A 60,000-nucleotide genomic window follows, 5' to 3' on the forward strand; every position below is an offset into this window, starting at 1 on the left:
ACCCATGACCTGCTATATAACCCTACACCATGACCTGGAATATAACCCTAACCCATGACCTGCTATATAACCCTACACCATGACCTGCTATATAACCCTACACCATGACCTGGAATATAACCCTAACCCATGACCTGCTATATAACCCTACACCATGACCTGCTATATAACCCTAACCCATGACCTGCTATATAACCCTAACCCATGGCCTGGAATATATAACCCTAACCCATGACCTGCTATATAACCCTAACCCATGACCTGCTATATAACCCTAACCCATGACCTGCTATATAACCCTAACCCATGGCCTGGAATATATAACCCTAACCCATGACCTGCTATATAACCCTAACCCATGACCTGCTATATAACCCTAACCCATGACCTGCTATATAACCCTAACCCATGACCTGCTATATAACCCTAACCCATGACCTGCTATATAACCCTAACCCATGACCTGCTATATAACCCTACACCATGACCTGCTATATAACCCTAACCCATGACCTGCTATATAACCCTACACCATGACCTGCTATATAACCCTAACCCATGACCTGCTATATAACCCTACACCATGACCTGCTATATAACCATAACCCATGACCTGCTATATAACCCTAACCCATGACCTGCTATATAACCCTAACCCATGACCTGCTATATAACCATAACCCATGACCTGCTATATAACCCTAACCCATGACCTGCTATATAACCCTAACCCATGACCTGGAATATATAACCCTAACCCATGACCTGGAACATATAACCCTAACCCATGACCTGGAATATATAACCCTAACCCATGACCTGCTATATAACCCTAACCCATGACCTGCTATATAACCCTAACCCATGACCTGCTATATAACCCTAACCCATGACCTGGAATATATAACCCTAACCCATGACCTGCTATATAACCCTACACCATGACCTGCTATATAACCATAACCCATGACCTGCTATATAACCCTAACCCATGACCTGCTATATAACCCTAACCCATGACCTGCTATATAACCCTAACCCCTGGCCTGGAATATATAACCCTAACCCATGACCTGCTATATAACCCTAACCCATGACCTGCTATATAACCCTAACCCATGACCTGCTATATAACCCTACACCATGACCTGGAATATAACCCTAACCCATGACCTGCTATATAACCCTACACCATGACCTGGAATATAACCCTAACCCATGACCTGCTATATAACCCTACACCATGACCTGGAATATAACCCTAACCCATGACCTGCTATATAACCCTACACCATGACCTGCTATATAACCCTAACCCATGACCTGCTATATAACCCTAACCCATGGCCTGGAATATATAACCCTAACCCATGACCTGCTATATAACCCTAACCCATGACCTGCTATATAACCCTAACCCATGACCTGCTATATAACCCTAACCCATGGCCTGGAATATATAACCCTAACCCATGACCTGCTATATAACCCTAACCCATGACCTGCTATATAACCCTAACCCATGACCTGCTATATAACCCTAACCCATGACCTGCTATATAACCCTAACCCATGACCTGCTATATAACCCTAACCCATGACCTGCTATATAACCCTACACCATGACCTGCTATATAACCCTAACCCATGACCTGCTATATAACCCTACACCATGACCTGCTATATAACCCTAACCCATGACCTGCTATATAACCCTACACCATGACCTGCTATATAACCATAACCCATGACCTGCTATATAACCCTAACCCATGACCTGCTATATAACCCTAACCCATGACCTGCTATATAACCATAACACATGACCTGCTATATAACCCTAACCCATGACCTGCTATATAACCCTAACCCATGACCTGGAATATATAACCCTAACCCATGACCTGGAACATATAACCCTAACCCATGACCTGGAATATATAACCCTAACCCATGACCTGCTATATAACCCTAACCCATGACCTGCTATATAACCCTAACCCATGACCTGCTATATAACCCTAACCCATGACCTGGAATATATAACCCTAACCCATGACCTGCTATATAACCCTACACCATGACCTGCTATATAACCATAACCCATGACCTGCTATATAACCCTAACCCATGACCTGCTATATAACCCTAACCCATGACCTGCTATATAACCCTAACCCATGGCCTGGAATATATAACCCTAACCCATGACCTGCTATATAACCCTAACCCATGACCTGCTATATAACCCTAACCCATGACCTGCTATATAACCCTAACCCATGACCTGCTATATAACCCTAACCCATGACCTGCTATATAACCCTACACCATGACCTGCTATATAACCCTAACCCATGGCCTGGAATATATAACCCTAACCCATGACCTGCTATATAACCCTAACCCATGACCTGCTATATAACCCTAACCCATGACCTGCTATATAACCCTAACCCATGACCTGCTATATAACCCTAACCCATGACCTGCTATATAACCCTAACCCACGACCTGCTATATAACCCTAACCCACGACCTGCTATATAACCCTAACCCATGACCTGCTATATAACCCTAACCCACGACCTGCTATATAACCCTAACCCACGACCTGCTATATAACCCTAACCCATGACCTGCTATATAACCCTAACCCATGACCTGCTATATAACCCTAACCCATGACCTGCTATATAACCCTAACCCATGACCTGCTATATAACCCTAACCCATGACCTGCTATATAACCCTAACCCATGACCTGCTATATAACCCTAACCCATGACCTGGAATATATAACCCTAACCCATGACCTGCTATATAACCCTAACCCATGACCTGCTATATAACCCTAACCCATGACCTGCTATATAACCCTACACCATGACCTGGAATATATAACCCTAACCCATGACCTGCTATATAACCCTAACCCATGACCTGCTATATAACCCTAACCCATGACCTGCTATATAACTCTAACCCATGACCTGCTATATAACCCTAACCCATGGCCTGGAATATAACCCTAACCCATGACCTGGAATATATAACCCTAACCCATGACCTGCTATATAACCCTACACCATGACCTGCTATATAACCCTACACCATGACCTGCTATATAACCCTACACCATGACCTGCTATATAACCCTAACACACGACCTGCTATATAACCATAACCCACGACCTGCTATATAACCCTAACCCATGACCTGCTATATAACCCTAACCCATGGCCTGGAATATAACCCTAACCCATGACCTGGAATATATAACCCTAACCCATGACCTGGAATATATAACCCTAACCCATGACCTGCTATATAACCCTACACCATGACCTGCTATATAACCCTACACCATGACCTGCTATATAACCCTACACCATGACCTGCTATATAACCCTACACCATGACCTGCTATATAACCCTAACCCACGACCTGCTATATAACCATAACCCACGACCTGGAATATACAACCATAACCCATGACCTGCTATATAACCCTAACCCATGGCTGTGCGAGAACACAAAGCACCCAGGGCCCTTGTGCTACAAATCTTTTAGAGTACAGCCTAGCCAGCCCTGAAGGTTTTGTTTGGCCCTGGCCTCAGCTATGGAAAGAGTACAAAAGTCTGAGGCTTTAGGTCAAGCACCAGGCTAACTCACTGTAGTGGAAATGGTCCATTAATTTACTAAGGTAGGCTACATTTCCAACCACTTTGTTTTTGCAAGCCTACAGAAGCCTACAGGCCCACAGGCCTACAGAATCCTACGTAATCCCACAGAAGCCTACAGAAGACTACAGAATCTTACAGAATCATACAGGCTACAGAAGCCTACAGACCTACAGAAGGCTACAGAAGGCTACAGGCCTACATAAGTCTACAGGCCTACAGAAGTCTACAGAAGCCTACAGACCTACAGAAGGCTACAGAAGGCTAAAGGCCTACATAAGTCTACAGGCCTACAAAAGTCTACAGAAGCCTACAGGCCTACAGAAGGCTACAGAAGCCTACAGGACCTACATAAGCCTACAGAAGTCTACAGGCCTACAGAAGCCTACAGGTCTACAGAAGCCTACAGAAGGCTACAGACCTACAGAAGGCTACAGAAGGCTACAGGCCTACATAAGTCTACAGGCCTACAGAAGTCTACAGAAGCCTACAGGCCTACAGAAGGCTACAGAAGCCTACAGGTCTACATAAGTCTACAGAAGCCTACAGAAGTCTACAGGCCTACAGATGTCTACAGGCCTACAGAAGCCCACAGGTCTACAGAAGCCTACAGACGTCTACAGGCCTACATAAGTCTACAGAAGTCTACAGGCCTACAGGTCTACAGAAGCCTACAGGTCTACAGGCCTACAGAAGCCTACAGGTCTACAGAAGCCTACAGAAGCCTGCAGGCCTACATAAGCCTACAGAAGTCTACAGGCCTACAGAAGCCTACAGAAGGCTACAGGCCTACAGAAGCCTACAGAAGTCTACAGGTCTACAGAAGCCTACAGGTCTACAGAAGCCTACAGAAGCCTACAGGCCTACATAAGCCTACAGAAGCTTACAGGCCTACAGAAGCCTACAGGCCCACAGAAGCCTACAGAAGCTTACAGGCCTACAGAAGCCTACAGAAGCCTACAGGTCTACAGAAGCCTACAGAAGGCTACAGGCCTGCAGAAGCCTACAGAAGCCTACAGGCATACAAAAGCCTACAGAAGCCTACAGGCCTACAGAAGCCTACAGGTCTACAGAAGCCTACAGGTCTACAGAAGCCTACAGGCCTACAGAAGCTTACAGGCCCACAGAAGCTTACGGTCCTACATAAGTATACAGATGCTGACAGGCTGACAGGACTACAGAAGCAGCTCACAGATCACTGCACCTGTACATAGGCCATCTGTAAATAGCCCATCCAACTACCTCATCCCCATACTGTATTTATTTATTTATCTTGCTCCTTTGCACCCCAATATCTCTACTTGCACGTTCATCTTCTGCACATCTACCATTTCAGTGCTTAATTGCTATATTGTAATTACTTCACCACCATGGCCTATTTATTGCCTTACTTCTCTTATCCTACTTCATTTGCACACACTGTATATAGACTTTTTCTACTGTATTATTGATTGTATGTTTGTTTTATTCCATGTGTAACTTTGTGTCGTTGCATGTGTCGAACTGCTTTGCTTTATCTTGGCCAGGTCGCAGTTGTAAAAGAGAACTTGTTCTCAACTTGCCTACCTGGTTAAACAAAGGTGAAATAAAATAAATAAATAAATAAAATACAGAAACCTGCAGAAGCCTACAGGCCTACAGAATTCTACAGGCCTACAGAAGCCTACAAGCCTACAGAAGTCTACAGAAATCTACAGATGTCTACAGGCTTACAGATGTCTACAGGCCTACAGAAGCCTTCAGGCCTATAGAAGTCTACAGAAATCTACAGGCCTACAGAGGCTTACAAGCCTACAGAAGTCTACAGGCGTACAGAAGCCTACAAGCCTACAGAAGTCTACAGAAATCTACAGATGTCTACAGGCCTACAGATGTCTACAGGCGTACAGAAGCCTACAGGCCTATAGAAGTCTACAGAAATCTACAGAAGGCTACAGGCCTACTTTAATCCACACACTCTGCTCAATACAGATTCAAAAGAACCTCACATTTTCATCTTGTGGCATGTGCAGTGCAGACTCTGGCAGACCGTTTAACTTGACTCCAAGCACCTGAAAACCTTGGAAAAAAATCTCAGTGTTCTAAATAGGCCTATTGTACACTCTTAGAAGTAAAGATGTCTGGAAGAATCTTTAGGGTTTCCTTGAGGAATCCCTCTGAAAAAGGTATTTATTTTATAAGAGGGGCTCAATTTTGACCCTTTTTAATAATATATTGTAGAGGTGGCAGCCTATCAGATTGGAGGAGTTGCTTATTGGAGGTGTGGCATATTGGAGGAGTTGCTTATTGGAGGCGTGGCATATTGGAGGAGTTTCTTATTGGAGGCGTGGCATATTGGAGGAGTTGCTTATTGGAGGCGTGGCATATTGGAGGAGTTTCTTATTGGAGGCGTGGCATATTGGAGGAGTTGCTTATTGGAGGCGTGGCATATTGGAGGAGTTTCTTATTGAAGGCGTGGCATATTGGAGGAGTTGCATTCATAAGACTTATTTTTTGTCACCTGTTAGCGTAAATGTATTTCCTGTTCATCATGTTCAGTTTGTACACAGCAAATTAATATTTATGCATATTACATTTTCTAATGTAAAATGAATATCATTAACAATTACAAATTTAACTTGGCAAGTCAGTTCAGAACAAATTCTTATTTACAATGATGGCCAACCCCCCTTTACAATGACGGCCCCAGACGACGCTGGGCCAATTGTGCGCCGCCCTATGGGACTCCCAATCACGGCCGGTTGTGAGACAGCCTGGAATCAAACCAGGGTCTGTAGTGCCGCCTTTAGCACTGAGATGCAGTGCTTTAGACCGCTGCGCCACTCGGGAGCCCTGGTACATACAGTGGTAAAGTGCTAACTATTCCAACTTCTCATAGGCTCTTGAGGAACTCATACACCTCTGTTAGACTAATTACAAAACGGACCGTTTTCAACCTTAACATGTGACGACAATACAACAGAACAGACAAACAGGAATGAGTGTCCCAAAAAAACATCAATCTTAAAGCCACTAAGTCACGCCCCCCACTCCGGGAATCCTCCAGGAACTTGTTGATACATTGAACCGTTGAAGGTTCCTCTGAGAACCCTTCAACTAACTGAAGGTTCATATGAACCAATGACTAGAAATTATTTCTTGAGAGACTCCAGGGTTCCTTCTAAGTATGTATGATTAGCCATTTTCTTATAAAAAAAATGTTTTTATCAGATTATAATGCAATTTATTCTATCACACCAATTGTTTCTATAATTTACATAAAACTCAGACAAGGTCAGATAGCAGTGAGGTACTTAATTTGTCCTAATCAAATCAACCATCATTTGCATCACGCCATGAGCTGTTGCCGCTAACTGGATAAATGGACTTCTTCAGACAGGAGAGGGCAGGTACGTTTTGATAAGCTTGTGAGGTAATTCATTTGCATACATTACTTTGATTATCTCATTAAGGGGAGAAGTGATTCTTCAGCTGAATTTTTTTGGCACTCTTGCTTGCGCGCAGTCAAATTAACCAACGCCCGCAAAGGCGCAATCAATGAAAGGGCAAATGTGCCCAAGCTTGTGAGTTCAGTCACCCCTGCGCCCCCCGATTCGAGCTTGCCTCGTAGACGAAATGCGACAATATCAGCAAACAATGTTTATGGACTGACACTGAATGTACACAACATTAAGGACACCTGCTCTTTCCATGACATAGACTGACCAGGTGAATCCAGGTGAAAGCTATGATCCCTTATTGATGTCACTTGTTAAATACACTTCAATCAGTGTAGATGAAAGGGAGGAGACAGGTTAAAGACGGATTTTTAAGCCTTGAGACAATTGAGACATGGGTTGTGTATTTGTGTCATTCAGAGGGGGAATGGAAAATACCAAATATTTAAGTGCCTTTGAACGAGGTCTGGTAGTAGGTGCCAGGCACACCGGTTTGTGTCAAGAACTGCAACGTTGCTGGGTGTAACGTTCTTCTTCCTCCTCCAAGGATCAGACCAATGTGCAGTGTGGTAAGTGTCCATAATGATATATTTAATAAATCAACAGAACACTGGACAAAATAACAAAAGTACAAACAAACAACAGAAACAGTCCCGTATGGAGAAAACACTACCACAGGATACAACCACCCACAAAACACAATAGAAAACAGCCTACCTAAATATGGTTCTCAATCAGGGACGATGATTGACAGCTGCCTCTGATTGAGAACCATACCAGGCCAAACACAGAAAACCAAATCATAGAAAAACGAACATAGACAACCCACCCAACTCACGCCCTGACCATCCTAAAACAAAGACATAACAAAAGAACTAAGGTCAGAACGTGACACCGGGTTTTTCACACTGAACAGTTTCCTATGTGTATCAGGAATGGTCGACCATTTGAGGGTGACTGTTGATGTGTGCAGAAGGTCCCTGGTTCGCACCCGGGTATGGGCGAGGGGACGGTCTAAACTTATACTGTTACACCCCCCCCCCCCCATATTTTGTGTTAAATGCTCTACAACAAAGATTTCTTAGTGTCCAACAAGCTTTCTTTACCCTTAACCTTGTTCTGAACACCTCCAAAACAAAGGTCATGTGGTTTGGTAAGAAGAATGCCCCTCTCCCCACAGGTGTGATTACTACTTCTGAGGGTTTAGAGCTTGAGGTAGTCACAAGACCCACCCACCACATGCTTATTTATAAAAAAAACACTCTTAGGCCTCACTCCCCCCTATCTGAGATATCTACTGCAGCCCTCATCCTCCACATACAACACCCATTCTGCCAGTCACATTCTGTTAAAGGTCCCTAAAGCACACACATCCCTGGGTCGCTTGTCTTTTCAGTTCGCTGCAGCTAGCGACTGGAACGAGCTGCAACAAACACTCAAACTGAACAGTTTTATCTCAATCTCTTCATTCAAAGACTCAAACATGGACACTCTTACTGACAGTTGTGGCTGCTTAGCGTGATGTATTGTTGTCTCTACCTTCTTGCCCTTTGTGCTGTTGTCTGTGCCCAGTAATGTTTGTACCATGTTTTGTGCTGCTACCATTTTGTGTTGCTACCATGCTGTGATGTCATGTGTTGCTGCCTTGCTATGTTGTCGTCTTTAGGTCTCTCTTTATGTAGTGTTGTGTTGCTGCCTTGCTATGTTGTTGTCTTTAGGTCTCTCTTTATGTAGTGTTGTGTTGTCTCTCTTGTCGTGATGTGTGTTTTGTCCTATATTTATATGTATATATATATATATATTATTATTTATTTTTTTATCCCAGCCCCCTTCCCCCGCAGGAGGTGTTTTGCCTTTTGGTAGGCCATCATTGTAAATAACAATTTGTTCTTAACTGACTTGCCTCGTTAAATAAAGTTTAAATACCCAAAAAATAAATACAATTATTTGTTAATTTTATTTCTGTTTTTCTACTTATCTGTTTTACTTAACACTTTTCTTTCTTAACTTCTTAACGTATGGTTGGTTAAGGGCTTGTAAGTAAGCACTTCACTGTAACCTGTTGAATTCGGCGCATGTGACAAATAAAATGTGATTTGGTTTCTGCTGCTCAAGTGCCTGACCTATCCAGCAGCCGTGGATTTAAGAGCAGGCCCTTCCACGACTCTACTTCATTTAAAACTCCTTGGCATCGAAGAGGAGCTTGGGTAGACCCCACAGACATCTTTCCTGCTGGTCATCTGCAGGCTCCCTTGCGCGTGACTCTGAAGTGACTCTGATGCACATGGGGGATATCTTAGGTTTATCTCTATGGCATCCAGAAACTGAGCTATGACCTAAATCCGAGGAGTCAAAGAAATTGGGAAGTAATCATTTAATGTGTGACTCTGTCCGTATTAATGCATCTACACACTTTCTGTAAAATAGAATATGTATATATAAATTGAGGGTTCAAATACATTTTAATAATAAAAAATAGGCCTATTTGGTAGCAGAATAACATTTGGGGAAATTGTGTCTAGACTTTCCTTTTCCATATTATTATTATTATTATTAAATAGCATACATAAAATATGCAATGAGTCTTGTTAAACAACGAGGAATTGCAGGAAATGAACATCAATATTTTCCAAATAAAACAAAACCAAGCTATTGGTGGTGTATTTAATAATATAGGCTATCTCAATAACCAATAACGTTTTTCGTATAATGACACATTTTCAAATGTGAGAATGGGGATTTTGAAACCCCTGTCTTCGGGATGTGTCCTTTACAGAAGGAATACACAGGCTATGGAAACATCACCTCTCATGCAGCAAGGTGAGGTACAAAGGATTCCCAACTCAATCCCACGTCTGGATTTAGGTGTCCCCCATTTTAATGCTCAATGGTTCTTGAAATATAATAATCAAAGCAAAATAAGTGTTCAAATCAAGAAAACATGAATAATTGATGTTACACATGCAGGCCAATTTAGACTGTGATCTGAAGCCATTATTGTGATGTTGCTATTCATTGTAAATGTGTGTAGGTCTATGTAGCCACATTGTGTCTATGGTCGTATGCTTTTTGTATGTTCTATCTATATATGTAAATGAACTAATGAAATCAAGCCACACCCGACCATGATTACAGACACCTATGTGTCCTTTCAAACTATACTGTATCTATATCTGTAAATTAACCAATGAAATCAAGCCATACCCGACCATGATTACAGACGCTTGTGTGTCCTTTCAAACTATACTGTATCTATATCTGTAAATTAACCAATTAAATCAAGCCACACCCGACCATGATTACAGACACCTGTGTGTCCTTTCAAACTATATAAACTAGAGACCCGCAGTGTGTATCATTATATCCTGATGAAGACAGCTTGTCGGTCCAAACGTTGGTTATAAATGATTGCATCTGAGCTCCTAGAGTGTGAGGCTCTCGTTTTCTTATTCGTGTGTTTTACTCCGCTAGCCAGCACCTCGCCTAAACAGCTGTGCGTTTCTTTCACCTCCAGATACACATGCAGGCCAAAACAGATGTGCAACGAATAAAGTTCACCATGCATGGGCACCTCTTTAGAGAATACAATTTACAGGCTTTTCTTTGATGGGCCCTGCGTGTATTTTTACTTAATCATTGAGGAGAATGAAGCCTAATCTTGGGTTTGAAATATTTAAATCATCAATTATTGGGACAAATTATCCAGTCAGTTGAGTGAAATTAGATCCCTTTGTTTTTTATCAGACCGCATTATGGTTGGAAATGTGGCCTACTGATTTGATGATGACTGCGTGCACCGTCGCCTTTGTTGTTTCGATCATCGCCTGTAGTTCTGAACCAACAAAGTCATTAAATTGACTCCCTCGCGCTCTCAATATGCGGGGCTGTTAATAACCGCTAATTATCTTTTGCTTAGAGCGCCTTTAAAAGCCCGCTTCGTTTCGCTCGCTCTCTTTCTCTACTCCTGCTAGCGTTCCCGAGCGGAGCAGCATCCAATTATACCAGCGAGAGGAAGAAGATAAACCACCCGCAGCGGGGCCACGAGACTGGAACTTCCGTTAACGGCTCATATTCTGTCAGATTAAAACTGAACACGGTCAATGTCAGGACAACAACAATCAATTAGGCCTAATCAGTCAGTCAACTAAGAGAGAGAGATATTAGACTCAACCAAATCATGGGAAAACAAAAAGATACCTGACACGTTGGAAAGAATTCACAAAAAAACTGAGCAAACTAGAATGCTATTTGGCACTGAACAGAGTTTACACAGTGGCAGAATGCCTGACCACTGTGACTAACCAAAATTTAAGGAAAGCTTTGACGAGGTACAGACTCAGCGAGCATAGCCTTGCTATTGAGAAAGACCGCTGTAGGCAGACATGTTTCTTAGGAGAAGACAGGCTATGTGCACACTGCCCACAAAAATGAGGTGTAAACTGAGCTGCACTTCCTAACTTCCTGACAAATATATGACCATATAAGAGACACATATTTCCCTCAGATTACACAGACCGACAAAGAATTAGAAAACAAACCCAATTTTGATAAACTTCCATATCTACTGGGTGAAACACCACAGTGTGCCATCACAGCAGCAAGATGTGTGACCTGTTGCCACAAGAAAAGGGCAACCAGTGAAGAACAAACACCATTGTAAACCCATATTTATGTTTATTTATTTTCCATTTTTTACTTTTAACCATTTGCACATCGTTACAACACTGTATATAGATAATATGGCATTTGAAATATCTTTATTATTTTGAACTTTTGTGAGTGTAATGTTTACTGTTCATTTTTATTGTTTATTTCACTTTTGTTTATTATCTACTTCACTTGCTTTGGCAATGTTAACATGCGTTTCCCATGTCAATAAAGCTCTTTGAATTGAATTGAATTGAATTGAGAGAGAGAGAGAGAGAGAGAGATATGTTGGTTAGTTGGTTGGTTACATTGGTGTGCTGTGACCTGATAGAACTGAGACTGTGTTGGCTACTTGGCTTTAGCCCTTGAAGTCTTCATGGATGTAAGGTATCCAGCTTCCATCAACTGAAAGTCAGATTTGACTTTTCGTAGCAGGTTAGGATAATTAACGTAGCAGGTTAGGATAATTAACGTAGCAGGTTAGGATAATTCACGTAGCAGGTTAGGATAATTAACGTAGCAGGTTAGGATAATTAACGTAGCAGGTTGAGATAATTTACTCAGCAGGTTAGGATAATTCACGTAGCAGGTTAGGATAATTTACTCAGCAGGTTAGGATAATTAACGTAGCAGGTTAGGATAATTAACGTAGCAGGTTAGGATAATTAACGTAGCAGGTTGAGATAATTTACTCAGCAGGTTAGGATAATTCACGTAGCAGGTTAGGATAATTTACTCAGCAGGTTAGGATAATTAACGTAGCAGGTTAGGATCATTTACTCAGCAGGTTAGGATAATTAACGTAGCAGGTTAGGATCATTAGTTTACGGTTTGGAAAAGGGTTAGGGTTAGCTGAAATGCTATATACTGTCCTGCTGGGCCTTAATTTGACAAAAGCTGGATCCCTTTTAGCCATGACCCCGGAAGTCAACATGGCTTGCTTGGACATGCAAACAATTGGAGCTTATAGGCTATAAACAAAATATTATATCTCAGAAAGTCACAGTGCATAGAATGAACATGATACCTGAATCGCATACATTCTACAATCATTCTTCCCCAACATAACATTTGTAGAAGGCGACATGAATCATCACGTGGTTTGATGGCAGAAGATAACCCACATTAACTACCAAGGAAAACACCAGTTCGGCTTGTTGATTAATTATGCAATTATGCGTAATTTTCAGCCTTAACCAACTGAATAAAATATGTTAATTAATTAAAATCGAGACGTAAACCCTCACATTTCGTAATGAGCACTTGCCAGTTAAATATTACTCCAGTTCATAGTCTCTGATTATTATTAGTGGGTTATTAGGCAGATCTATTTCTCCGTCTCTCCAGATGCAATGACGGACAGGTTGTTTAGTCCAGAAGATGGCGCCCTTAGAATGGATGGAAATGATGCGGAGATGGTTGGTCCAACCTTTTACTGTATATGTGCGGACGACACAGTATGACTAGGCTATAGACAGGGAGAGATAGAGAGCCATGCACTCAAACACACACACACACACACACACACCCACAAAGCTCACATGGCTAAGCGGTGACCCATGGAACCATGGCTGGAAACGTTCCAACATCTAAGCATTGTGAACGGCACTCATAGTTAGGCCATGTCCTTAACCACTGCCCCAGGACCTGTTTCTGTTGAACTCATACTGGAGATGGGGTGTGGAAGAACTGGCCCTAAATCAGTAGTCTGCTGAAACTGACCCGAACACTTGCATATTCTGCATTATGCCAACAAACAGAGAAATGGTCTTAAAAATGACCCTCTGGCGAAAATGGTTTCTAGTACTTATTGTGTTGCACATTAGGCTACACTTGTACAAATTCCAATTGGGACCATAACTGTAAAACAACACAATTCACAAGTGCATGGGGGTATAGAAATTATCGAATTAGCGTGTTATGAAAATACAACCGACACTGTGGCAAAGTGTGACTGAGTGGGGGAGATATGGGAACGGAAAGAGCACGAGCCACGGTCGGGCACTGCCTCCACTCCTCCCCCAACTTCTGCAACCCGCATACGCTCTTATTAGAGGGACATTTTAAACGGTGAAAATTGCGCTTATATCTTCCCTCGCGAATGTGTATTGGCGTAATTAGTGCGTTTATACAAATCGCGGATGTCCTGCTGGCTCAAATGGCGACTGACATCTCTCTTTTCACGGGTTAATAATAGAGCGCGGATAAATGAATCAAATTTTGCCCCCCAAATTACATAGCGACGCTAAATACCCGTCTGCATTACCCGCATCTGTTTGTGACACGCAGGGGGGAAAAACAGAACATTTTATATTGTTGATAAATCTCATTATTGTGTTGATCTGAGAGCATAAAACGAGCCCTGAAGTTTCTGACTCTATAAACGCGGCGAATTGTTGGTAGCCTAATAGTAAGTAAGGAGCATTTGGCTAGAGCCCTTTGGTTACGGCCACGCGTCGGAGGCCTGATTGGAATGATTGGAATGAATTCATGACAATATGCTGCCTGCAATTTGCACCAAGATGATTGAATCGTTTAAAATGGCCCAAGATTACGCCTACAAATAATGTCATCGTGAATTGTATTCAATTCAATGAATTCAATATAGCCTAGTGAATATTGTCTCATGACAGAACTTAGTCTTGGGGAACCTTGCCCATGGATCTACCGTGCGCCCTCAGCAAGATCTCACAGTCTCACTGCAGAAATATGCTTTTTAACGTGTTTTTGTTGCCCCTGGTGCTCTGTATCGTTCCATTTCTCCAAACATCACATTTCGAAATTAAGGGTTAAGTTTAGGCAGTCATTCTGAATGGTCATAGGTAAGGGTTAAGGTTTGAGACAGGGTTAAAAACATTAGTTTAGACACTCATTCTGAATGGTTAAGATAAGGGTTAAGGGTTTGGAACAGGGTGAAAAACATAAAGTTTGGGCACTCATTAGGAATGGTTAGGTAATGGTTGGGACAGGGTTAAAAACATTAGTTTAGACACTCATTCTGAATGGTTAAGATAAGGGTTAAGGGTTTGGAACAGGGTGAAAAACATTTAAGTTTAGACACTCATTCAGCATGGTTAAGGTAAGGGTTCAAGTTTGGGACAGGGTTAAAAACATAAAGTTTGGGCACTCATTAGGAATGGTTAGGTAATGGTTGGGACAGGGTTAAAAACATTAAGTTTGGGCACTCATTAGGAATGGTTAGGTAATGGTTGGGACAGGGTTAAAAACATTAAGTTTGGGCACTCATTAGGAATGGTTAGGTAATGGTTGGGAAGCGGTTAAAACAAGGACACCAGGATTGAACACGTAACCTTCTGAACCAGAGACATGTGATTACGCCCATCGGCCATCCCTGTCCACATTACTCTGGCAAGACCGAATCCTACTTGATGGTAATAGCGCTTATTTCCAGACATCCTCAGGACATGGATAGATGTTAAATGTCGACGTTAATCTTGATCGATCACCCTTGCGCCCTATACAGAGAAAAACATTCATTTTATTTTCACAAACAAATCTATGCCGTTCGTGGAAATCCATGACCGAGAGCTCAAACTATAACCTATCACTTTTAAAACGTTTTTAAACATTTCTCAAGATATGTTTTGTTGTTATGTTTCATGTTCGGCTGAATCTTAGTAACTGGGCAGCTATACAGAGGAACAGAAGCAGCATCAGAAAAGAGTGTAAATTGCAGCTTGTTGAAGTTTTGGGATTGAATTCAGAAAATGATATTTTTAACAGTGATGGGCTCGCTAGGCGAAGGATGGGGTCACGCTATTCGCAGCGGGTTAAATAGACTTTCATTTAAAATGACATTCTCGAGCCATCTGCCCCTCTCTGGAGCGAGCCTGCACGGCGTCCGGGCTCCCCTCACGCCTTCTCATCATCGCCACCTTTACTTTTTAAATCAATCATCCGGCGCACGGACCATCTGATCGCCTCTGCAATTGCCAGAGAGAGGCCAGGCAATTAGTGTTCGGTGTTCGCCTGTTGCAGTGTGTGTGTGTGTGTGTGTGTGTGTGTGTGTGTGTGTGTGTGTGTGTGTGTGTGTGTGTGTGTGTGTGTGTGTGTGTGTGTGTGTGTGTGTGTGTGTGTGTGTGTGTGTGTGTGTGTGTGTGTCTGTGTGTGTGTGTGTGTGTGTGTGTGTGTGTGTGGCGCGAGAGAAATGGAAGGTGACAAGGCTTACAGAAGTGTTCGAGAGCATTTTGGGGTAATCAATAGCAATCAAATGATCAAATTGTTATGATAATTCTGGTAGTTATTTCAGGGATCTTTTGGTCTTATTTTAAGATAATCTGAGGCAATTATTAGTTGAAAGGAAGAGTGTTGTCCTATAAAAGAACATCCTGTAAAAAGCCTTATTCTATTACAGAACATCTATAGTTTGACATTTTGTCCCGTGTTTTTTTCTTTAATTTGTGGGAATAAACAACATCAAACTCTTAGTTTACATTCATCCTTCTATGCAGGATCAAATGTGTCACTATTATTGGGAATAAGATTACATACATCTTGGTCATTTTTCTCTTCTCTCATTATTAGACATTGATCTGAGGACTTGAGTTATAGTAGTATAAGATGAGGGTGCTGGAGTTTACAGAGATATGGAAAAAGGCCCACTGGAGTTTACAGAGGTATGGAAAAAGGCCCACTGGAGTTTACAGAGGGATGGAAAAAGGCCCACTGGAGTTTACAGAGATATGGAAAAAGGCCCACTGGAGTTTACAGAGGGATGGAAAAAGGCCCACTGGAGTTTACAGAGGGATGGAAAAAGGCCCACTGGAGTTTACAGAGGTATGGGAAAAGGCTCACAGTAAATGAAGGACTAGATTTAACATCTCCAAACGGGTTCCACTTAACTGAAGGGCTGAATTTTGATACGTGATTATTTAACGCAACAAGATAATACATATTTCAAAAGAAGATATGTATTATTATGCATATTATTATTACACTAATATTAATTGTATGAATATTATGACTATTGTTATTAATATTGTCATTAATATTACTTTTATGATCATTATTAGCAGCCTATCATTAATTGTAGTTAAACAGTATGGGCCACACCTGCATAGAGTCAAATATGAGTTCAGTCCATGGGAGCAGGGTTCCATCGCGAGCTCTGTTTTTTTTCCTCCGTTTCTCCAAAATTACCATAATATACAAAAATATATAAAGTTGCTCTTTCACCTACACATGAACCAATCAGGGACGCTATAACACACGTCAATGTGAGCAAGCAGATAGCGGAGCTTGAGAGCCAGCCAACAGTGTCTTTAATTAAAGGTTGGGTAGGGAGAGAGAGAGAGAGAGAGTGAGAGTGAGAGAGAGGAACGATCTCGGAGCGACAGACAGAGAGAAGAAAAGATAGAGCGAGAGAGCGAGAGAGCGAGAGAGGTTGAATGAGTAAATTAGTGAATGAGTAAGTGAGAAATACATTTAGGCTACTTCCGACTAAGCGTTTCACTAAACGGATAAAAAATGACTAGTCAATTCGAAGAAGATATCCACGACCGGGGAGACAGTAAGAGTAAACCGCTCACTCTGCTCTCCTCCTACTGCATCGACAGTATTCTGGGCCGACGGAGTCCCTGTAAAGTCAGGCTGATAGGGGCGCAAAGTTTGACAGCTCTACCCGGGAGACAGGAGGACGACAAGCAGACCGAAGGTAAGACAACCACCGCTAAACGTTCATGAAAACATGCATGGCTTTCCATCTGGGGAAAGGTTTGCTACATGTTCCGGGAAAACATTTTTGGTGTTGAATATAGGCAATACGGTGTGTGTCTATAACATGTTAATAAACCATCGACAGCATTGGGTGCATCAGAACCGAGAGTGTCTGAGGTTGTGTGACTGTGTTGAAAATAGGATATTTGTCACTTTTAAGCACTTTTTCAGGGACCAAAAGTAAACTTTATCGTCAATACGATATACATACTCTAAGGTGCATGAAACTGTAGACAGAAATAATACATGTCCAAGTCTATTCGAACATTATCAATGATGCCTTGTGCGACGCTTTGCGTTGAACAATGCGCAGGCCTGTTGACACATGTCGCTTCAACCTATCCATACTTCTGTCACCCTCCCCATAGGCTCAGCTAAAGACCACCTATCAACAGACACAGACATGCACCTTCCACCAAAGCTGCGCCGACTCTACGGACCAGGCGGGAAGTACCTGGACCACGGACGGGTTTTAGTTCACGACCTCGATGAGAAATTGGATAGGGAAAGGCTTCTGGTGGACCAAGCCTGCGAGAGTCTCAAAATCAACCAGGCTCCACAGGTGAGCATTAGCCGGAGCAAGTCATACCGGGAGAACGCGTCCCTAAGCCAGGGAGAGGGAGGTCAGAGCCCCGCTGGTGTGCCGGAGGATGGACCCGGGCTGAGACTAGGGCTGATGAAGTTCGAGGACGTGGGGAAAGAAGAGGAGAGCTGTGGGGAGGCGATGGGTCTATCCCCGAAGGACGGGGAGAGGGAGAGCATCCACGCCGGGGATGGAGACGTGAGGGACGGCGAGGACAGCGTGTGTCTGTCGGCAGGCAGTGACTCGGACGAAGGGATGCTAAAACGCAAGCAAAGAAGATACAGGACTACATTCACCAGCTATCAGCTGGAGGAGCTGGAGAAGGCTTTCCGGAAGACACACTACCCCGACGTCTTCACCAGGTACAGTCACAGTCCAATAGCTGTTTGGTGTTTTTGCCTACTCGGTTGCCATTGTCAATCCAAAAACGTATGGAGTGGGCAAGAGAACAGTAACACACTGTCACCCATGCTACAGCACAAACTCAATTATTCATATGAGACGTGTCTCATATGAACGAAATCATTTATTCAACGTACATACAACAATGTAACCCGACAAAGTCTCATAACATTTCTTTAAATACACGATTTGGATAGACGTTTCTATTTCACCTTACAATGTATCGTGTAGGCTACGTCAACGAACAGCAAGTAGCAGTAGGCTGTTATAATAATGATAGCAATAATAATAGTAATTACGGAATAATTAAAGTTGGTAAAAAAAATAACATTGTTTTATCTTTACAGGGCCTGAGATACAAATACCAGAGGCAAACATATATCTTCTAAAATTGTGAAAGAATTTCACAAAGCTGGTGTATATTACATTGTTTTACATATTTGTACGAATTGAGTGTGAGATTGGGTTGGACACGAGATCAATTCATGCATAAACCTGGCCTGCAAATTATAATTTCTGATGCATATTTTAATCTAGATATGTCTGGGGTAACGACATTAAAACCCTTTATCATCATACCATTTATGTTATAATTATTATTATATTTTTGTTTGTTTGTAGAAAACAGTCAATTGTTTATCCACTGATAACGTATTTCAGCCCGTCTGTAATTTGACACTGGCGCATTGACAGGTATACTGTCCAGCCGAACCCAGGCCTTACATAAGGCCCAGAGTGGGAACACCAAACCGTTTTGTCACATTTACCTCGTCTCTTTGTTGTCGATATGGACATTATTCTTGAAGGGAAAATAAACTGGTTGCAGCTCGATTTACCGTGTGCGTAATGCTGTTCTATTCAACGCAAATTACGTTTCTGGGCCTGCCCAAGCGCAAGGGTACAACACGCACGCACGCGCGCACACACACACACACACACAAACACACACACACGGTGATGCTCAACTCCGTTGTTTCCCTCCATTAGCTGGTGCTTGGGCATACGTATCTAGAGGGAAAACACATCCAATTCGAGCAAGTCTACACAAATCCACCTGTTACTGACTTTCACGCAAAGGCAAATCAGTTTTTCGAATGAAGCTTCATGAAGAATGGTGAATGAGTCACTGCTTAGGCTGGTCTAGATGAGTGAGTCACTGCTTAGGCTGGTCTAGATGAGTGAGTCACTGCTTAGGCTGGTCTAGATGAGTGAGTCACTGCTTAGGCTGGTCTAGATGAGTGAGTCACTGCTTAGGCTGGTCTAGATGAGTGTTTTTTTGTGTGGACATAAATGAGTTGGTGCTATTTATTTTTTGATGCAATTAAATGTATAGAGGTGAATTTCAAATATATCTATTTTCTTTTTTCAGCCAAACATGAAAGCCTAATATTGTTCTATAAAACGAATATATTTAGCTAACCTATGTGTTTTCAGGACCCCATGAACATGTAGCTTTGACTATTTAGATTGAGATGACATTTCTCTTATTATAGTTGTATACTATTACATAACGTAATATTACTGTTCAGTGGTGCATTTACAACAGGATTCAGAATGTCAGACAAAATTAATTCCCATCCATATATATATATTTATATATATATATATATATATATATATATATATATATATATATATATATAAACTATATATATATATTAGACAGGCAGGTGGATATATATATCAGACAGGCAGGTGGATATACATATCAGACAGGCAGGTGAATTCTGTTAGCCAATCGCTTTCAGCAAGGTAAATCATCTATCTATAAGACACATTTAAGATGGTGAATGGAACATGTGACGTTTTAAACAATGGAGTAATCGATTTAAAAAATATATTATTTTAACACTAGCATCATGAAGCAAACAATACATAGGTTATTGTTGAGCCATGTTTCTGTGTCAATGTGCGTTCATTGTTTTTAAGGCGAAATTGTGGTAATCAATGTGTGCAGCCTATAGACTTCTCTTTCAGCCAAGCACTCGATGTCTTTGTAAACGCTTGGATAGCAGTATTTCCATTGACTCTAAAGAAAACCCGTTGTATAAGGGAGCTATTATGGCGAAGAAAAGACAGATTACAATACGATCAACCCGACAATTTCTCTCAAACCTTACCAGGGAAAATAGCAAAAAGGACCTTCATTTCGCTGTGGGTTTTCCATGTCTGAAAAATAACTATTTTCTTGTATTGTTACCAGTGGGGCTAGGACAGAAGAAGAAAAACAGCCTAGTTCTCGGTCACAAAAGGTAACCTATTTTCCTGCCTTTTCAGAGAGGAGCTTGCGATGCGGCTGGATCTGACCGAGGCGCGCGTGCAAGTAAGTGGCCTTTTAACGTTTTATTGCTGCAATTATGGCTGTCTGTCGCTTTCAACTAAAACGCCTTAACACTTACACATTTCAAATGGGTAATTGAAATATATAGGCTACCACATTAGAAACGAATTTAAAGAACAGTACCACTTAGAATAAGATTAAATAATACCCTCTTTATTATTAGGCTGTTCTAGTTTATGTTATAATAATTAAAATAAAACATCCGATGCGTATTTATACAATGTAGGCCTATAGCGTAATTTAAAATCATATTCAGATTTACATACCTTCATAGACTATAGAATAATACTTTTACAAAGTCTATAATTATTTTTTATTTCCAATATGCTTACATTATTATTTATATATTTTTGTTGAAATGATGCATACACCAGGCTACAATTCAGACCTTTTTATAAATGTTTTTTTACCTTTATTTAACTGGGCAAGTCAGTTAAGAACAAATTATTATTTTCAATGACAGCCTAGGAACAGTGGGTTAACTGCCTGTTCAGGGTCAGAACAACAGATTTGTACCTTGTCAGCTCTTGCAACAAGTCCAACGCTCTAACCATTAGGCTACCTGCCGCCTCACCTTACCAGACAGTAGCCGGAGAAAAGTCTTTATGAGAGTCTGAGTGATTTATTAACCCAAAATGTGTTAAATGACCCCAATCGCTGCGTAGCGAAGCTCCTTCCTGTTATTGGAAGTTATTACATGCGCCAAGGGACGTTTTAACGGCAATTAAGCGGATACGGACGATTTATAAAAGCGCACTTAGCGTGAGAGCAAACATGGGCTATTCTCAGGGAGAAAATTGTGTTTGAATTCCCATTGCGGGAATGAGATAGGGGAGAGGGAGAGTGACAGAGAGTGAGAGAGAGACTATTTGCACATCATTACAACACTGTACATACACATAATATGACATTTGAAATGTCTTTATTCTTTTGGAATTTTTGTTAGTGTAATGTTAACTGTTATTTTTTTATTGTTTATTTCACTTTTGTTTATTATCTATTTAATTTGCTTTGACAATAAAGCACTTTACAATGAATTGAAATTGAGAGAGAGAGAGAGAGAGACAGAGAGAGAGAGAGAGAAAGAGACAGAGAGAGAGCGAGAGAGAGAGAAAGGTATAAGAGGTGGAGAGGGAGTGAGAGAGAGAGGGGGAGGGGGAGATGGAGAGAGACAGAGAGAGAGAGAAAGAGAGAGACAGAGAGAGAGAGCGAGAGAGAGAAAGGTATAAGAGGTGGAGAGGGAGTGAGAGAGAGAGGGAGGGGAAGATGGAGATGGAGAGAGAGACAGAGAGAGAGAAAGAGAGAGACAGAGAGAGAGACAGAGAGAGAGAGAGAGAGAGAGAGAGAGAGAGAGAGAGAGAGAGAGAGCGAGAGAGAGAGAAAGGTATAAGAGGTGGAGAGGGAGTGAGTGAGAGAGAGAGAGAGGGAGTGAGTGAGAGAGAGAGAGGGAGATGGAGATGGAGATGGAGAGAGACAGAGAAGGGCAGAAGGGTGGCTGGGATAATGTTATTTGATTTCCCATTTTGTGATTGCAATAGAGACTCATTGAACCGATGCTTTGCACATGGAGCCAATGAGAGAGACCATTAAAGGTGTTTGCTCTCCCTTTACCCCTCCCCCTTTTCTCTCCCCTCCTATCCCATCTATCCATTGTGAGCGTGGCTTGGCCCGGGGCTCATAACCAAAGAGACAGTTCAAACACGGCGATGCTCCGTCTGGGGTTATAGCCGGTATAAAACAACAGATGTCTCCTCGCAGAACTGTCGGTGAACAAGGCACTTAACGGGCGCATCGGGAGGTGATAAAAACTCATAAATTCCCGAGGGGCCATGTAATGCTAAACACTTTCACCGGGAGTAGTGTGTGTGTGTGTGTGTGTGTGTGTTCAGGGCTAATATCGTTCACTTTCTCTTACTGTTGACATTTGTAGACTCCTGTCTCAAACTAGGAAAGGGGGAGGGCGTGGGAAAGGGGGAGGGGCGTGGGAAAGTTAAATATTCTTTGGGTATGACTTGTTCCACATTTTGAAGAATTTAATTTAAAGCGCATTAGTCTAATTGCTATTGGACTCTGTTCAGCCGTTATTCTCTCCACCTTTTGTGAACACAATTCTTAATTACCGTGTGCCACGCCGATCTCAGTCTCTCAGTTAGACTGCAGCGGGAACTGCTTTTAATTACTTCACTTTAAACTAACTGACCGAGAGGGCGCGCGGGTTTTAGTGCACGTGTAATTACCGCTGACTTTCCGCCTGTTTGTCACCTCATCGACTGGGAGATGGGATCTTCCGTTTACACAGGAACTTCCGCCGGATCAGGGTCAATGTGTCAGAGGGTTTCCCTGGATTCCAAACTAATGTATGTCACCACGTACACTACATGGCCAAAACGTATGTGGGCACGTGCTCGTCGAACATCCCATTCCCAAAATCATGGGCATTAATATGAAGTTGATCTCGCCTTTGCTGCTATAACAGCCACAACTTTTCTGGGAAGGCTTTCCACTAGATGTTGGAATATTGGTGCCGGGACTTTCTTCATTTTAGCCACAAGAGCACGATGGAGGTCAGGCACTGATGCTGGGTGATTAGGCCTGGTTCGCAGTCGGTGTTCCAATGAATCCCTAAGGTGATCGATGGGGTTGAGGTCAGGGCTCTGTGCAGGCCTGTCAAGTTCTCCACAATATCAACAAACCTCGAAAGGCCCTTCCCCAAACTGTTGCCACAAAAGTTGGAAGCACAGGACCATCTAGAATGTCATTGTAGGCGGTAGCATTAAGATGTCCCTTCACTGGAACTGAGGGGCCCGAACAGTTCTTGTGCTGATGTCGCTTCCAGAAGCAGATTGAACCTCAGTAGTGAGTGTTGTAACTGAGGAAAAAAACATTTGTACTCGCTACTCGGTCCTACTCTGTGAGATTGTGTGGCCTACCACTTTGCGGTTTAGTCGTTGTTGCTCCTAGATGTTTTCATTTCTCAGTAACAGCACTTACAGTTGCCCGGGGCAGCTCTAGCAGGGCAGGAATTTGACGAACTGACTTGTTGGAAAGGTGGCATCCTATGACGGTGCGACGTTAAAGGTCACTGAGATCTTCAGTCCGCGCCATTCTACTGCCAATGTTTGTCTATGGAGATTGCATGGCTGTGTCCTTGATTTTATACACCTGTCAACAAAGCGTGTGGCTGAAACAGCCAAATCCCCTAATTTGAAGAGGGGTCCACATACTTTTGTATATATAGTGTATCTTCTTGAAGCGGCTGCTGCTGAGTAGGTACCTTGACTTGTTTATAAGTATCTTTATTGGTTGCCAACATTAAATTACTGCATGTTTTATTAGCTAACCTAGCTAGCTAGCTAACCCAGGTAGCTAGCTAATGTTAGCTAGTTAACGTTAGCTAGCTGAAGTTGACACAAGCCATTTCGGTCTGCTCTTAATTGCTCGTAAATGTCTTGCAGTGAGACAGAAAAACATCACCCTGATAATAATTGACAGGTATGTTTTCACCATTACTACAGACAAGTGTCTTGATTCTATCAGTTTAAAAGATATGACCCATATATTACCATATATTAACATATATCACACATTACACATACCTCTAAACTAAATTGTGGGTCGTACTCTTGAGCCACTAAACCTAACGAGAATGCCAGTGCACCGGTGTTGTATCAAGCTGCCTTCATGCTGCCAACAGCCTGTCCCATGTCATCCCAGAGATGCTCTATTGGGTTGAGGTCTGGGGACTGACCAGGCCTCTCAAGTAAACTGAACTCACTGTCATGATCCAGGCAATGTTTTTCCACTCCTCAAGTGTCCAGTTTTGGTGGGTGATCGTGTGCCCTCTGGAGCCGCAGCTTCCTGTTGTTTTAAGCTGATAGGAGTGGAACCCGGTGTGGGCGTCTACTGCAATAACCAATCCGTGAACTAGGATTGACGAGTGGTGCGTTCCGTGCACACCACGGTTGTACTGCGCCGTTATTTGTCTGTTTGTAGCCCGCCTGTTAGCTTGCACGACTCTTGCCATTCTCCTTCGAACCTCTCTCATCAACGAGCTGTTGTCGCCCACAGGACTGCCGCTGACTGGATGTTTTTTGTTTCTCACACCGTTCTCAGTAAACCCTGGACACTGTTGTGCGTGAAAAGCTCAGGAAGCCGGCCGTTTCTGAGATACTGGATCCGGCGTGCCTGGAGACGACGATCATACCGCGCTCAACGTCTCTTAGGTCACTCGTTTTGCCCATTCTAATAGTCAATGAAACAGTAACTGAATGCCTCGATGCCTGTCTGTCTGCTTAAAATAACAAGACACAGCCAAGTGACTGTCGGAAGCGACCCATTCTAGTGAACAGGGTGGTGTACCTAATAAATGCAAATGTCCAATAATCTGCTCGGTGAGTGTATGTTACAGAAAAATGACAGATTTAAGCTGGCAACTCTGGTGCCGGTATAATACTGTACATTTTAACAGGGAAAAGATTTACAGAGTATTCTATGCTCTTCACTCAATCTACAGAAACTAAACCTACATAATTACATGTAGCCTATATGTTCTAGCCTGACCTCTGACCTCACTCCCACTCTCTTTCCACAGGTGTGGTTTCAGAATCGTCGTGCTAAGTGGCGTAAGCGTGAGAAGGCAGGTGTCCAGACATACCCCCCTGGCCACCCTTTCCCTGGGCCCCTGTCTGCCACGCACCCCCTAAGCCACTACCTGGATGGGGGTCCCTTCTCCACGCACCACCACCCCGCCCTGGAGTCTGCCTGGACCACCGTGTTTCCTGGTCTGGCTCCTCACCATAGCAACCACTCGGCCCAGCAACAAGGGACACCGCTGGGCCTTGGAACATTCCTGGGTGCAGCTGCCATGTTCCGTCACCCCACCTTCATCGGGCCCACCTTCGGCAGGTGAGATAATAGGTACCTCTACCTACGTAACCCTGTATACCCATAGATATAGACAGAGGACTCAAGAGATCAAAACAAATAATATCACGGGCAGCGTCACTGAGGTTTTCAACCGTTTACAACAATAATAATTGGGTGGGGCTTCCTATGGGTTAAGGAAGGATCACATAATTCCATCCAGGTCAACAGGAGGAATCTGCCAATTAATTATATTCTATCTATAATACCACCTCACACCTGTACTGTCCTCTATAACACCACCTCACACCTGTACTGTCCTCTATAACACCACCTCACACCTGTACTGTCCTCTATAACACCACCTCACACCTGTACTGTCCTCTATAACACAACCTCACACCTGTACTGTCCTCTATAACATCACACCTGTACTGTCCTCTACCTATAATACCACCTCACACCTGTACTGTCCTCTACCTGTAATACCACCTCACACCTGTATTGTCCTCTATAACACCACCTCACACCTGTACTGTCCTCTATAACACCACCTCACACCTGTACTGTCCTCTATAATACCACCTCACACCTGTACTGTCCTCTCCCTATAATACCACCTCACACCTGTACTGTCCTCTACCTATAATACCACCTCACACCTGTACTGTCCTCTACCTATAATACCAACTCACACCTGTACTGTCCTCTACCTATAATACCACCTCACACCTGTACTGTCCTCTACCTATAATACCACCTCACACCTGTACTGTCCTCTACCTATAATACCACCTCACACCTGTACTGTCCTCTACCTATATAATACCACCTCACACCTGTACTGTCCTCTTCAACACCACCTCACACCTGTACTGTCCTCTATAATATCACCTCACACCTGTACTGTCCTCTATAATATCACCTCACACCTGTACTGTCCTCTATAATATCACCTCACACCTGTACTTTCCTCTACCTATAATACCACCTCACACCTGTACTGTCCTCTATAACACCACCTCACACCTGTACTGTCCTCTACCTACAATACCACCTCACACCTGTACTGTCCTCTACCTATAATACCACCTCACACCTGTACTGTCCTCTATAACACCACATCACACCTGTACTGTCCTCTATAATACCACCTCACACCTGTACTGTCCTCTATAACACCACCTCACACCTGTACTGTCCTCTACCTGTAATACCACCTCACACCTGTACTGTCCTCTATAATACCACCTCACATCTGTACTGTCCTCTACCTGTAATACCACCTCACACCTGTACTGTCCTCTACCTATAATACCACCTCACACCTGTACTGTCCTCTATAACACCACCTCACACCTGTACTGTCCTCTTCCTATAATACCACCTCACACCTGTACTGTCCTCTACCTATAATACCACCTCACACCTGTACTGTCCTCTATAACACCACATCACACCTGTACTGTCCTCTATAACACCACCTCACACCTGTACTGTCCTCTATAACACCACCTCACACCTGTACTGTCCTCTACCTGTAATACCACCTCACACCTGTACTGTCCTCTATAATACCACCTCACACCTGTACTGTCCTCTCCCTATAATACCACCTCACACCTGTACTGTCCTCTATAACACCACCTCACACATGTACTGTCCTCTACCTGTAATACCACCTCACACCTGTACTGTCCTCTATAATACCACCTCACACCTGTACTGTCCTCTATAACACCACCTCACACCTGTACTGTCCTCTACCTGTAATACCACCTCACACCTGTACTGTCCTCTATAATACCACCTCACACCTGTACTGTCCTCTCCCTATAATACCACCTCACACCTGTACTGTCCTCTATAACACCACCTCACACCTGTACTGTCCTCTACCTGTAATACCACCTCACACCTGTACTGTCCTCTATAATACCACCTCACATCTGTACTGTCCTCTACCTATAATACCACCTCACACGTGTACTGTCCTCTATAACACCACCTCACACCTGTACTGTCCTCTTCCTATAATACCACCTCACACCTGTACTGTCCTCTACCTATAATACCACCTCACACCTGTACTGTCCTCTATAACACCACATCACACCTGTACTGTCCTCTATAACACCACCTCACACCTGTACTGTCCTCTATAACACCACCTCACACCTGTACTGTCCTCTACCTGTAATACCACCTCACACCTGTACTGTCCTCTATAATACCACCTCACACCTGTACTGTCCTCTCCCTATAATACCACCTCACACCTGTACTGTCCTCTATAACACCACCTCACACATGTACTGTCCTCTACCTGTAATACCACCTCACACCTGTACTGTCCTCTATAATACCACCTCACACCTGTACTGTCCTCTATAACACCACCTCACACCTGTACTGTCCTCTACCTGTAATACCACCTCACACCTGTACTGTCCTCTATAATACCACCTCACACCTGTACTGTCCTCTCCCTATAATACCACCTCACACCTGTACTGTCCTCTATAACACCACCTCACACCTGTACTGTCCTCTACCTGTAATACCACCTCACACCTGTACTGTCCTCTATAATACCACCTCACATCTGTACTGTCCTCTACCTATAATACCACCTCACACGTGTACTGTCCTCTATAACACCACCTCACACCTGTACTGTCCTCTTCCTATAATACCACCTCACACCTGTACTGTCCTCTACCTATAATACCACCTCACACCTGTACTGTCCTCTATAACACCACATCACACCTGTACTGTCCTCTATAACACCACCTCACACCTGTACTGTCCTCTATAACACCACCTCACACCTGTACTGTCCTCTTTAACACCACCTCACACATGTACTGTCCTCTACCTATAATACCATTTCACACCTGTACTGTCCTCTATAACACCACCTCACACCTGTACTGTCCTCTACCTATAATACCAGCTCACACCTGTACTGTCCTCTATAACACCACATCACACCTGTACTGTCCTCTACCTATAACACCACCTCACACCTGTACTGTCCTCTACCTATAATACCACCTCACACCTGTACTGTTCTCTACCTGTAATACCACCTCACACCTGTATTGTCCTCTATAACACCACCTCACACCTGTACTGTCCTCTATAACACCACCTCACACCTGTACTGTCCTCTACCTATAATACCACCTCACACCTGTACTGTCCTCTATAACACCACCTCACACCTGTACTGTCCTCTATCTGTAATACCACCTCACACCTGTACTGTCCTCTATAACACCACATCACACCTGTACTGTCCTCTATAACACCACCTCACACCTGTACTGTCCTCTATCTGTAATACCACCTCACACCTGTACTGTCCTCTATAACACCACCTCACACCTGTACTGTCCTCTATAACACCACCTCACACCTGTACTGTCCTCTACCTGTAATACCACCTCACACCTGTACTGTCCTCTATAATACCACCTCACACCTGTACTGTCCTCTCCCTATAATACCACCTCACACGTGTACTGTCCTCTACCTATAATACCACCTCACACCTGTACTGTCCTCTACCTATAATACCAACTCACACCTGTACTGTCCTCTACCTATAATACCACCTCACACCTGTACTGTCCTCTACCTATAATACCACCTCACACCTGTACTGTCCTCTATAACACCACCTCACACCTGTACTGTCCTCTACCTATATTACCACCTCACACCTTTACTGTCCTACAGACACCTGTACTGTCCTCTTCAACACCACCTCACACCTGTACTGTCCTCTATAATATCACCTCACACCTGTACTTTCCTCTACCTATAATACCACCTCACACCTGTACTGTCCTCTATAACACCACCTCACACATGTACTGTCCTCTACCTGTAATACCACCTCACACCTGTACTGTCCTCTATAATACCACCTCACATCTGTACTGTCCTCTACCTGTAATACCACCTCACACCTGTACTGTCCTCTACCTATAATACCAACTCACACCTGTACTGCCCTCTATAACACCACCTCACACCTGTACTGTCCTCTTCCTATAATACCACCTCACACCTGTACTGTCCTCTACCTATAATACCACCTCACACCTGTACTGTCCTCTATAACACCACATCACACCTGTACTGTCCTCTATAACACCACCTCACACCTGTACTGTCCTCTATAACACCACCTCACACCTGTACTGTCCTCTACCTATAATACCACCTCACACCTGTACTGTCCTCTACCTATAATACCACCTCACACCTGTACTGTCCTCTATAACACCACCTCACACCTGTACTGTCCTCTACCTATATTTCCACCTCACACCTTTACTGTCCTACAGACACCTGTACTGTCCTCTTCAACACCACCTCACACCTGTACTGTCCTCTATAATATCACCTCACACCTGTACTGTCCTCTATAATATCACGTCACACCTGTACTGTCCTCTATAATATCACCTCACACCTGTACTTTCCTCTACCTATAATACCACCTCACACCTGTACTGTCCTCTATAACACCACCTCACATCTGTACTGTCCTCTACCTGTAATACCACCTCACACCTGTACTGTCCTCTACCTATAATACCACCTCACACCTGTACTGTCCTCTATAACACCACCTCACACCTGTACTGTCCTCTATAACACCACCTCACACCTGTACTGTCCTCTACCTGTAATACCACCTCACACCTGTACTGTCCTCTATAATACCACCTCACACCTGTACTGTCCTCTCCCTATAATACCACCTCACACCTGTACTGTCCTCTATAACACCACCTCACACATGTACTGTCCTCTACCTGTAATACCACCTCACACCTGTACTGTCCTCTATAATACCACCTCACACCTGTACTGTCCTCTATAACACCACCTCACACCTGTACTGTCCTCTACCTGTAATACCACCTCACACCTGTACTGTCCTCTATAATACCACCTCACACCTGTACTGTCCTCTCCCTATAATACCACCTCACACCTGTACTGTCCTCTATAACACCACCTCACACCTGTACTGTCCTCTATAATACCACCTCACATCTGTACTGTCCTCTACCTATAATACCACCTCACACGTGTACTGTCCTCTATAACACCACCTCACACCTGTACTGTCCTCTTCCCATAATACCACCTCACACCTGTACTGTCCTCTACCTATAATACCACCTCACACCTGTACTGTCCTCTATAACACCACATCACACCTGTACTGTCCTCTATAACACCACCTCACACCTGTACTGTCCTCTATAACACCACCTCACACCTGTACTGTCCTCTACCTGTAATACCACCTCACACCTGTACTGTCCTCTTTAACACCACCTCACACATGTACTGTCCTCTACCTATAATACCATCTCACACCTGTACTGTCCTCTATAACACCACCTCACACCTGTACTGTCCTCTACCTATAATACCAGCTCACACCTGTACTGTCCTCTATAACACCACATCACACCTGTACTGTCCTCTACCTATAACACCACCTCACACCTGTACTGTCCTCTACCTATAATACCACCTCACACCTGTACTGTTCTCTACCTGTAATACCACCTCACACCTGTATTGTCCTCTATAACACCACCTCACACCTGTACTGTCCTCTATAACACCACCTCACACCTGTACTGTCCTCTACCTATAATACCACCTCACACCTGTACTGTCCTCTATAACACCACCTCACACCTGTACTGTCCTCTATCTGTAATACCACCTCACACCTGTACTGTCCTCTATAACACCACATCACACCTGTACTGTCCTCTATAACACCACCTCACACCTGTACTGTCCTCTATCTGTAATACCACCTCACACCTGTACTGTCCTCTATAACACCACCTCACACCTGTACTGTCCTCTATAACACCACCTCACACCTGTACTGTCCTCTATAATACCACCTCACACCTGTACTGTCCTCTCCCTATAATACCACCTCACACGTGCACTGTCCTCTACCTATAATACCACCTCACACCTGTACTGTCCTCTACCTATAATACCAACTCACACCTGTACTGTCCTCTACCTATAATACCACCTCACACCTGTACTGTCCTCTACCTATAATACCACCTCACACCTGTACTGTCCTCTATAACACCACCTCACACCTGTACTGTCCTCTACCTATATTACCACCTCACACCTTTACTGTCCTACAGACACCTGTACTGTCCTCTTCAACACCACCTCACACCTGTACTGTCCTCTATAATATCACCTCACACCTGTACTGTCCTCTATAATATCACCTCACACCTGTACTGTCCTCTATAATATCACCTCACACCTGTACTTTCCTCTACCTATAATACCACCTCACACCTGTACTGTCCTCTATAACACCACCTCACACATGTACTGTCCTCTACCTGTAATACCACCTCACACCTGTACTGTCCTCTATAATACCACCTCACATCTGTACTGTCCTCTACCTGTAATACCACCTCACACCTGTACTGTCCTCTACCTATAATACCACCTCACACCTGTACTGCCCTCTATAACACCACCTCACACCTGTACTGTCCTCTTCCTATAATACCACCTCACACCTGTACTGTCCTCTACCTATAATACCACCTCACACCTGTACTGTCCTCTATAACACCACATCACACCTGTACTGTCCTCTATAACACCACCTCACACCTGTACTGTCCTCTATAACACCACCTCACACCTGTACTGTCCTCTACCTATAATACCACCTCACACCTGTACTGTCCTCTACCTATAATACCACCTCACACCTGTACTGTCCTCTATAACACCACCTCACACCTGTACTGTCCTCTACCTATATTACCACCTCACACCTTTACTGTCCTACAGACACCTGTACTGTCCTCTTCAACACCACCTCACACCTGTACTGTCCTCTATAATATCACCTCACACCTGTACTGTCCTCTATAATATCACGTCACACCTGTACTGTCCTCTATAATATCACCTCACACCTGTACTTTCCTCTACCTATAATACCACCTCACACCTGTACTGTCCTCTATAACACCACCTCACACCTGTACTGTCCTCTACCTACAATACCACCTCACACCTGTACTGTCCTCTTTAACACCACCTCACACATGTACTGTCCTCTACCTGTAATACCACCTCACACCTGTACTGTCCTCTATAATACCACCTCACATCTGTACTGTCCTCTACCTGTAATACCACCTCACACCTGTACTGTCCTCTACCTATAATACCACCTCACACCTGTACTGTCCTCTATAACACCACCTCACACCTGTACTGTCCTCTTCCTATAATACCACCTCACACCTGTACTGTCCTCTACCTATAATACCACCTCACACCTGTACTGTCCTCTATAACACCACATCACACCTTTACTGTCCTCTATAACACCACCTCACACCTGTACTGTCCTCTATAACACCACCTCACACCTGTACTGTCCTCTACCTGTAATACCATCTCACACCTGTACTGTCCTCTATAACACCACCTCACACCTGTACTGTCCTCTACCTATAATACCACCTCACACCTGTACTGTCCTCTTTAACACCACCTCACACATGTACTGTCCTCTACCTATAATACCATCTCACACCTGTACTGTCCTCTATAACACCACCTCACACCTGTACTGTCCTCTACCTGTAATACCATCTCACACCTGTACTGTCCTCTATAACACCACCTCACACCTGTACTGTCCTCTACCTGTAATACCACCTCACACCTGTACTGTCCTCTACCTATAATACCATCTCACACCTGTACTGTCCTCTATAACACCACCTCACACCTGTACTGTCCTCTACCTATAATACCAGCTCACACCTGTACTGTCCTCTATAACACCACATCACACCTGTACTGTCCTCTACCTATAACACCACCTCACACCTGTACTGTCCTCTACCTATAATACCACCTCACACCTGTACTGTCCTCTACCTGTAATACCACCTCACACCTGTATTGTCCTCTATAACACCACCTCACACCTGTACTGTCCTCTATAACACCACCTCACACCTGTACTGTCCTCTACCTATAATACCACCTCACACCTGTACTGTCCTCTATAACACCACATCACACCTGTACTGTCCTCTATAACACCACCTCACACCTGTACTGTCCTCTATCTGTAATACCACCTCACACCTGTACTGTCCTCTATAACACCACATCACACCTGTACTGTCCTCTATAACACCACCTCACACCTGTACTGTCCTCTATCTGTAATACCACCTCACACCTGTACTGTCCTCTATAACACCACCTCACACATGTACTGTCCTCTACCTGTAATACCACCTCACACCTGTACTGTCCTCTATAATACCACCTCACATCTGTACTGTCCTCTACCTGTAATACCACCTCACACCTGTACTGTCCTCTACCTATAATACCACCTCACACCTGTACTGTCCTCTATAACACCACCTCACACCTGTACTGTCCTCTTCCTATAATACCACCTCACACCTGTACTGTCCTCTACCTATAATACCACCTCACACCTGTACTGTCCTCTATAACACCACATCACACCTTTACTGTCCTCTATAACACCACCTCACACCTGTACTGTCCTCTATAACACCACCTCACACCTGTACTGTCCTCTACCTGTAATACCATCTCACACCTGTACTGTCCTCTATAACACCACCTCACACCTGTACTGTCCTCTACCTATAATACCACCTCACACCTGTACTGTCCTCTTTAACACCACCTCACACATGTACTGTCCTCTACCTATAATACCATCTCACACCTGTACTGTCCTCTATAACACCACCTCACACCTGTACTGTCCTCTACCTGTAATACCATCTCACACCTGTACTGTCCTCTATAACACCACCTCACACCTGTACTGTCCTCTACCTGTAATACCACCTCACACCTGTACTGTCCTCTACCTGTAATACCATCTCACACCTGTACTGTCCTCTATAACACCACCTCACACCTGTACTGTCCTCTACCTGTAATACCACCTCACACCTGTACTGTCCTCTACCTATAATACCATCTCACACCTGTACTGCCCTCTATAACACCACCTCACACCTGTACTGTCCTCTACCTATAACACCACCTCACACCTGTACTGTCCTCTACCTATAATACCACCTCACACCTGTACTGTCCTCTACCTGTAATACCACCTCACACCTGTATTGTCCTCTATAACACCACCTCACACCTGTACTGTCCTCTATAACACCACCTCACACCTGTACTGTCCTCTACCTATAATACCACCTCACACCTGTACTGTCCACTATAACACCACCTCACACCTGTACTGTCCTCTATCTGTAATACCACCTCACACCTGTACTGTCCTCTATAACACCACATCACACCTGTACTGTCCTCTATAACACCACCTCACACCTGTACTGTCCTCTATCTGTAATACCACCTCACACCTGTACTGTCCTCTATAACACCACCTCACACCTGTACTGTCCTCTATAACACCACCTAACACCTGTACTGTCCTCTACCTGTAATACCACCTCACACCTGTACTGTCCTCTATAATACCACCTCACACCTGTACTGTCCTCTCCCTATAATACCACCTCACACCTGTACTGTCCTCTACCTATAATACCACCTCACACCTGTACTGTCCTCTACCTATAATACCAACTCACACCTGTACTGTCCTCTACCTATAATACCACCTCACACCTGTACTGTCCTCTACCTATAATACCACCTCACACCTGTACTGTCCTCTATAACACCACCTCACACCTGTACTGTCCTCTACCTATATTACAACCTCACACCTTCACTGTCCTACAGACACCTGTACTGTCCTCTTCAACACCACCTCACACCTGTACTGTCCTCTATAATATCACCTCACACCTGTACTGTCCTCTATAATATCACCTCACACCTGTACTGTCCTCTATAATATCACCTCACACCTGTACTTTCCTCTACCTATAATACCACCTCACACCTGTACTGTCCTCTATAACACCACCTCACACCTGTACTGTCCTCTACCTACAATACCACCTCACACCTGTACTGTCCTCTACCTATAATACCACCTCACACCTGTACTGTCCTCTATAACACCACATCACACCTGTACTGTCCTCTATAACACCACCTCACACCTGTACTGTCCTCTACCTGTAATACCACCTCACACCTGTACTGTCCTCTATAATACCACCTCACACCTGTACTGTCCTCTATAACACCACCTCACACCTGTACTGTCCTCTACCTGTAATACCACCTCACACCTGTACTGTCCTCTATAATACACCCTCACATCTGTACTGTCCTCTACCTGTAATACCACCTCACACCTGTACTGTCCTCTACCTATAATACCACCTCACACCTGTACTGTCCTCTATAACACCAACTCACACCTGTACTGTCCTCTTCCTATAATACCACCTCACACCTGTACTGTCCTCTACCTATAATACCACCTCACACCTGTACTGTCCTCTATAACACCACATCACACCTGTACTGTCCTCTATAATACCACCTCACACCTGTACTGTCCTCTATAACTCCACCTCACACATGTACTGTCCTCTACCTGTAATACCACCTCACACCTGTACTGTCCTCTATAATACCACCTCGCATCTGTACTGTCCTCTACCTGTAATACCACCTCACACCTGTACTGTCCTCTACCTATAATACCACCTCACACCTGTACTGTCCTCTATAACACCACCTCACACCTGTACTGTCCTCTTCCTATAATACCACCTCACACCTGTACTGTCCTCTACCTATAATACCACCTCACACCTGTACTGTCCTCTATAACACCACATCACACCTGTACTGTCCTCTATAACACCACCTCACACCTGTACTGTCCTCTACCTGTAATACCTCCTCACACCTGTACTGTCCTCTATAATACCACCTCACAACTGTACTGTCCTCTCCCTATAATACCACCTCACACCTGTACTGTCCTCTATAACACCACCTCACACCTGTACTGTCCTCTACCTGTAATACCACCTCACACCTGTACTGTCCTCTATAATACCACCTCACACCTGTACTGTCCTCTATAACACCACCTCACACCTGTACTGTCCTCTACCTGTAATACCACCTCACACCTGTACTGTCCTCTATAATACCACCTCACACCTGTACTGTCCTCTCCCTATAATACCACCTCACACCTGTACTGTCCTCTATAACACCACCTCACACCTGTACTGTCCTCTACCTGTAATACCACCTCACACCTGTACTGTCCTCTATAATACCACCTCACATCTGTACTGTCCTCTACCTGTAATACCACCTCACACCTGTACTGTCCTCTACCTATAATACCACCTCACACCTGTACTGTCCTCTATAACACCACCTCACACCTGTACTGTCCTCTATAACACCACCTCACACCTGTACTGTCCTCTATAACACCACCTCACACCTGTACTGTCCTCTATAACTCCACCTCACACATGTACTGTCCTCTACCTGTAATACCACCTCACACCTGTACTGTCCTCTATAATACCACCTCGCATCTGTACTGTCCTCTACCTGTAATACCACCTCACACCTGTACTGTCCTCTACCTATAATACCACCTCACACCTGTACTGTCCTCTATAACACCACCTCACACCTGTACTGTCCTCTTCCTATAATACCACCTCACACCTGTACTGTCCTCTACCTATAATACCACCTCACACCTGTACTGTCCTCTATAACACCACATCACACCTGTACTGTCCTCTATAACACCACCTCACACCTGTACTGTCCTCTACCTGTAATACCTCCTCACACCTGTACTGTCCTCTATAATACCACCTCACACCTGTACTGTCCTCTCCCTATAATACCACCTCACACCTGTACTGTCCTCTATAACACCACCTCACACCTGTACTGTCCTCTACCTGTAATACCACCTCACACCTGTACTGTCCTCTATAATACCACCTCACACCTGTACTGTCCTCTATAACACCACCTCACACCTGTACTGTCCTCTATCTGTAATACCACCTCACACCTGTACTGTCCTCTATAATACCACCTCACACCTGTACTGTCCTCTCCCTATAATACCACCTCACACCTGTACTGTCCTCTATAACACCACCTCACACCTGTACTGTCCTCTACCTGTAATACCACCTCACACCTGTACTGTCCTCTATAATACCACCTCACATCTGTACTGTCCTCTACCTGTAATACCACCTCACACCTGTACTGTCCTCTACCTATAATACCACCTCACACCTGTACTGTCCTCTATAACACCACCTCACACCTGTACTGTCCTCTTCCTATAATACCACCTCACACCTGTACTGTCCTCTACCTATAATACCACCTCACACCTGTACTGTCCTCTATAACACCACATCACACCTGTACTGTCCTCTATAACACCACCTCACACCTGTACTGTCCTCTATAACACCACCTCACACCTGTACTGTCCTCTCCCTATAATACCACCTCACACCTGTACTGTCCTCTACCTATAATACCAACTCACACCTGTACTGTCCTCTACCTATAATACCACCTCACACCTGTACTGTCCTCTACCTATAATACCACCTCACACCTGTACTGTCCTCTATAACACCACCTCACACCTGTACTGTCCTCTACCTATATTACCACCTCACACCTTTACTGTCCTACAGACACCTGTACTGTCCTCTTCAACACCACCTCACACCTGTACTGTCCTCTATAATATCACCTCACACCTGTACTGTCCTCTGTAATATCACCTCACACCTGTACTGTCCTCTATAATATCACCTCACACCTGTACTTTCCTCTACCTATAATACCACCTCACACCTGTACTGTCCTCTATAACACCACCTCACACCTGTACTGTCCTCTACCTACAATACCACCTCACACCTGTACTGTCCTCTACCTATAATACCACCTCACACCTGTACTGTCCTCTATAACACCACATCACACCTGTACTGTCCTCTATAACACCACCTCACACCTGCACTGTCCTCTACCTGTAATACCACCTCACACCTGTACTGTCCTCTATAATACCACCTCACACCTGTACTGTCCTCTATAACACCACCTCACACCTGTACTGTCCTCTACCTGTAATACCACCTCACACCTGTACTGTCCTCTATAATACACCCTCACATCTGTACTGTCCTCTACCTGTAATACCACCTCACACCTGTACTGTCCTCTACCTATAATACCACCTCACACCTGTACTGTCCTCTATAACACCACCTCACACCTGTACTGTCCTCTTCCTATAATACCACCTCACACCTGTACTGTCCTCTACCTATAATACCACCTCACACCTGTACTGTCCTCTATAACACCACATCACACCTGTACTGTCCTCTATAATACCACCTCACACCTGTACTGTCCTCTATAACTCCACCTCACACCTGTACTGTCCTCTACCTGTAATACCACCTCACACCTGTACTGTCCTCTATAATACCACCTCGCATCTGTACTGTCCTCTACCTGTAATACCACCTCACACCTGTACTGTCCTCTACCTATAATACCACCTCACACCTGTACTGTCCTCTATAACACCACCTCACACCTGTACTGTCCTCTTCCTATAATACCACCTCACACCTGTACTGTCCTCTACCTATAATACCACCTCACACCTGTACTGTCCTCTATAACACCACATCACACCTGTACTGTCCTCTATAACACCACCTCACACCTGTACTGTCCTCTACCTGTAATACCTCCTCACACCTGTACTGTCCTGTATAATACCACCTCACACCTGTACTGTCCTCTCCCTATAATACCACCTCACACCTGTACTGTCCTCTATAACACCACCTCACACCTGTACTGTCCTCTACCTGTAATACCACCTCACACCTGTACTGTCCTCTATAATACCACCTCACACCTGTACTGTCCTCTATAACACCACCTCACACCTGTACTGTCCTCTACCTGTAATACCACCTCACACCTGTACTGTCCTCTATAATACCACCTCACACCTGTACTGTCCTCTCCCTATAATACCACCTCACACCTGTACTGTCCTCTATAACACCACCTCACACCTGTACTGTCCTCTACCTGTAATACCACCTCACACCTGTACTGTCCTCTATAATACCACCTCACATCTGTACTGTCCTCTACCTGTAATACCACCTCACACCTGTACTGTCCTCTACCTATAATACCACCTCACACCTGTACTGTCCTCTATAACACCACCTCACACCTGTACTGTCCTCTTCCTATAATACCACCTCACACCTGTACTGTCCTCTACCTATAATACCACCTCACACCTGTACTGTCCTCTATAACACCACATCACACCTGTACTGTCCTCTATAACACCACCTCACACCTGTACTGTCCTCTATAACACCACCTCACACCTGTACTGTCCTCTCCCTATAATACCACCTCACACCTGTACTGTCCTCTACCTATAATACCAACTCACACCTGTACTGTCCTCTACCTATAATACCACCTCACACCTGTACTGTCCTCTACCTATAATACCACCTCACACCTGTACTGTCCTCTATAACACCACCTCACACCTGTACTGTCCTCTACCTATATTACCACCTCACACCTTTACTGTCCTACAGACACCTGTACTGTCCTCTTTAACACCACCTCACACCTGTACTGTCCTCTATAATATCACCTCACACCTGTACTGTCCTCTACCTATAATATTACCTCACACATGTACTGTCCTCTACCTATAATACCACCTCACACCTGTACTGTCCTCTATAACACCACCTCACACCTGTACTGTCCTCTACCTATATTACAACCTCACACCTTCACTGTCCTACAGACACCTGTACTGTCCTCTTCAACACCACCTCACACCTGTACTGTCCTCTATAATATCACCTCACACCTGTACTGTCCTCTATAATATCACCTCACACCTGTACTGTCCTCTATAATATCACCTCACACCTGTACTTTCCTCTACCTATAATACCACCTCACACCTGTACTGTCCTCTATAACACCACCTCACACCTGTACTGTCCTCTACCTACAATACCACCTCACACCTGTACTGTCCTCTACCTATAATACCACCTCACACCTGTACTGTCCTCTATAACACCACATCACACCTGTACTGTCCTCTATAACACCACCTCACACCTGTACTGTCCTCTACCTGTAATACCACCTCACACCTGTACTGTCCTCTATAATACCACCTCACACCTGTACTGTCCTCTATAACACCACCTCACACCTGTACTGTCCTCTACCTGTAATACCACCTCACACCTGTACTGTCCTCTATAATACACCCTCACATCTGTACTGTCCTCTACCTGTAATACCACCTCACACCTGTACTGTCCTCTACCTATAATACCACCTCACACCTGTACTGTCCTCTATAACACCAACTCACACCTGTACTGTCCTCTTCCTATAATACCACCTCACACCTGTACTGTCCTCTACCTATAATACCACCTCACACCTGTACTGTCCTCTATAACACCACATCACACCTGTACTGTCCTCTATAATACCACCTCACACCTGTACTGTCCTCTATAACTCCACCTCACACATGTACTGTCCTCTACCTGTAATACCACCTCACACCTGTACTGTCCTCTATAATACCACCTCGCATCTGTACTGTCCTCTACCTGTAATACCACCTCACACCTGTACTGTCCTCTACCTATAATACCACCTCACACCTGTACTGTCCTCTATAACACCACCTCACACCTGTACTGTCCTCTTCCTATAATACCACCTCACACCTGTACTGTCCTCTACCTATAATACCACCTCACACCTGTACTGTCCTCTATAACACCACATCACACCTGTACTGTCCTCTATAACACCACCTCACACCTGTACTGTCCTCTACCTGTAATACCTCCTCACACCTGTACTGTCCTCTATAATACCACCTCACAACTGTACTGTCCTCTCCCTATAATACCACCTCACACCTGTACTGTCCTCTATAACACCACCTCACACCTGTACTGTCCTCTACCTGTAATACCACCTCACACCTGTACTGTCCTCTATAATACCACCTCACACCTGTACTGTCCTCTATAACACCACCTCACACCTGTACTGTCCTCTACCTGTAATACCACCTCACACCTGTACTGTCCTCTATAATACCACCTCACACCTGTACTGTCCTCTCCCTATAATACCACCTCACACCTGTACTGTCCTCTATAACACCACCTCACACCTGTACTGTCCTCTACCTGTAATACCACCTCACACCTGTACTGTCCTCTATAATACCACCTCACATCTGTACTGTCCTCTACCTGTAATACCACCTCACACCTGTACTGTCCTCTACCTATAATACCACCTCACACCTGTACTGTCCTCTATAACACCACCTCACACCTGTACTGTCCTCTATAACACCACCTCACACCTGTACTGTCCTCTATAACACCACCTCACACCTGTACTGTCCTCTATAACTCCACCTCACACATGTACTGTCCTCTACCTGTAATACCACCTCACACCTGTACTGTCCTCTATAATACCACCTCGCATCTGTACTGTCCTCTACCTGTAATACCACCTCACACCTGTACTGTCCTCTACCTATAATACCACCTCACACCTGTACTGTCCTCTATAACACCACCTCACACCTGTACTGTCCTCTTCCTATAATACCACCTCACACCTGTACTGTCCTCTACCTATAATACCACCTCACACCTGTACTGTCCTCTATAACACCACATCACACCTGTACTGTCCTCTATAACACCACCTCACACCTGTACTGTCCTCTACCTGTAATACCTCCTCACACCTGTACTGTCCTCTATAATACCACCTCACACCTGTACTGTCCTCTCCCTATAATACCACCTCACACCTGTACTGTCCTCTATAACACCACCTCACACCTGTACTGTCCTCTACCTGTAATACCACCTCACACCTGTACTGTCCTCTATAATACCACCTCACACCTGTACTGTCCTCTATAACACCACCTCACACCTGTACTGTCCTCTATCTGTAATACCACCTCACACCTGTACTGTCCTCTATAATACCACCTCACACCTGTACTGTCCTCTCCCTATAATACCACCTCACACCTGTACTGTCCTCTATAACACCACCTCACACCTGTACTGTCCTCTACCTGTAATACCACCTCACACCTGTACTGTCCTCTATAATACCACCTCACATCTGTACTGTCCTCTACCTGTAATACCACCTCACACCTGTACTGTCCTCTACCTATAATACCACCTCACACCTGTACTGTCCTCTATAACACCACCTCACACCTGTACTGTCCTCTTCCTATAATACCACCTCACACCTGTACTGTCCTCTACCTATAATACCACCTCACACCTGTACTGTCCTCTATAACACCACATCACACCTGTACTGTCCTCTATAACACCACCTCACACCTGTACTGTCCTCTATAACACCACCTCACACCTGTACTGTCCTCTCCCTATAATACCACCTCACACCTGTACTGTCCTCTACCTATAATACCAACTCACACCTGTACTGTCCTCTACCTATAATACCACCTCACACCTGTACTGTCCTCTACCTATAATACCACCTCACACCTGTACTGTCCTCTATAACACCACCTCACACCTGTACTGTCCTCTACCTATATTACCACCTCACACCTTTACTGTCCTACAGACACCTGTACTGTCCTCTTCAACACCACCTCACACCTGTACTGTCCTCTATAATATCACCTCACACCTGTACTGTCCTCTGTAATATCACCTCACACCTGTACTGTCCTCTATAATATCACCTCACACCTGTACTTTCCTCTACCTATAATACCACCTCACACCTGTACTGTCCTCTATAACACCACCTCACACCTGTACTGTCCTCTACCTACAATACCACCTCACACCTGTACTGTCCTCTACCTATAATACCACCTCACACCTGTACTGTCCTCTATAACACCACATCACACCTGTACTGTCCTCTATAACACCACCTCACACCTTTACTGTCCTCTACCTGTAATACCACCTCACACCTGTACTGTCCTCTATAATACCACCTCACACCTGTACTGTCCTCTATAACACCACCTCACACCTGTACTGTCCTCTACCTGTAATACCACCTCACACCTGTACTGTCCTCTATAATACACCCTCACATCTGTACTGTCCTCTACCTGTAATACCACCTCACACCTGTACTGTCCTCTACCTATAATACCACCTCACACCTGTACTGTCCTCTATAACACCACCTCACACCTGTACTGTCCTCTTCCTATAATACCACCTCACACCTGTACTGTCCTCTACCTATAATACCACCTCACACCTGTACTGTCCTCTATAACACCACATCACACCTGTACTGTCCTCTATAATACCACCTCACACCTGTACTGTCCTCTATAACTCCACCTCACACCTGTACTGTCCTCTACCTGTAATACCACCTCACACCTGTACTGTCCTCTATAATACCACCTCGCATCTGTACTGTCCTCTACCTGTAATACCACCTCACACCTGTACTGTCCTCTACCTATAATACCACCTCACACCTGTACTGTCCTCTATAACACCACCTCACACCTGTACTGTCCTCTTCCTATAATACCACCTCACACCTGTACTGTCCTCTACCTATAATACCACCTCACACCTGTACTGTCCTCTATAACACCACATCACACCTGTACTGTCCTCTATAACACCACCTCACACCTGTACTGTCCTCTACCTGTAATACCTCCTCACACCTGTACTGTCCTCTATAATACCACCTCACACCTGTACTGTCCTCTCCCTATAATACCACCTCACACCTGTACTGTCCTCTATAACACCACCTCACACCTGTACTGTCCTCTACCTGTAATACCACCTCACACCTGTACTGTCCTCTATAATACCACCTCACACCTGTACTGTCCTCTATAACACCACCTCACACCTGTACTGTCCTCTACCTGTAATACCACCTCACACCTGTACTGTCCTCTATAATACCACCTCACACCTGTACTGTCCTCTCCCTATAATACCACCTCACACCTGTACTGTCCTCTATAACACCACCTCACACCTGTACTGTCCTCTACCTGTAATACCACCTCACACCTGTACTGTCCTCTATAATACCACCTCACATCTGTACTGTCCTCTACCTGTAATACCACCTCACACCTGTACTGTCCTCTACCTATAATACCACCTCACACCTGTACTGTCCTCTATAACACCACCTCACACCTGTACTGTCCTCTTCCTATAATACCACCTCACACCTGTACTGTCCTCTACCTATAATACCACCTCACACCTGTACTGTCCTCTATAACACCACATCACACCTGTACTGTCCTCTATAACACCACCTCACACCTGTACTGTCCTCTATAACACCACCTCACACCTGTACTGTCCTCTCCCTATAATACCACCTCACACCTGTACTGTCCTCTACCTATAATACCAACTCACACCTGTACTGTCCTCTACCTATAATACCACCTCACACCTGTACTGTCCTCTACCTATAATACCACCTCACACCTGTACTGTCCTCTATAACACCACCTCACACCTGTACTGTCCTCTACCTATATTACCACCTCACACCTTTACTGTCCTACAGACACCTGTACTGTCCTCTTTAACACCACCTCACACCTGTACTGTCCTCTATAATATCACCTCACACCTGTACTGTCCTCTACCTATAATATTACCTCACACATGTACTGTCCTCTACCTATAATACCACCTCACACCTGTACTGTCCTCTTTAACACCACCTCACACCTGTACTGTCCTCTATAATACCACCTCCACCTGTACTGTCCTCTATTACACCACATCACACCTGTACTGTCCTCTATAATACCACCTCACACCTGTACTGTCCTCTATAACTCCACCTCACACCTGTACTGTCCTCTACCTGTAATACCACCTCACACCTGTACTGTCCTCTATAATACCACCTCGCATCTGTACTGTCCTCTACCTGTAATACCACCTCACACCTGTACTGTCCTCTACCTATAATACCACCTCACACCTGTACTGTCCTCTATAACACCACCTCACACCTGTACTGTCCTCTTCCTATAATACCACCTCACACCTGTACTGTCCTCTACCTATAACACCACCTCACACCTGTACTGTCCTCTACCTATATTACCACCTCACACCTTTACTGTCCTACAGACACCTGTACTGTCTTCTTTAACACCACCTCACACCTGTACTGTCCTCTATAATATCACCTCACACCTGTACTGTCCTCTATAATATCACCTCACACCTGTACTGTCCTCTACCTATAATATTACCTCACACCTGTACTGTCCTCTACTTATAATACCACCTCACACCTGTACTGTCCTCTTTAACACCACCTCACACCTGTACTGTCCTCTATAATATCACCTCACACCTGTACTGTCCTCTATAATATCACCTCACACCTGTACTGTCCTCTATAATACCACCTCACACCTGTACTGTCCTCTACCTATAATACCACTTCACACCTGTACTGTCCTCTACCTATAATATTACCTCACACCTGTACTGTCCTCTACCTATAATATTACCTCACACCTGTACTGTCCTTTATAACTTCACCTCACACTAGTGACCGTCATCATCAATAATCATCCTTACTATTCCACTTTGAGGAAAACAACATTGAGCCACTGACATGGCCCCCCCCTCTGCTCACAAGGACTGTCTACCTGTGTAAGAACGCTTTTCATCGACTACAGCTCAGCCCTCAACACCAGAGTGCCATCCAAGCTCATCACTAAGCTCAGGGCCCTGGGTCTGATCCCCGCCCTATGGTCCTAGACTTTCTGATGTTCCAATCCCAGATGTTGAAGGTAGGCAACAACAGGTCCGCCGTTGCTGATCCTCAACACAGGGTCCCCACAAAGGTCCGTGCTCAGCACCGCACATCTCCAACTCAATCATTAAGTTTGCTGTTGACACAACAGTGGTAGGCCTGAATACCAACAACGACGAGACAGCCTATAGGGAGGTGAAAGCACTGGCGGAGTGGTGCAAGGAAAATAACCTCTCAATGTCAACAATATACAGGAGCTGATAGTGGACTACAGGAGACAGCAGAGAGAGCATCGACGTGGATGGGGCTGACAGTCGCAACTCAACAATTATATATGTGGTATTTGCCAAGCGCACTGTCCAAATTGCGGGCCCTTCTGACTGTAGGCAATGCGACTTAAAACAATCCCAAGTTCATCCTCTGTCACCAAATCATGCTTTCTGATGTAGTAGCTTATTTTTTATTGACTATTTATTTCTGTAAGGACAAGAGGCTATCATTAGCATTAGCATTAGCATTATTGTTAGCATCATCATTAGCATTAGCATCATCATTAGCATCATCATTAGCATCAGCATCATCATTAGCATTAGCATCATCATTAGCATGATCATAAGCATCATCATTATCATCAGCATCATCATTAGCATTAGCATCATCATTAGCATTATCATCAGCATCATCATTAGTGGCGCTAACGGCTACATAAAGACATATAGCTCATATAGGTTGTTTCCTCTTCAGAATGTTTGTTGATTTTTGGTCAATTGCACATTACTGTTTGAATAAATCACGATAGGAAAAATGTCAAGAAAATCGGTGACAAACGTCACCAGGTAAAACAATTTCATTGGTTACCTTGCAACCAAATATAAAATGCAAATCCAAATCAAACAGTCGCAACAGAAAAAGTACCCTGTTCTGAACCTTAGTCACTGTTACTAGCCGGTTACCACACGGTGCTCTACCCTGCACCTTAGAGACTTCTGCCCTATGTGCAGTGGGGAGAACAATACACTGCCGATTTTGCAGGTTTTCCTACTTACAAAGCATGTAGAGGTCTGTAATTTTTATCATAGGTACACTTCAACTGTGAGAGATGGAATCTAAAACAAAAATCCAGAAAATCACATTGTATGATTTTTAAGTAATTAATTTGCATTTTATTGCATGACATAAGTATTTGATACATCAGAAAAGCAGAACTTAATATTTGGTATAGAAACCTTTGTTTGCAATTACAGAGATCATATGTTTCCTGTAGTTCTTGACCAGGTTTGCACACTGCAGCAGGGATTTTGGCCCACTCCCCCATACAGACCTTCTCCTGATCCTTCAGGTTTCGGGGCTGTCGCTGGGCAATACGGACTTTCAGCTCCCTCCAAAGATTTTCTATTGGGTTCAGGTCTGGAGACTGGATAGGCCACTCCAGGACCTTGAGATGCTTCTTACGGAGCCACTCCTTTGTTGCCCTGGCTGTGTGTTTCAGGTCGTTGTCATGCTGGAGGACCCAGCCACGACCCATCTTCAATGCTCTTACTGAGGGAAGGAGGTTGCTGGCCAAGATCTTGCGATACATGGCCCCATCCATCCTCCCCTCAATACGGTGCAGTCGTCCTGTCCCCTTTGCAGAAAAGCATCCCCAAAGAATGATGTTTCCACCTCCATGCTTCACGGTTGGGATGGTGTTCTTGGGGTTGTACTCATCCTTCTTCTTCCTCCAAACACGGCGAGTGGAGTTTAGACCAAAAAGCTCTATTTTTGTCTCATCAGACCACATTACCTTCCCCCATTCCTCCTCTGGATCATCCAGATGGTCATTGGCAAACTTCAGACGGGCCTGGACATGCGCTGGCTTGAGCAGGGGGACCTTGCGTGTGCTGCAGGATTTTAATCCATGACGGCGTAGTGTGTTACTAATGGTTTTCTTTGAGACTGTGGTCCCAGCTCTCTTCAGGTCCTGCCGTGTAGTTCTGGGCTGATCCCTCACCTTCCTCATGATCATTGATGCCCCACGAGGTGAGAGCTTGCATGGAGCCCCAGACCGAGGGCGATTGACCGTCATCTTGAACTTCTTCCATTTTCTAATAATTGCGCCAACAGTTGTTGCCTTCTCACCAAGCTGCTTGCTCATTGTCCTGTAGCCCATCCCAGCCTTGTGCAGGTCTATAATTGTATCCCTGATGTCCTTTACACAGCTCTCTGGTCTTGGCCATTGTGGAGAGGTTGGAGTCTGTTTGATTGAGTGTGTGGACAGGTGTCTTTTATACAGGTAATGAGTTCAAACAGGTGCAGTTAATACAGGTAATGAGTGGAGAACAGGAGGGATTCTTAAAGAAAAACTAACAGGTCTGTGAGAGCCAGAATTCTTACTGGTTGGTAGGTGATCAAATACTTATGTCATGCAATAAAATGCTAATTAATTACTTAAAAATCATACAATGTGATTTTCTGGATTTTTGTTTTAGATTCCGTCTGTCACAGTTGAAGTGTACCTATGATAAAAATTACAGACCTCTACATGCTTTGTAAGTAGGAAAACCTGCAAAATCGGCAGTGTATCAAATACTTGTTCTCCCCACTGTACATAGTCATTGAACACTGTTCACTTTAATAATGTCTACATACTGTTTTACCCACTTTATGTGTACAGTGCCTTCAAGAAAGTATTCATACTCCTTGACATTTTGTTGTTATAGCTTGAATTCAAAATGGATTAAATATATTTTTTTATATTTTCTACACACAATACCCCATAATGACAAAGTGAAAACATGTTCTTAACATTTTTGCAAATGTATTGAAACTTAAATACAGAAATCGAATTTACATAAATATTCACACCCGATTACTTTGTAGAAGCATCTTTGTCAGTGATTGCAGCTGTGAGTCTTTCTGGGTAAATCTCTAAAAGCTTTTCCCACCCGGAGTGTGCAACATTTGCCCCATTATTCTTTTAAAAATCCTTCAAGCTCTGTCAAATTGGTTGTTGATCATTGCCAGACAACCATTTTCAGGTCTTGCCATAGATTTACAAGTAGATTTAAGTCAAAACTGTAACGCGGCCACTCAGGAACATTCACTGTCTTCTTGGTAAGCAACTCCAGTGTAGATTTGGCTTAGTATTTTAGGTTATTGTCCTGCTGAAAGGTTAATTAATCTCACAGTGTATGGTGGAAAGAAGACTAAACCATGTTTTCCTCCAGGTTTTTGCCTGTGCTTAGCTCCATTCTGTTTCTTTTTATCCTGAAAAAGTCCTTAACGATTACAAGCATACCCATAACATGATGCAGTCACCACTATTCTTGAAGCAGTACTCAGTAATGTGTTTCATTGGATTTGCCCCAAACATAATACTTTATATTCAGGACAAAAAGTTAATTGCTTTGCCACATTTTTTGCAGTATTACTTTCGTGCCTTGTTGCAAACAGGATCCATATTTTGAAATATTTGTATCTGTACAGGCTTCCTTCTTTTCACTCTGTCAGTTAGGTTAGTATTGTGGAGTAATTGCACAGTTTTCTCCTATCACAGCCATTAAACTCTGTAAATGTTTTAAATTCACCATTGGCCTCATGGTGAAATCCCTAAGTGGTTTCCTTCCTCTCTGGCAACTGAGTTCGGAAGGATGCCTGTATTGATACTCCATCCATTTATTTAGAATTTAAGGCCCACTTAACCAGCATGGCTACCACAGCATTCTGTAGTGATACGCCATCCCATCTGGTTTGCACTTAGTGGGACTATCATTTGTTTTTCAACAGGACAATGACCCAAAACACATCCAGGCTGTGTAAGGGCTATTTTGCCAAGAAGGAGAGTGATGGAGTGCTGCATCAGATGACCTGGCCTCCACAATCACCCGACCTCAACTCAATTGAGATGGTTTGGGATGAGTTGGACCGCAGAGTGAAGGAAAAGCAGCCAACAAGTGCTCAGCCTATGTGGGAACTCCTTCAAGACCGTTGGAAAAGCATTCCAGGTGAAGCTGGTTGAAAGAATGCCAAAAGTGTGCAAAGCTGTCAAGGCAAAGGGTGGCTACTTTGAAGAATCTCAAATATAAAATATATTTTGATTTGTTTAACACTTTTTTGGTTACTACGTGATTCCGTATGTGTTATTTCGTAGTTTTCACGTCTTCACTATTATTCTACAATGTAGAAAATAGTCAAAATAAAGAAAAACTGTTGAATGAGTAGGTGTGTCCAAACCTTGGACTGTTACTGTATATATTCCGGAAACTGACGTAGCTCGTTCTGATATTTCGTAAATGTTAAACTTTTTTCATTATGTGTGTATTGCTAGGTATTACAACACTGTTGGAGCAAGAAACTAGCATTTCCCTGCGCCTGCGATAACATCTGCAAATCTGTGTACAAGACCAATACATTTTTATTTTATTTATTTGACATCTACCTTTGTTGGTTTCAGTAAGATGGAAGAGTTTACAACCCTTTAACGTGGCTCATGAGACTGTGTGTGTATTTTATCTTTATTTAACCAGGCAAGTCAGTTAAGAACAAATTCTTATTTTCAATGACGGCCTGTTCAGGGGCAGAACAACAGATTTGCACCTTGTCAGGTTACTAGTCCAACACTCTAACCACTAGGCTACCTTGCCGTGTACATGGCATCAGACACATTATCACTCTGCCTTGTCAGTATTGACAGTAATTAGCTGAGTGTGATGTTGATACACAAGCTGTTACCTGAAGTGCCAAAACAGAAATACACACTCAAAACACGAGTATCTCAATAGTTTAAGGCGCTTCCTCTCCTTATCGCCTTTTAAACATTTATTTGCGCTGGTGTAAAAATGCTGGTGATCTGGTCTAACAGTCTTCTCTCTCACCCCCCCCCCTCACTCTCTCTCAGGATCTTCTCCAGTATGGGCCCTCTGACCAGTGCTTCCACCGTTGCTGCACTCCTCAGCCAGCCTGCCCCGTCCATCAAGACTCCCTCCATCCCTCCCCCGGTCCTCTCTGACCCTTCCTCCTCCCCATCGCCCTCCTCCTCGGCTGCAGCAGACCGCAGAGCATCCAGTATTGCAGCTCTAAGGCTGAAGGCTAAAGAGCACTCTGCTCAGATCACCCAGATCCACATCCTGCCCAGCGGAGCTCCAGGGAAGGAGGTGTGCTGAACAGCTGATATCCCAACCTTTTCTCTCTCTCCTGGGCTTTTGTCCCTCACCTGTCCCCCTCTTACCTCTCATACCTCTGGAGTGGTGTGGTGGGTGGATCCAACCCTTATCAGTAACCTCTGATCTTCTAACTTCCCCACCCCTTCCCCATAATTCTTAGCCCCAAACAAAAAGCACAACCAAATTCAAAGAGCACTGGCAAACTGGAGCGCTGTGTGTGTGTGTGTGTGTGTGTGTGTGTGTGTGTGTTTGTGTGTGTGTGTGTGTGTGTGTGTGTGTGTGTGTGTGCGTGCGTGCGTGCGTGCGTTCATGCGTGTGTTTGTGTGTGAGAGAGCATCATCATCATCATCCTCACCTCTCCAGGTCTCCTGATTGAACTTATTCCTTAGCTGTAGATCCATTTCACCAAGAATCCCCCTGACACACACACACCAACGAACCTCCATACTGTGTTAACCCCTTCTCTAGCTCATGCTTCCTGTTTCACTAAGTCCACTTTTTTGTGACAAATTAAAAACTACGAACTCAGGGGGGTCAACTCCATGACACCTGCTGCTTGGACACGGACACACACACACACACTTTCTCGAGTCCAGAGAAAGAGCAAGAACCAGAACTAAAAACAGTTGATTCAGTGGACCACGTGAACCCAGTGCCAAAGCAGAGTCTGAGGTCTACATCCAAGCCAAAGCAACCTGTCCTACTCTGCAACCCAACCTGAACCTACTGGCTCAATCTAACCTGCATCAAGTTTGTTCTTCTGTCTTCCTTTTCAGTTCCCAACATCATTAAGCAGCACAAGATTGATCATTTTGGAGTAAACAAAATATAATTATCAGGCTTTCAGCAAGTTGAGTTTTAATTTATGGACAAATTACGTACATTTTAGATTCTATCCAGTGTCTCTTATGGCTGAACTGAGAAAGAAAAGTAAACTGGTGTAAATATTATTGTAAAAAAAAAATGAGGGGGGAAAACTAACAAAAACATAATTTTCAAAACATAGCCTGCATATTTGAAAAGAGACCATGCTTGAGAAGTTGCACTTGGTGTAAAGTTGTATGGATTTAGACGTGGCCCTTAGAGGTCCCCCATGGTTATGAGCTATCCGAGGTTTTTACATTATAATTTATGTCAAAACTGTTCCCCAACAGATTGAGTGCAGGGTGTCATGGAAACATGTTCCCAACAGGGCAGGAGTTTTTTTAATTGTTAAAGTGATTGTACATTTCCTGGTTTAATAATAGATAGAAAAAAAACAGAATTTAATAAATGAGTGGTGAAATTCAATATTGCTTAGATTATTATTTCAATCCATTATAGAACTGACAAAGGCCAGCCATTTTAAACATGTGAAATAGAATTATAGAACTATTAATAAAAGTGTTATGAAGAAACTGACGTTTTAAGTATTACATATATTTAGAAATGATATAGATAGACCGAGGCTTATGAATGCTTCGAATCGAAATAATTGTATGATTCCATTCTGTAAATTCATGAATGTTAATATTATTTAACATTCATGTGAATTTTGAAAAAGTCGTTTGGAATTAGGTTCAAAATGCATGTTAATTGTTTTCCAAATTAATTGACAAAAAAAAAGAGAGGCTCACCAGAGGAGAAAATAATGAAGTTGTTAATGTGAGGAACTGACAACGGGAGTATAGCGCTACCGGTCTCATTTGTATGGTGGCTGGCCACACTGGACAGGCCAACTGAAAGTCTCTCCAGCCGAGTTGACAAAATACAGACCCATATATTCATGAGCAGAATCCCCACATGTGAAACGGGCGACAAAGGCGAGGGGTTTTCAATTAGATCGCCCACTTTATCCGGGGCCCTCTTTACAAAACGCGCTTTAAAAACTTTTAAAAGCGCTAAATTAGTGTTGACATCTGTAATGCCATGTCGATGGAAGCGAGTCCCTTTGTCATTAATGAAGTAACAAATCACTTAATCATAAAGACTTGCCCCCCCTCCCTCCCTCCTTCCATCCCTGCTTCCATCCATCCATCCACGACTTAATTCCCCAAATCCTTATAAAGGGTTCTATTAGGGGCCATCAATGCGCTTCCTTTCACCGAAGTAATTCTCACCCGTTTTACCCGTCCATGGTATCGGACCAAAGCGCGTGAAATTACCTCGGATTAATTTGGTCCTCTTTTATAGTCTCGCACTACACCTGCTAATCCGAGACAGAATGACATCAGATCACATGGGCGGAATAATAAAGCAATTAAATATGGAGATGGTGTGTGAGAGAGAGAGGGAGGGAGGGAGGGAGGGGGGGAGAGGGGGGGAGGGAGGGAGGGGGGAGTGCGAGTGAGGGAAAGAGAGAGAGAGTGAGAGAAAGAGAGGGAGGGAAAGAGAGAGTGAGAGAGAGAGTGAGAGAAAGAGAGGGAGGGAAAGAGAGAGTGAGAGAAAGAGAGGGAGAGTGAGAGCTAGAGAATGAAAGAGAGAGCGAGGGAAAGAGAGAGAAATTATCTCAACTTTCTCCAGCTGGATCAGTCCTAATTCGACACTTAATATACAGCGCGCTAAGGACTCCCCTTGGCACCCGCCTCGAACCCGCTTTACGCGCCGTCTCACTTGCCAAGCACGCATGACAACCTCACACTCGTTCTCTGCGTTCAAAGGGGCATTATGCAAAAGAATGACTGAAATAAACGAAGAAACCATTTTTTTCCTGTGTGCCCAAAACCCTCCCTATTTCGTGGACTCTTGAGTGTTTTGAAAATTATCCTGAAATAGGATGTTATATGAGATTGTCCGGGGCGCTTTAATCTTATTGTGCACATTACTAATGAATGGCAAACCAATTTGCCCCTAATATATGGGGAATGCCTGGGGCTTCGCATTAGGCGGGTGACCCACTGCGCTCGAGTCTTTCACTTTCTTTTCAGAGCGACAAGACTGAAATGAGTTGTCCTAGCCACGGGCGCGCGCCTCCTGGGTCCGAAGAATTCTCACTTGTTGGGTGCGCGCACAATAGGCTGTAGCCTTGGCATAGCCTGATGGCCTGTAGATTGGATATAGGGCATAGGCTATAGGCTCTGAGATTCAAACGATTTTGAATTGGCCAAAGGTTAGGTCTTTAAATCGAATAATGAAAATTCTATTTTAAGATGGGCCTATGAATAGTGTCTGAATACAATCAAATTACATTTTCAAATAGAAAAAAAAGAGACTATGGACACGACCACAATCTTCTTATAAAGGTTGCCTATTAGATGTTTAAAATTGCTTTCCACAATGACCCACCCATTTTCATCATCTCCATCCCTGCTCTCTCTGCAGGACTGATTTGACCGCTGATTTCCCGCTTCTCCAGGACCCCCATCTCCCAGCGAGCCTTTCCGAGAGAATAGCTCCAATCAGTCCTCTCCTCACCCGGCTCACTCCTCACCCCGTCCCCGGGAGAGGCTCTCTTAAAGCCCCTTTGATGAAGCCACCTCGCCTCCCCCTCGGTCTATCGACGCAGACTGATGAGAGGAGTTTGGGAGAGAGATGAGATGAAGGGGAATAAAAGGAGTGAATAGCGAGGCCTCTGGCACCGGTTCTTTTCCCCGTAATTCCCTCCGCTCTCCTTCGCTCTCATCCAATTAGTTGTCTGTATTAAGCGGTTTATCATCTCATAGCGGCCCTTTCAGGCCGAACAAGGGGGACACTCTGCAATAATACCGGCTCTCCTTTTGACACCCTTCCTGGTACTTACATGTTCCACCGCGCTATGAATAATAGGGACAGAATAGGCCGCTAATTCCCTCATCAAAGACGGCCTTATGCGACGCTTTGCTCAACGCCGCCAATAAAGCTTAACATCACACACACAATGGCCTACAACGTCTCGTTCGCTCATTATTAGCTTATGACGAGGTCGAATTAAAACGCAGCTCGTTCGGAAGGGGATTTGGGAATCAAGGCCTTATTGAAAAACCCAGGACTTTTCTCACGAACAGTCCCAGATAGACGTGCACGTCGCTGCCGCTGAAGACACGGTGATGCCTTGACAACTCCTGTCCTCCCTCACCTCATCTACTCCACCAATTCAATTCAATTCAAGAGGCTTTATTGGCATGGGAAACATGTGTTAACATTGCCAAAGCAAGTGAGGTAGATAATATACAAAAGTGAAATAAACAATAAAAATTAACAGTAAACATTACACATACAGAAGTTTCAAAACAATAAAAGACATTACAAATGTCATACCATATATATATATATATATATATATATATATATATATATATATATAGAGAGAGAGAGAGAGAGAGAGAGAGAGAGAGAGAGAGAGAGAGAGAGAGAGAGAGAGAGAGAGAGAGAGAGAGAGAGACAGCATCGTAACAATGTACAAATGGTTTAAGTACACAAGGGAAAATAAATAAGCATAAATATTGGTTGTACTTACAATGGTGTTTGTTCTTCACTGGTTGCCCTTTTCTTGTGGCAACAGGTCAACAATCTTGCTGCTGTGACGGCACACTGTGGAATTTCACCCATTAGATATGGGAGTTTATCAAAATTGGATTTGTTTTTGAATTCTTTGTGGATCTGTGTAATCTGAAGGAAATATGTGTCTCTAATATGGTCATACAATGGGCAGGAGGTTAGGAAGTGCAGCTCAGTTTCCACCTCATTTTGTGGGCAGTGAGCACATAGCCTGTCTTCTCTTGAGAGCCATGTCTCCCTACGGCAACCTTTCTCAATAGCAAGGCTATGCTCCAAGAGTCTGTACATAGTCAAAGCTTTCCTTAATTTTGGGTCAGTCACAGTGGTCAGGTATTCTGCCACTGTGTACTCTCTGTTTAGGGCCAAATTGCATTCTAGTTTACTCCGTTTTTTTGTTAATTATTTCCAATCTGTCAAGTAATTATCTTTTTGTTTTCTCATAATTTGGTTGGGTCTAATTGTGCTGCTGTCCTGGGGCTTTGTGGAGTGTGTTTGTGAACAGAGCCCCAGGACCAGCTTGCTTAGGGGACTCTTCTCCAGGTTCATCTCTCTGTAGGTGATGGCTTTGTTATGGAAGGTTTGGGAATCGCTTCCTTTTAGTTGGTTGTAGAATTTAACGGCTCTTTTCTGGATTTTGATAATTAGTGGGTATCGGCCTAATTCTGCTCTGCATGCATTATTTGGTGTTCTACGTTGTACACTGAGGATATATTTGCAGAATTCTGCATGCAGAGTCTCAATTTGGTGTTTGTCCCATTTTGTGAAATCTTGGTTGTTGAGCGGACCCCAGACCTCACAACCATAAAGGGCAATGGGCTCTATGATTGATTCAAGTATTTTTAGCCAGATCCTAATTGGTATGTTACATTTTATGTTCCTTTTGATGGCATAGAATGCCCTTCTTGCCTTGTCTCTCAGATCGTTCACAGCTTTGTAGAAGTTACCTGTGGCGCGGATGTTTAGGCCAAGATATGTATAGTTTTTTTGTGTGCTCTAGGGCAACAGTGTCTAGATGGAATTTGTATTTGTGGTCCTGGTGACTGGACCTTTTTTGGAACACCATAATTTTGGTCTTACTGAGATTTACTGTCAGGGCCCAGGTCTGACAGAATCTGTGCAGAAGATCTAGGTGCTGCTGTAGGCCCTCCTTGGTTGGTGACAGAAGCACCAGATCATCAGCAAACAGTAGACATTTGACTTCAGATTCTAGTAGGGTGAGGCTGGGTGCTGCAGACTTTTCTAGTGGCATCGTCAATTCCTTGATATATATGTTGAAGAGGGTGGGGCTTAAGCTGCATCCCTGTCTCACCCCACGGCCCTGTGTGAAGAAATGTGTGTTTTTTGCCAATTTTAACCGCACACTTGTTGTTTGTGTACATGGATTTTATAATGTCGTATGTTCTACCCCCAACACCACTTTCCATCAATTTGTAGACCTGTAAGGGTTGTCGTCGGTGGAGAAGGTGAGGACCAAAGCGCAGTGTTCATGATGATGTTTAATGAACTGAAATACAAAACAATAAATTGAACGAGCGAAAACCGAAACAGTACCGTGTGGCCCAAACACCCACAAGGAAACAAACACCCACAAACCAAAAGTGAAACCCAGGCTACCTAAATATGATTCTCAATCAGAGACAACTAACTACACCTGCCTCTGATTGAGAACCATACCAGGCCGAACACAGAAACCAAACATAGAAAAACAAACATAGACTGCCCACCCCAACTCACGCCCTGACCATACTAAAACAAAGATTAAAATAACAAAACTATGGTCAGAACGTGACAGGAACTTCATGCCAAATTGAGTCGAAGGCCTATTTTAAATCAACAAAGCATGAGAAGACTTTGCCTTTGTTTTGGTTTGTTTGGTTGTCAATTAGGGTGTGCAATGTGAATACATGGTCTGTTGTATGGTAATTTGGTAAAAAGCCAATTTGACATTTGCTCAGTACATTGTTTTCTTTGAGGAAATGTACGAGTCTGCTGTTAATGATAATGCAGAGGATTTTCCCAAGGTTACTGTTGACGCATGTCCCACGGTAGTTATTGGGGTCAAATTTGTCTCCACTTTTGTGAATTGGGGTGATCAGTCCTTGGTTCCAAGTATTGGGGAAGATGCCAGAGCTAAGGATGATGTTGAAGAGTTTTAGTATAGCCAATTGGAATTTGTTGTCTGTATATTTGATCATTTCATTGAGGATGCCATCAACACCACAGGCCTTTTTGGGTTGGAGGGTTTTTATTTTGTCTTGTAACTCATTCAAGGTAATTGGAGAATCCAGTGGGTTCTGGTAGTCTTTAATAGTTGATTCTAAGATTTGTATTTGATAATGTATATGTTTTTGCTCTTTATTCTTTGTTATAGAGCCAAAAAGATTGGAGAAGTGGTTTACCCATACATCTCCGTTTTGGATAGATAATTCTTCATGTTGTTGTTTGTTTAGTGTTTTCCAATTTTCCCAGAAGTGGTTAGAGTCTATGGATTCTTCAATTACATTGAGCTGATTTCTGACGTGCTGTTCCTTCTTTTTCCGTAGTGTATTTCTGTGTTGTTTTAGTGATTCACCATAGTGAAGGCGTAGACTCAGGTTTTCCGGGTCTCTATGTTTTTGGTTGGACAGGTTTCTCAATTTCTTTCTTAGATTTTTGCATTCTTCATTAAACCGTTTGTCATTGTTGTTAATTTTCTTGTGTTTTCAATTTGAGATTTTTAGATTTGATATGAAAGCTGAGAGGCCAAATATACTGTTTAGATTTTCTACTGCCAAGTTTACACCTTCACTATTACAGTGGAATGTTTTACCCAAGATGTTGTCTAAAAGGGATTGAATTTGTTGTTGCCTAATTGTTTTTTGTTAGGTTTCCAAACTGCATTCCTTCCATCTATAGCATTTCTTAATATTACTCAGTTCCTTTGGCTTTGATGCCTCATGATTGAGTATTGCTCTGTTCAAGTAGACTGTGATTTTGCTGTGGGTTGACTGTAAAAGCTCCGAGAGACTCTGGGTTGAGGTCAGTGATAAAGTAGTCTACAGTACTACTGCCAAGAAATGAGCTATAGGTATACCTACCATCCATCTCTCTCTTCATCTATGCCCATCTCTCTGTCCATCTTTCTCTCTCTCTCTATCCATCTCTCTTGCTTTCTCTCTTTGTTCATCTCTCTCTCTCTTGCTGTCCATCTCTCTCTCTCTCTCTCTCTCTCTCTCTCTCTCTCTGTCCATCTTTCTCTCTCTCTCTATCCATCTCTATTGCTTTCTCTCTTTGTTCATCTCTCTCTCTCTTGCTGTCCATCTCTCTCTCTCTCTCTCTCTCTCTCTGTCCATCTCTCACTCTCTCTCTCTCTCTCCCTCTCTCTCACTGTCCATCTCTCTCTCTCTCTGTCCATCTCTCTCTCTCTCTCTCTCACACACACACACACACACACACGCACGCACGCACACACACACGCACACACACATGTGTAATGGGGGTAATCCTAACAAGTGTCCAATTGCGGCACGAGTCCAGTAGACTGAGTGTCCAGGGCTTGTATCTTTGGCTAATTGCTGTGTTGTGGAGTCGTGTGACTGGGGAGAAGTCATTTCTGAGCAGGTCTGTGAACAAATGGTTGCCCCCCTCCCCCCCATCACACTCAGCTGTGTCATTTAGCCCTATCACCCCCCACCACCACCGCGTCC

At 43.9% G+C, this 60,000-nt stretch overlaps 1 protein-coding gene across 2 annotated transcripts; it reads left to right on the top strand.

The window, feature by feature from the left end:
- Positions 1-17,053: 17,053 nt before the first annotated feature.
- On the top strand, positions 17,054-53,256 carry LOC110489576 (aristaless-related homeobox protein A). 2 transcript variants are annotated; one of them, XM_090199073.1, is made up of 6 exons: positions 17,072-17,443; positions 17,874-18,450; positions 20,768-20,813; positions 25,423-25,736; positions 50,484-50,701; positions 51,595-53,256. In XM_090199073.1, the coding sequence occupies exons 1-6, from the start codon at positions 17,257-17,259 to the stop codon at positions 51,618-51,620; spliced, it is 1,368 nt and encodes a 455-aa protein (XP_090055199.1). In that variant the 5' UTR covers positions 17,072-17,256; the 3' UTR covers positions 51,621-53,256. The 2 variants fall into 2 exon arrangements, with proteins under 2 accessions (XP_036799584.2, XP_090055199.1); XM_036943689.2 differs by lacking the exon at positions 50,484-50,701 and having other exon boundaries at positions 17,054-17,443.
- Positions 53,257-60,000: the final 6,744 nt, after the last annotated feature.

Source organism: Oncorhynchus mykiss, chromosome 15, assembly GCF_057628025.1.
Source record: "Oncorhynchus mykiss isolate SJ-2025 chromosome 15, ASM5762802v1, whole genome shotgun sequence".
NCBI lineage: Eukaryota > Metazoa > Chordata > Actinopteri > Salmoniformes > Salmonidae > Oncorhynchus > Oncorhynchus mykiss.

Coding starts and splice junctions, on each gene's coding strand:
- LOC110489576 (XM_036943689.2), top strand. CDS start 17,257: ATGACTAGTCAATTCGAAGAAGATATCCACGACCGGGGAGACAGTAAG. Junction 20,814..25,422: donor TGACCGAGGCGCGCGTGCAA/GTAAGTGGCCTT, acceptor CTCTTTCCACAG/GTGTGGTTTCAGAATCGTCG. Junction 25,737..51,594: donor ATCGGGCCCACCTTCGGCAG/GTGAGATAATAG, acceptor ACTCTCTCTCAG/GATCTTCTCCAGTATGGGCC.